The following is a 63,082-nucleotide window of genomic DNA, read 5'->3' as shown; positions in this document are numbered from 1 at the left end:
GGGAGAGGTTATATGGAGTAATAGGAGGAGATATAAGGAGAGGTTATATAGAGTAATAGGAGGAGATATAGGAGAGGTTATATGGAGTAATAGGAGGAGATATAGGGAGAGGTTATATGGAGTAATAGGAGGAGATATAGGGGGAGGTTATATGGAGTAATAGGAGGAGATATAGGGAGAGGTTATATGGAGTAATAGGAGGAGGTATAGGGGAGGTTATATGGAGTAATAGGGGGAGGTCATATGGAGTAATAGGAGGAGATATAGGGAGAGGTTATATGGAGTAATAGGAGATATAGGGAGAGGTTATATGGAGTAATAGGAGGAGATATAGGGGAGGTTATATGGAGTAATAGGAGGAGATATAGGGAGAGGTTATATGTTATAATAGGAGGAGGTATAGGGGAGGTTATATGGAGTAATAGGGGGAGGTCATATGGAGTAATAGGAGGAGATATAGGGAGAGGTTATATGAAGTAATAGGAGGAGATATAGGGAGAGGTTATATGGAGTAATAGGAAGAGATATAGGGAGAGGTTATATGGAGTAATAGGAGGAGACAGGAGAGGTTATATGGAGTAATAGGAGGGGATATAGGGGAGGTTATATGGAGTAATAGGAGACAGGGAGATGTTATATGGAGTAATAGGAGGAGCTATAGGGAGAGGTTATATGGAGTAATAGGAGGGGATATATGGAGAGGTTATATGGAGTAATAGGAGGAGATATAGGAGAGGGTATATTAAAGAGGCTCTGTCACCAGATTTTCAAACCCCTATCTCCTATTGCAGCAGATCGGCGCAGCAATGTAGATAACAGTAACGTTTTGTTTTTTTCCAAAAACAAGCATTTTTGGCCAAGTTATGACCATTTTGATATATTTATGCAAATGAGCCTTCCTTAAGTACATCTGGGCGTTTTTACTTGTCTTACTAGCTGAGTGTTGTGAATAGAAGTGTATGATGCTGACGAATCAGCATCATCCACTTCTCGTTACCACCCAGCTTCTGGCAGTTCAGACACACAGCGTGTCCTCGCTCATCCGACGCGATGAAGTTCCTGTGGGAGGAAGTGAGTGACGTCACAGCGTTATCTCGCGAGGACACGCTGTGTGTCTGTGCACTGCCACAAGCTGGGTGGTAACGAAGAGAAGTGGATGATGCTGATTCGTCAGCATCATACACTTCTATTCACAACGCCCAGCTAGTAAAACAAGTAAAAACGCTCAGATGTTACACACACAATACACGCCCAGTTGTACTTAAGAAAGGCTCATTTGCATAAATATAAAAATGGCCATAACTTGACCAAAAATGCTCGTTTTTGAAAAAAAACAAAACGTTACTGTTATCTACATTGCAGCGCCGATCTGCTGCAATAGGAGATAGGGGTTTGAAAATCTGGTGACAGAGCCTCTTTAAGCAATAGGAGGAGATGTAGGGAGAGGTTATATGGAGTAATAGGAGGAGATATAGGGAGAGGTTATATGGAGTAATAGGTGGAGATATAGGGAGAGGTTATATGGAGTAATAGGAGGAGATATAGGGTGTGGTATATGGAGAAATAGGGTGTGGTTTTTATCTGGAATCTTGTATTACTATTATAAGATGTGATGATAATAAAGCCGGATTGCCTATTTAATATTTTCTTTCGCTTTTGAAAATATTTCTCCATCGTACAGTACGAAGTATCCTGCTGAGTGTGAGTGATCCCTCACCTTTCCTGCTTCCCCATACAGGCTGACTATGTACTCTCCTAATCCTACTCGGTTTAAAACAGCGTGATCAAAGCTTCATAAATGAATTATTCATATCCCCAGCAAGGGAAACATTCTCTGGAAAAAATATTCATTATTTATGCATCAACTCCACAGATGTATAGTCTCTGCCTATAATATTAATGCTGATAGTAATGCATTATCACTGATATATGCAAGTAATGGGCCGCATAGGAGGGTTCTCATCGAGGAGGCAGAATAGTAAAAGCTAAACTTAGCAGTGATAAAGAGCAGAGCGGCTCACAGCTTCATAATCTACGTCTTGAATTAAAGTGTAGCTAAACATTTGACCTGTCAGAAGTTTGGATTGGTGGGGGTCCGAGCCCTGAGACCCCCACCAACCACTAGAACGAAGCAGCTGAAGCCCTCGTGCGAGTGCTCAGCCGCTTCGTGTCTGTTCGGCTTTTTCCAGAAAGCCGATGTATCGGAGTACCGGCTCATAGACTTTCTATTGAGTCCGTACACGATACATATATTTCCGGAAAAAGCCGTACAGACATGAAGCGGCTGAGCGCTCACACGAGGGCTTCTGCTGCTTCGTTCTAGCGACTGGTGGGGGTCTCAATGCTCGGAACCCCACCAATCCAAACTTCTGACATGTCAGAAGTTTGTCAAACGTTTAGCTACACTTTAAGGAATTTCAACGTAGTAAACCCAAGACTACAGTCACAATTGTTAACAAAATTGCTCTGCTGTCAGTATATTAGCGAAGAGCTGCTTATATTACTAACTGTTGCAATATTTTTCAGTTGAATTTGGGGTGCTGAGCACAACAAGGCAAATTTTCAAGTGCCATAGTGCCCCCATAACAGTAGTACATTAATAGGAGGAGACACTAACAGGATATATTGTTACGATCTGTGGGTATGTGGACACACTGGGCCGTACCGGTATAGCAGCTGGCCAAACAGGGTACAAAGTCAATGTCTATAGTTCAGATAAAGTTACCTGTGGCAATACAGACAGTAGCGATGGTTTAAGCTCGGATGGAACTCTGGCAGCGGGCAGACAAAAGGTGCAGTGAAACACAGCGGGTGTAGCAGGCGACACAACATATCTCCAACTCTGTACAGCACAGGAACACGGAAGCATGGGATACAGGTAGCAGGAACGGGAACACTGGGAACTGGAGAACACTCAAGGGACTATTTGCAGAGACTGACATGTGTAGGTACAAACACTCAGGCAATGAAGGAAGAGGCAGGGCCCTTCTAGTCCAGGGTGATCTGGGAGCAATCAGCTCAATCTCACACATGTGTGCGCTCTGGCTCTTTCAGGCTGGACTTAGCTCCCTAGTGGTCACTGCGGGACAGCACGGCCGCATGTGCTGGCATCTCTGGAGATAAGGCGTCGGTAGGACGAGAAGAGTTCATGGTCAGCGACCGCGGATGTTACATATATGAAGTAATGAAGATATAGGGTGTGGTATATGGAGTAATAGGAGTAGATATAGGAGAGGTTATATGGCGTAATAGGAAGAGATATAGGGAGAGGTTATATTGAGTAATAGGTGGAGATATAGGGAGAGGATATAAGGGGAGGTTATATGGAGTAATCGGAGATATAGGGAAAGGTTATATGGAGTAATAGGAGTAGATATAAGAGAGGTTATATGGAGTAAGAGGAGGAGATATAGGGAGAGGTAATATGGAGTAATAAGAGGCGATATAGGGAGAGGTTATATGGAGTCATAGGAGGAGATATAGGGTGTGGTATATGAAGTAATAGGAGAAGATATAGGAGTGGTTATATGGAGTAATAGGAGGAAATATAGGGAGAGGTTATATGGAGTAATAGGAGGAGATATAGGGGAGGTTATATGGAGTAATAGGAGTAGATATAGGAGAGGTTATATGGAGTGATAGGAGATATATGGATAGGTTATATGGAGTAATAGGAGATATAGGGGAGGTTATATGGAGTAATAGGAGATATAGGGGAGGTTATATGGAGTAATAGGAGGAGATATAGGGAGAGGTTATATGGAGTAACAGGAGGAGATATAGGGAGAGGTTATATTGAGTAATAGGAGGAGATATAGGCGAGGTTATAAGGAGTAATAGGTGGAGATATAGGGAGAGGATATAAGGGGAGGTTATATGGAGTAATCGGAGATATAGGGAAAGGTAAAATGGAGTAATAGGAGGAGATATAGGGGAGGTTATATGGAGTAATAGGAGTAGATATAAGAGAGGTTATATGGAGTAATAGGAGGAGATATAGGAGTGGTTATTTGGAGTAATAGGAGGAGATATAGGGAGAGGTTATATGGAGTGATTGGTGGAGAGGTTATATAGAGTAATAGGAGATATAGGGAAAGGTTATATGGAGTAATAGGAGATATAGGGGAGGTTATATGGAGTAATAGGAGTAGATATAGGGGAGGTTATATGGAGTAATAGGAGTAGATATAGGAGAGGTTATATGGAGTAATAGGAGGAGATGTAGGAGAGGTTATATGGTGTAATAGGAGGAGATATAGGAGAGGTTATATGGAGTAATAGGAGGAGATATAGGGAGAGGTTATATGGAGTAATAGGAGGAGATATAGGGAGAGGTTATATAGAGTATTAGGAGAAGATATAGGGAGAGGTTATATGGAGTAATAGGAGGAGATGTAGGAGAGGTTATATAGAGTAATAGGAGGAGATATAGGAGAGGTTATATGGAGTAATAGGAGGAGATATAGGAGAGGTTATATGGAGTAATAGGAGGAGATATAGGAAGAGGTTATATGGAGTAATAGGAGGAGATATAGGAAGAGGTTATATGGAGTAATAGGAGGAAATATAGGGAGAGGTTATATGGAGTAATAGGAGGAGATATAGGGGAGGTTATATGGAGTAATAGGAGTAGATATAGGAGAGGTTATATGGAGTGATAGGAGATATATGGATAGGTTATATGGAGTAATAGGAGATATAGGGGAGGTTATATGGAGTAATAGGGGAGGTTATATGGAGTAATAGGAGGAGATATAGGAGATGTTATATGGAGTAATAGGGGGAGATATAGGAGAGGTTATATGGAGTAATAGGAGGAGATATAGGGAGAGGTTATATGGAGTAATAGGAGGAGATATAGGGAGAGGTTCTAAGGAGTAATAGGAGGAGATATAGGGAGAGGTTATATGGAGTAATAGGAGGAGATATAGGAGAGGTTATATGGAGTAATAGGAGGAGATATAGGGGAGGTTATCTAGAGTAATAGGAGTAGATATGGGGGAGGTTATATGGAGTAATAGGAGGAGATATAGGAGAGGTTATATGGAGTAATAGGAGGAGATATAGGTAAAGGTTATATGGAGTAATAGGAGGAGATATAGGGAGATGTTATATGGTGTAATAGGAGGAGATATAGGAGAGGTTATATGTAGTAATAGGAGGAGATATAGGAGAGGTTATATGTAGTAATAGGAGGAGATATAGGAGAGGTTATATGGAGTAATAGGAGGAGATATAGGGAGAGGTTATATGGAGTAATAGGAGGAGATATAAGGAGAGGTTATATGGAGTAATAGGAGAGGTTATATGTAGTAATATGAGGAGATAATAGGGATGGTTATATGGAGTAATAGGAGGAGATATAGGGGGGTTATATGGGGTAATAGGAGGAGATATAGGGGAGGTTATATGGAGTAATAGGAGGAGAAATAGGGAGAGGTTATATGGAGTAATAGGAGATATAGGGAGAGGTTATATGGAGTAATAGGAGGAGATATAGGGAGAGGTTATATATAGTAATAGGAGGAGATATAGGGAGAGGTTATATGGAGTAATAGGAGGAGATATAGGAGAGGTTATATGGAGTAATAGGAGGAGATATAGGGGAGGTTATCTAGAGTAATAGGAGTAGATATAGGAGAGGTTATATGTAGCAATAGGAAGAGATATCGGAGAGGTTATATGGAGTAATAGGAGGAGATATAAGGGGAGGTTATATGGAGTTATAGGAGATGTAGGGGAGACTATATATTTAGCTGCCACAGGGGGAAAGAGACAGATTATGCTCAGCGTCCCTCCCAGCAATACAGATTAGCAGCAGCACACATGAAAGGTGGACACATGAAAGCAAAAAATGAAAGAAATATATATAGTCCCTTCTTACCTTCCCTGCAGAAGGATTCTCCTTTGCTATACTGCCATGCTACTGCAAAGGCTCTGCTCCTTCCCTGACAAGCAGGGCAGAACTATTTCTATTGGCTGCAGTAAACGGAGTATCACTATGCAGAGACCCGGCTGTGGGGAGCGTGACCGAGTTGGTCCACCAGTGCTCAGCTCAGTAGATGGACATGCACATTGCTATACACTTTGAACACCAGGTTGCGCTATACTACTTAAGTAAACGTTATAACTCTTTACTGGATTCTTTTTTAACAGCATGTAAATGGAAAACATTAATATTTTATTTAATGGTTTATACAATGAATCTGATATTTAGTGGAGGGACAACCCCTTCAAGTCCAATCAGGGAAAGTGGGGAAGCTGAGGGCATTCAGGGTAACCCTTGCTGACCCTTAGACCATATTTAGCGCTGTTTTTGGTATAACAAACAAAAAAAGAAAAACATATTTAAAAAAATATTATAAAAACTCTTTTAAAGTCTCAGTGCCTAGGGGTCTTTTCTGCAACTACTTGGGCCATATATTGCTCTATATTCTTCCTGTAATGCTCTTGGCACCACTACCTGTTTCTACTAGTGCCATTTATTGCATTGCATTGGTGCCCTGGTTTTGATCAAAATGTTGAGCCTCACATTTAAAGTACAGTAAATATTAAAGTTACACAATTTACAATGATTGAAGAACTCAGCGTCTGCATATATTTTAGCTCCTGCTGAGTGCTGCTGCGTTCTGGTGTTTTTGTTTTTTTCTTATACTTTGCAGTTACAACAATTAGCACCTGCACATTTATTTCACTTTGTTAGCAGAGGACAGCGAACATTGCATTTTACACTGTACTGCATTGGTGGTCACCAGGGACAGAAGGCATTTGGTTGCTATGCAATCAGAAGAAATGGAGTGAGTCCCATAAGGAGAAAAAAGTGGTATCCAAGGTAAGCGAGCATGATCAACCTGCAGAATAAACAATTACATTTGATGAAAGATCTGAGAGTAAAGCATTTTAAAATTTAAAGGGGGTTGCCTCAAGAAGAACACTTATTTTTGTATGGAAGTCTAGATTCTCTAACCCTCTGCGATCAGGGGTCTTAAAGGGCATATTGCCATGGGTTGTCTTCATGAGCCAACCCCTTTAAGTTTACATTTTATATAGTCTTAATATTTATTCCATGACTTGTTTGTTCTATTCCTTTTATTCTTTTGTTTGTGTGGATCCAGAAGAAGATACAATGAAATCTGAGAGGTAGCTTACTCCCTAAGATGAGAGAAATACCGTCTTCCTGGCTCCATAAATAGCAATAGGCTTATTTCCCTGGATCATTCCCCCCTTTAATATAATTTCATAGCAAGTAAAGAAGCCGTTTCCTGTAATAGAGGCATTCAAGCCACATTTAAATCCACTTAAAGAATTGATCATCACGGCTTGTATTGGCAGAATCCTCTGTATTATGTTTCATCTTGCTTTTCTGTATGGAACTGTGTCTGATCTTTCACGTCTGAGAAATGACTAGAACACAGATCTCCATTGTCTTGTCTAAAAACTGTTGACACGTGATACATTTCAGCTATTCTGCTATCCGCCGACATCCTGTAGGAATAAATGGACTAGGCTGAGGATTTTCTTGCGACAATTAATTGATACTTACATTGTCAGTCACCACCTGCTCCTTTAGGGTATGTTCACACAGAGTTTTTGCAGGCAGAAAATTCTGCCTCAAAATTCAGTTTTGAATTTTGAGGCAGATTTTGATCTGCCTGCACGCCATTTGCCGCGTTTTTTGCTCGCGCCCATTGAGCGCCACAGGTAAAAATGCAGCGAAATATGCTTTCTCTGCCTCCCATTGTTGTCAATGGGAGGTCAGAGACGTAAACGCCCGAAGATCGGGCATGTCGCTTCTTTTTCCCGCAAGAAGGTTTTTCCGCTCGCAGCGAAAAAACGCCTCCACCTCCCATTAAAATAAATGGGAGGCATTTTCGGAAATTTTTTGGAGCGTTTTCCAACGTATTTCTCCCATCTTAGTGTCAAAAACTCAGTGTGAACTGACCCTTAGATCTGTAAGACCCCACGTGAACCTGTGTTGGGACACACCCAATTGATAAAGGAAAAATGGTAGCACCCAGTTTTCAATTTATTCATACATTTCCAGGAGTAATAATAGAGAAATGGCACAATGTAGAACTGAAAGGAAAGTTTCTCCACAATTGTTATTTAATAGGGAATGTAATTTACAAAAAAAAACGTCAGGAGAGCTGACAGATCCTCTATACTACACCACACAGGAGAGCTGACCGCTCCTCTATACTACACCACACAGGAGAGCTGACAGATCCTCTATACTAAACCACACAGGAGAACCGACAGCTCCTCTATACTACACCACACAGGAGAGCTGACAGATCCTCTATACTACACTACACAGGAGAGCTGACAGCTCCTCTATACTACACCACACAGGAGAGCTGACCGCTCCTCTATACTACACCACACAGGAGAGCTGACCGCTCCTCTATACTACACCACACAGGAGAGCTGACAGATCCTCTATACTACACCACACAGGAGAGCTGACCGCTCCTCTATACTACACCACACAGGAGAGCTGACAGATCCTCTATACTAAACCACACAGGAGAACCGACAGCTCCTCTATACTACACCACACAGGAGAGCTGACAGATCCTCTATACTACACTACACAGGAGAGCTGACAGCTCCTCTATACTACACCACACAGGAGAGCTGACCGCTCCTCTATACTACACCACACAGGAGAGCTGACCGCTCCTCTATACTACACCACACAGGAGAGCTGACCGCTCCTCTATACTACACCACACAGGAGAGCTGACCGCTCCTCTATACTACACCACACAGGAGAGCTGACAGATCCTCTATACTACACCACACAGGAGAGCTGACAGATCCTCTATACTACACCACACAGGAGAGCTGACAGCTCCTCTATACTACACCACACAGGAGAGCTGAAAGCTCCTCTATACTACACCACACAGGAGAGCTGACAGCTCCTCTATACTACACCACACAGGAGAGCTGACAGATCCTCTATACTAAACCACACAGGAGAACTGACAGCTCCTCTATACTACACCACACAGGAGAGCTGACAGATCCTCTATACTACACTACACAGGAGAGCTGACAGCTCCTCTATACTACACCACACAGGAGAGCTGACCGCTCCTCTATACTACACCACACAGGAGAGCTGACCGCTCCTCTATACTACACCACACAGGAGAGCTGACCGCTCCTCTATACTACACCACACAGGAGAGCTGACCGCTCCTCTATACTACACCACACAGGAGAGCTGACAGATCCTCTATACTACACCACACAGGAGAGCTGACAGATCCTCTATACTACACCACACAGGAGAGCTGACAGCTCCTCTATACTACACCACACAGGAGAGCTGACAGCTCCTCTATACTACACCACACAGGAGAGCTGACAGCTCCTCTATACTACACCACACAGGAGAGCTGACAGATCCTCTATACTACACGGCACAGGAGAACTGACAGACCATCCATACTACACCACACAGGAGAGCTGACAGATCTTCTATACTACAATACACAGGAGAGCTGACAGCTCCTCTATACTACACCACACAGGAGAGCTGACAGCTCCTCTATACTACACTACACAGGAGAGCTGACAGCTCCTCTATAATACACCACACAGGAGAGCTGACAACTCCTCTATACTACACCACACAGGAGATCTGACAGCTCCTCTATACTACACCACGCAGGAGAGCTGATAGATCCTCTATACTACACCACACAGGAGAGCTGATAGATCCTCTATACTACACCACACAGGAGAGCTGATAGATCCTCTATACTACACCACACAGGAGAGCTGATAGATCCTCTATACTACACCACACTGGAGAACTGACAGATCCTCTATACTACACCACACAGGAGAGCTGACAGCTCCTATATACTACACCACACAGGAGAGCTGACAGATCCTCTATACTACACCACACAGGAGAACTGACAGCTCCTCTATACTACACCACACAGGAGAGCTGACAGCTCCTCTATACTACACCACGCAGGAGAACCGACAGATCCTCTATACTACACCACGCAGGAGAGCCGATAGATCCTCTATACTACACCACACAGGAGAGCTGACAGCTCCTCTATACTACACCACACAGGAGAGCTGACAGCTCCTCTATACTACATCACACAGCAGAGCTGACAGCTCCTCTATACTACACCACACAGGAGAGCTGACACATCCTCTATACTACACCACACAGGAGAGCTGACAGATCCTCTATACTAAACCACACAGGAGAGCTGACAGCTCCTCTATACTACACCACACAGGAGAGCTGACAGATCCTCTATACTACACCACGCAGGAGAGCCGATAGATCCTCTATACTACACCACACAGGAGAGCTGACAGCTCCTCTATACTACACCACACAGGAGAGCTGACAGATCCTCTATACTACAACACACAGGAGAGATGACAGCTCCTCTATACTACACCACACTGGAGAACTGACAGATCCTCTATACTAAACCACACAGGAGAGCTCATAGATCCTCTATACTACACCACACAGGAGAGCTGACGGCTCCTCTATACTACACCACACAGGAGAACTGACAGATCTTCTATAATACACCACACAGGAGAGCTGACAGATCCTCTATACTACACCACACAGGAGCGCTGACAGATCCTCTACTACACCACACAGGAGAGCTGACAGCTCCTCTATACTACACCACACAGGAAAACTGACAGATCTTCTATACTACATCACAACTGGACATGTTTTTAGTTGTTTTTAAACCTTGTTTCTTGAGAGCTACGCTTAGAACATCAGGACTTTACACAAATTTGTGTGAGATTCCCTGACCTATTACTAACTTTGGTGTCATGAGGCTTGAATCTCCTATATTATCTCCCATATTCACAGAATGTTCATTTTGGCCTCCATATTGTTTTTTGTGTCAAGTATCACTTTTCTATGCATATATGCATTTTTATATTCCTTCAAAGAACTAAAATTAACCATGTGTAGTATGAACCTGCAGTCATGCATTATCCCATCTTCTACCTCTTCTTGGTAACATACCAACAGTAGAAGAGAGGGAGTGGTGTTGTTTTTTTTTCTGTAACCATGGAGACACACAGGTCTGATTAGGAGCTGTAAAAACAAATAGTGCAGGAGTAGGAGATTCTGAATAAATATTATTTGCACAGTTACTTACATTTTAAATACATTGGAGCAATAAAAAATAGTTGCAAAGGTGGACATACCTAATCTTCAATATAAAGAAGCACCAGGACCCAAACCACAATTGTGGGGGGATCAATTCTAATTGACTTGTCAAGAGAATACCCCTATTAATAAGGATTTTACAATATATTCTCTCTATCTTCTAGTGCAGTAATGTAATATTATGAGTGATTTCAGTGTCCCTATGACATGGGGTTCCACAATCGAATCTATAGGAAATGTATTGTATCATGGATGAAGCTGTATGCTGTGACTACCTCTAGGATTTATACTACACTATGTATAGATGCTGTGCTATGTAAATTATAAAGTGTATTTGGTGTTCATTATGCTGTTTATGTTCAGCAGAATTCATGTGTAATATTATTATTATAATATAGGTGGAGTATTGATGTGTGGATCTGCATTTATTATTGTATTACATGTTGCATTATCAGTATGTTATATATAGGCAGCTGGTATTATGATATTATATATGGCAGGAGAAGAGAGATTGATAGGTATAGGGAGTGAGTGCATGGGAGGGGGAGAAGAGAGGAATGATGGAGGTGGAGGAGGAGGGGAATATTCCTCACGTGTCCCCTCTATGGTAATACTGGTTCTCCCCCACTGCAGATCCTGCATCCATCCTCCTGCATACAGCTCTCTGCAACCCGATGGTGACAGGAACACAAAGGAGCAGGGCTCATGTCCACTGTCACCAGGGTGAAGCTGCCTCCTGCCACTGCCCTGTCCCCTGTGCCCGGGGCTGAGTGATTATGTATGAAGGATGTGTCTGGAGCTGCTCTGGGTTGTAGCTGCTGTGATCTGTGCGATGTCAGAACTGGGTGAGTGTTATTCCGCAGAGGGGGAAGGGATGATGGCTTGGATGCTTCTGCTCTCTGTCATCAGCACTTTACAGCCTCTTCCCTAATTACCCCCATTCATCCTAACCCTGTGGTGACCCTGTGCACAGGTGTAATGCAGCCATTGATCCATTCTGCCGTCAGTGGAGACCGTCATCACTTCTCCCTCCACTTCACCTTGTGTTTTGATACATTTCCACCTACCTGCTGCTCTGCTCCTTCCCTGTGTGTGATTTTCTCCTGTATTTTCCCTCTAATCTGTATCATTCCTGCACCCTCTACCCCCAGATTTATATAATTTCTGCACTTTGTACCCCTGATCATTATCATTGCTGCACCCTGTGCCCCTGATCTATATGTCATTGCTGCACCCACCCTGTGCCCCTGATCTATATATCGCTGCTGCACCCTGTGCCCCTGATCTATATATCATTGCTGCACCCTGTACCCTCGGATCATTATCAATGCTGCACCCTGTACCCCCAGATCTATATAATTTCTGCACCTCTGATCTATATCATGCCTGAACCCTGCACCCTCTACCTCTGATCTATATCATTCCTGAACCCCCACATCTATATTATTCCTGCACCTCCTGATCTATATAATTGCTGTACCCCTGATCTAAATAATTTCTGTACCCCGGATCTATATCATTCCTGCACCCTCTATCTCTGATCTATATCATGCCAGCACCCTGTGGCCCCAAATCTGTCATGCCTGTACCCCAGATCTGTCATTCCTGCACCCTGTAGCCCCTGATCTATACATTTTCTCCGCCCTCTACCCCTGATATACATTGTTACTGCACCCTCTACCTCTGATCTATATAATTTCTGTACCCCTGATCTATATCATGCCTGCACCCTGTACCCCTGATCTATATCATTCCTGCATCCGACTTGTGTTCTTCCTCTGCCCTGCATCTATTATATTTCTCCAGCATCTTTCTTGAATCTGCTTCATCTACAGCCTACAGTGTACCCCTGCTTACTGACCTCCACCTCCTTATACCATTGATTATTGCCCCCTTCCTCCGGCCTGTACCCCGAATTATTGACCCTGCTCTTCCATATATCTTTTATTTATAAAACCTCCTCACTGTACCTTATGTTTGTGTCTCTGCCCTTTCTAAAACCCTTTCTTCACCCCTAATGTTTCCTCTCCCGATACCTCTCATTGCTCATCATCACCCCTCCCTCTATATCATACATTACCATCCTCCCTGATGAGAGCAATTACACGGTCTCTGCATTGGCATCATCAGTAGAGAGGTACAATCTGTACTGGAGCAACCGGGGGTTAATAGGAATGCTCATCTCCAGCCGTCAATTAGGTCCCTATATAGGATCTATGTACAATCATTATCCTGTGCACCATGTAATCCTACCTTCATTGGCCACAGCACTTCTTTATCAATAATATATTTTCCTATAATACTTAAAAAGGCCCATAAACCCCCCCCCCCCCCTCCCCTCCATAATCAGGCTTTCTGTAGCATCAGCAGATATGCTGCAATGCATCAGGTAGATGATCGGGAGGGTGGGGAGAGGTGGTTTCTTATTACTGGGGTAGGGGTACCCTGCTCTGTGTGCTTCTCCTGGGACAGCATTCATGGGATTAAAGTTAATATCCCAGAGGATGCAGTAACAATACCGAGGACTGTTCAAGTATATTCAGTGCAGTCTGCCAGTCCCTATTATTGGTTTTCCATTTATCGTTCTCCACTAACTGATTCTCCTCCACTGTCTGTTATCTTCGGCTCCTATGTGATACATGACAATATATTCATGTTTCTGGTTAAAGAAATCAATTGTATTTTATGACTTCTTGGTTGCCCCCCCCCCCCCCCTTCCTATATCACCAGTGATTTATTTCTGTTTCCTATTGTGGATGCAGTTCTCTTGAGGCTGCCAGTCATATCCAGTCTATAAGAAGTGGTATGGGGTAACAGGTCCCTCCTGAAATAGGGACGTTCTCCAGAAACCTTGGGGGAGTAGTTGAGTAAGGGCGGATTCACACGAACGTGATTTTCGTCCGTGCAGCCCACGTGGTATTCACGCAGGTCGCACGGACCTATACAAGTCTATGGGGCAGTGCAGACAGTCCGTGAGCGTAAAACTCACGACATGTTCTATATTTAGGCGTTTTTCGCGCATCACGCACCCATTGAAATCAATGGGTGCGGGAGTATCACGCGCACCCCACAGAAGCCCTTCCGTGGGACGCGCGTTATTCGCGCAACAACAGTAAAAGAATGAATGTAAACAGAAAAGCACCACGTGCTTTTCTGTTTACAAACATCCAAACGAAGTGTCATAAAAAAAAAAAAAAGAAGCCTGCAGCGCCCCCCTCCTGTCTACGGTCCGTGCTTGGTATGGCAGTTCAGCCCCATACCATATCATGTTTGGGAGATCCATTTTTCCGTACATCTTTTTAGATCAGAGGTAGGAACATGGATCATGGCACAAGAGAGAGGGGAAACATTCCTTAATATTGCCTCCCCCTCTTTTGTGCTGCAACTTAATCCCCTCTTCGACCAAAAAAAATAAAAATTCATGAGAACACGTGAATACTTTTCCGTCACAATTCATTCAATGATCAGAGCGATTTACCTGGTCTAAAAAGAGTATGTGAGGAGCGTCTCTGATACTGAGGTCCCTAGGAGTCCCCAATAACAACCATATATTCCTCTGTTCTCTACTTCAGGGGTTCCTCTCGAAAATTCTACATCTGCCACTGATACTGGTCAGTCTGAATCTGTTGGCCAATGGCACCAGGCCCTGGAACTCCCCCAGATCACGCACCCCAGCCGGTTATTTGGACGGACATCAGGAGCAGAAACTCGCAGATACCATCTCGACACCCGGGTCAGAAATGAGAGTAATCCTGATCTAGTAAGCCTTCTATTATTTATTCTTTGTCCCTCTGCTGGGATTGTCACTTTTTTCTGCATGTAGAGGATATGACCCACATTGTTGTCTGGGGGATCAATAACGCCCGCATTAAATTGCATATTTAGGGTGCATTTAAAGGGACTATATTAGATTGGCATTGTTTTTTTGCTGGTTTGTTATTCTGCTTTTGTGGATTGCTTCTTTAATATGAATATGCCTACTTTGGAAGTAATAACTTTCTGGAATAGTTTTTCTGGACTGGATTCTTGTTGTTAGACTGGTCTTGCTGTGTGGTTTTAGGGCAGATTTTTAGGTGTTTTTTTATTAGGATCCATGCGAACCACTAATCCACATGCATGGACCTTGCTGGCGGCACACAAATCCCCTATGGATCCATATCACATGTGTGGTACCTCTATGAGAAGTGCTTCTAAGGGTTCATTCACATGAGTGCGAATCTCGTCCGTGTGCTGTGCGTTGAAACGCACAACACACGGACCCATTGGTTTCAATGGGGCTATTCACGTGAGTTTTCACAGCAAGTGTCCGTTGCATGAAACTCACTGCATGTCCTATATTGGTGCGTTTTCACGCACCTAGTCACCCATTGAAGTTAATAGGTGCGTGAAAACCACGGACAGCACGCGGACGCACATCCATCTGCAACCCGTATTTTATGCATCAATTACATTGAAAAAAAAAAGTGCTTGCAAGTGCATGAAAAACACGTGCCACTCGCAAAGCACACAAATGCAAAAACATAATGCACACGGACAGATTTACGCACGTAAATCTGTCACGCTCGTGTGAATGTAGCCTTAGGGACAATAACTCATCAAAGCATATAGAATCTAAGAACAATGGGGCCGATTTTACGAACACTTGCATTTTATATACCAGTCTTAAGGTACTTTTACACTCGCCAAGTTTGGTCGGTGGAACGAGTGCCGATCAACGAGACAGTATGGGGACGAGCGCTCGTTGCTCCGATCGCTCGTCCCCATACATTTGTATACGCTTGTATTTCTGTCAACGCTCGTTTGCCCAATAATTGGCCAGTGTAAAAGGGCCTTTAGACTGAAGACCGCAGGAGTAAGAAGTGACTAATTTCTTAAGAGGGAGCCACAAAGTGATATATACAGCATCTACGGCTTAGCGTAAATTTCTGCTTTATTTTACGCCAGTTTCTGGAATAAATGAAAGTAAATCTGTCTGGCAGCAGGTTGGCCCTGCCCACATCCGCTAAGCCCATAAAACGGCCAGCAACCTCACAAATTATTGTGCAAATAGGGCGTGCGCTATAATTTGCGACTTTTTAACGCCAGAAAGTTGTCGTTAAGCCGTTAATTTGCCCCTATTATCTCTGTATGCCTCTGTATATAATCAGAGGCATAGTATGGGCCCTAAGAATAATAGGTGCATGGGCCCTTAGTTACAAGTAGGAGTAGCGCCTGCATGGAGGAGTAGAAATGAAAGCTTTATGTTTCTCCTCCTCCCAGAAAACCTGCATCAAATGCAATATGTGAACACAGGCTTAGGGGTCACATATTATAAAGCTTTATGCATTATAAGTTGTGTTAGCGCTCATTTAGATGGAGCTAGTAGAGACCTCAATGTTTCCTCATCATCTAAGAAAGATATATGCAGCACACTATGCATTTAATAAAATACAATATTAGTCATAAAAAATATTTAATACTTTTATTTTGAATTCGGAGTTGGTACATTTCTACCTCTAACTCAGATTCTTTCCACCCAAAACGAATTATGACTCCACAGCCCTGGTTTGCATCCTTAAAGGGGTTTCCCAGACACGAACAACTGATGACCTATCCACCGAATAGGACATCAGTATATGATCGGTGGGGGTCCGACACCCAGACCCTGCATTGATCAGCTACTCCGGCTGCCTTTGGGCGCCGTATGTTATGCAGGGTGTGCAGTATTCGGAGCTGGAAGCAGATGGCTCCGTACATTGCATAGCGGCCGTGCTGCAGAACAGCAACTCTGCTCCTATTCACTTGACTAGGAGCAAAGCTGCAGCTGGGCCGCTATTTAGTGACTGGAACCATCTGCTTCTGACATGGACATCCGGTGCCCGGAGGCAGCTGATCAGTGTGGGGTCTGGGTGTCAGATCCCCAGCGATCATATACTGATGACGTATCCTGTGGATAAGTCAATAGTTGTCCGTGCGTGGACAACCCCTTTAAGACCAGATCCCCATCCTATAGTCTGTGATGTCACTGTAGACTGGGAGGGTCCTGGCTTATGGGTGTAACATTTTTTCATATATTGTAGATACATTGTGTATCCTGTGGCTGCTTCATTATTCTGGGCTTTATGCCATAGATATAAGAAGAAGAATGTGTGAGAACAGCCACATGTCCTATGTTATCCACAAATCCTCATTAAAAGTTTGGCCTCATTTTACATTTACAGTGGATGGAGTCTTCTGTTTAAAGCACAGAAAATATTATTCAGTTACAATTTCTTCTGCTGGACCTTTTAGGACCCATTATTGGTCAGAGTCTGGGCCCACCGGAGGATCCTCTGGTGAACCAGAACGACCTGGTTATGGGGATCCCCCTTGATTATATGCAGTCTTTATAAACGCTCCCGGGCGGCGTAGTAATGAGCCTTTGGGAATATTACAGGAGATATTCTGTGTGTGCACTATATGTAGATGTTATTCAGTATGTAATCGCTATCCCCCTGCGAGGTAAAGCTGCATCTAGAATATCTCTGACAAGGTTTCGGTGCTGTACATCACCAGTATGGTATATCTCTTCTATACAATAATAAATGAAAGGGAACCTGACCCAGGACAGACCCAAAGTATTACATTGTTCAGGTGCCCTATTAATGCTGAACCAGTGGGTATCTCTTTTTCTTGTAAATCACCATGTAAGGTGTCGGGCTGATAATTATAGGTTGTGTCCATACGCAGTCTAAGGCCTCATGCACACGACCGTATTTTTTCCCACCCGTAAATACTGGCGTAAATACGGGTCCGGTGTCACCCGTATTCCACCCGTATTTACGGGCACGTTTTTGGCGGCAAAATAGCACTGCACTAATCGGCAGCCCCTTCTCTCTATCAGTGCAGGATAGAGAGAAGGGACAGCCTTTTCTGTAATAAAAGTTAAAGAAATTCATACTTACCCGGCCGTTGTCTTGGTGACGCGTCCCTCTCTTCACATCCAGCCCGACACTGGATGACGCGGCAGTCCATGTGACCGCTGCAGCCTGTGATTGACCTGTGATTGGCTGCAGCGGTCACATGGCCTGAAACGTCATCCAGGACGTCGGGCTGGATGTCGAGAGGGACGCGTCACCAAGGCAACGGGCGGGAGACCGGACTGGAGGAAGCAGGAAGTTCTCGGTAAGTATGAACGTCTTTTATTTTAATTTTTTACAGGTTTATACTGATCGGTAGTCACTGTCCAGGGTGCTGAAAGAGTTACTGCCGATCAGTTAACTCTTTCAGCTCCCTGGACAGTGACTATTTGCTGACGTCGCTTAGCAACGCTGCCGTAATGACGGGTGCACACATGTAGCCACCCGTTATTACGAGAGCTCCATAGACTTCTATGGACTGTCCGTGCCGTTATTACGGCCTGAAATAGGACATGTTCTATCTTTTTCAACGGCACGGGCACCTTCCCGTGAGAAAACGGGAAGGCACCCGTCGCCAATAGAAGTCTATGAGCCCGTTATTACGGGTCGTGATTACGACCCGTAATAACGGGAGTTTTTACGGTCGTGTGCATGAGGCCTTACACTGTCAATGTGTTGGGACACACCTCATTGACAAAGGGAATAGCAACACCCTGTTACTTTGTTTATACATTTTCAGGAGGAATAACAGAGGAAATGAACAATGCAGAGTTCTAATTAAATAAGTATTTAATAAAACAGACATGTCAGGAGAGATGACCAGACCTCTCTGAGATCAACTTTATAATAGAATTACTTTATGATTTCACACTTTCTCTGTGACGTTTGTGCAGCCAGCTCATCTTGCCAGTGTCAGCTTCCTGGTGCCGGCATTCAAGAAAGAATTTATTCTGGACCTGGAGCTAAACCAGTGAGTGTAAATTCATCATCCCACCTTTTATCTTAACCCACCTAAATCTGGGTCAGGCTATGCGCTTACAAGGGATGCTGATCTGTTCATGCCATGTTTCTTCTTCTTTTTTTTTTTTCTTTTTTTTGTGTCCAGTGGATGAAAGGTAATAAAGAATTATATAATATATACATATATGGATCACTATCTTTGGATTTATGCTGCAAACTCCAGGCGGTGTATATCGGCTTCTTTACAGAATGCATGAAGCAATATGGAAGGCAGAAAGTAGGACATGTTCTATTTTCTCCTCCCATACTTATAGCATTGAGACTTGTATAATGATCAAATATTCATTTATTCTAAAGCACGAGATGTACAGAACATAACGTCAGTGATCAGAATTCTATCGATCAGCGATCTAGTATTCACCTATCTGCGTGTCTATCTATATCTCTCATATCTATCTATCTCTCTCATATTTCTCTCTCATATCTATCTCTCTATCTATCTCCCATCTCTCCTATCTCTCGTTTATCTATCTATCTATCTATCTATCTATCTATCGAATATCTATCTTTCTATCGCATGTCTATCTATCCCATATCTATCTTTCTATCTCATATCTATCTATTCTCTGATAATCTTAGATACAATAATAATGATGATGATGATTAAAGGAAATTTCCCACCCCCTCTTGCAGTCTGTTTATGGGACACTAATGTTGATTCTGCATGAAAAATACTGCAATGCATGTGAATGGCTCTGGGAGTTGCTGCAGATTTTCATATTCACAGCACTTGCAGAAATTTAGGGTATTTGCAACCACAAGTGTACTTGCATGTACAATGCGGGAAAAAGTGCAGAATAGGTTTTATTTCCATACACACTTACATTTTTGCTGCCCTGGGAGAAGCTTGTTGTATGTACCTGACTGTTGAGCTGTGTATTAGGACAGGTTAGTAGCATATGGCTGGCACAATCCATGGCCTGGCAAAATGAATGTTGTAGAAATCACAGCACAAAGCGTTACTAACGAAAAAGTACAAGACATACATAAGCAAAGTGATACTGAATCTATCGACTTTTACCAGGAAGGTTCTTGTATTTTTTTATAATACGATCATGGTTATAATTATCTGACTGTACATTATTTTTCCTCTTTGCCTAGTAATCTCTTGTCATCTGGATATGTGGAAATCCACTACAGTGACGACAACAATTCTCGCGTGCTGGTGAGTGTTTTGTTAGGGACTCTTTTAAAGGTGTTGTCTTCAAGGCGTTTTATTGCTAGGAAATGCCTTCAATATGTGATCAGTAAAGATCTGACTGCCTCAACCTTGACGATCACTAGAACGAAGTGTCAGCTGCGCTAAGAAAGCGCTGTATTACTTCATCTCCTGACCACTCCGCTAAGGGCCAGTTCACATCAGCGTTGGTTTTCTGTTCATGGGTTCCATTGCAGTTTCCGGCTGCGCTATCTTTTCCACTAAAAAACGGAAACAATTTGCAACGGAAGCATTGCCATTGAAATCAATGGTAATGCAAACGGAATGGTTTCTATTTGCCTTTCCGTTCATGGGTTCCTCCGACGGGAAGCTGCAACAGAACCCATGAACGAAAAACCAATTCTGATGTGAACACAGCCTTAGCTTTTTCCAGATGCCGTGGCCCCACCAAGCAGACCCTGGAAAATCAAGCGGGCATGATGTGGCGCAGCTTTTTCCTAGCGGTGCTGCCACTTGGTTCTAACAGTATGCGTTCAATGTCATGAGACAACATCTTCAATATCTGCAGGGATCTGATCTACTTTTTCTATGTTTTATAAAATATGTTACACCCCTTTTGCATTGAAACTAGTAATCCTGTTCAGCCTTGTCCACTGGGTTAGTCGCTTCTTCTATTGAAATAGCATTGACCTCCATGGAAGGCTTTATTTTTGTATGAATAATATAATCTTCAGTCTATAACCAGTTCTACGATCAGTATACGTACCTTGGTGTTGTACGCCCTATACACAGAGGTATACATATGTTCTTGTCATGCAGTTTCTAGAAATGAATTTAGAAAATAATCATTACTATAACAATGTGAGTGAAAAGTATAATTGCAATGTAAAGTTTTATGACTCGATAAAATGTACACCCCTCCCCCTAATTAATTTTATTGAAGCCGTAATTAATTTCTCGGTTAACCCAAAAAACGAAATTATTCCAAAGGGACGTATAGTTCTAAATATGACCGATTTAATTACAATTATATATCATGTAATTTAGTATTTCCCAGCATTATTTATAAAGTAGGCCGCTATACTCACTGACCTATCCCAGGGGCAACTGCAGGATTTTTAAAAGGGGGGGGGGGTCCAAATGCATACTTTTTCTACCAAGTTATTTTCGCCCGCTACCCTCTGTTTTTTACGCTACAAGTATTCTTCTGGACGTATCAACCAGCAGAGCACTTAATATTACAAGCTCTAATATAAAGGGCTAGGCTAGTGGATATATGTGTTGACCATTACTCGTAGTGTAAAAAAACAATGCAGATAGTGCCACGCACTGCCCCTATAGTTACACAGTGCCCCCTGCTTCAATTCACCAGTCCCTGTTCTTGCACCGTGCTCTCCTCCAGCGATGCAGACCTAGTCTCCTCTGGCCAGGCGTACTCCAGCCGACTCGGCACAATGATGCAGTCGGCACAATGACGTCGTCTTAAGGACGCAGATATAATTGAGTACGATGGTATGTAAGGACCTTCCAGCAACTGGAAACCCCCCCCCCGTGTGCGCCACCGTATCCCAAAGATCTTCCACGTTTGAACAAACCCTTTAGATCTGCTCAGATGTGCCTACTTAATGTACCCTAATGTTGGATCATGTCGTGGTAGACTTGAGTTTTTGCTTCCTGTGATGTATGTTTGTGTCTTAGGCATTTCTAATGTGTAGGGGTCTTTACAACCATTCTTTTTCTTTGCTCAGAATACCTTGTACTTCTGAGGTCCCACTAACTTGGTTTTCTTCCTATACTTGGAGAGGGACACTAGGCACATTTCCAGTTATTTCTAAACACCCTTTAATCTAAATGTAATATTGATGCTCCATAATATCATATATGTGTAGGTTGTTATTTGCCTGGGTCAATCTTCCTGTGCTGATCAAATTGTCAACGTTCCCTTCATCCCCACTGTTATATTTTGCTTTTTTAGGCTTCATGCACACAACCGTAATTGTTTTTATTGTCCGCAAATACGGATCCAAGAGCTACGGATACACATCCATAGCCGTCCGCAATTGCGTAAGCGCCCATAACCTTCTATGGGAGAGTTTGTGCCGCAATTACGGACAAGAACAGGACATGTTCTATATTTTGCAGATCATTTCTACGGCCCGGACACACATCCGTAAATATAGAAAAAGGTGTCCGTGGCCTATAGAAATGAATGGGTCTGCAATTTCATCCGTAATTATGGATGAAAATGACAGTCCTGTGAGTGGAGCCTTAACAGCTATTTTCAGAGTCCTATGGATTGCAACAAATTGAGAGCTGCTTACTGATGGTTATCACATTTTTTTAACTATACATTTATTCCCACTAGTTATTGTGTATATCTGTTCTCTTACAATGTAATGCTCTTTGCCAAAACGTTAAACTTTTCACCCAAGTCTTCCTGGAGCATAAATAGTATGTCAGTAAACACTGACACGCTGGCAGGGCAGTAGCTGGAGGAAGCCGGGTGATGTGACACTGGATACTACTGCAGATGGACGTGCCACTCATGCCATAGTCTGTGGAAAATGGAGGATCCCCCTATAGACAATGTAATGGCTGCCATTATTGGTCGTCACTTAGCATCTGTTACCTATGAAGGAGACCGATCACTCAGAAATTGCGGACATTATTAAAAGGCTTTGTTCTAGGGGGAAAATGGCCTTTAACCCCTTAAGGACACGGCCAATTTTAGCCTTGAGGACAGAGCAATTTTTTTTACATTTCCCTCTTTGCATCCCGACGCCCATAACGCTTTTATTTTTTGTACGACATAGTTGTATGAGACTTTGTTTTTTGCGGGACGAGTTGTACTTTATGTAGGTACCATTTTTTGGTACAAATACATTATCGTTTAATTTCTATAAATTTTTAATTAGATTAAAATGCAGAAAAAAAGCAGTTGCGCAGCAGTTTTAATATTTTTTTTTTTACACCATACACCGATCATCATAAATAATGGTATACATTTGTTGTACACGTTGTTACGGTCGTGGCGATACCAAATATGTCCATATTATTTCATGTTTTGGGACTTATATTTTAAAAAGTTTATTTATTATAAAAAATGTGTATTTCTGTGTATTTTATTTACTTTTTATTTATTTATTTACCATTATTTTTTTTTTACATTCATTTAACTTTTTTTGTTAATCCCATAAAGGGATTTATCATTTTGATTTTTATTTTGTAACTGTAATGTACTGGCATAGATCTATATGCCAGTACATTAGCCTGTTACTGATCGTACACAGGCAGTTGTTAGGGCATACCTCAGTATGCCCTAACAACAGGAAATATGTTCAGACAGCCCTGGGGTCCTTCACTGGACCCTGGGCTGTCTGGCCATACGAGTTGTGGGCTTTGATCGCGTCACAGTTATTTTCTGTGACGCGATCAATGTGCAGTCCCCTCTCTTTGAACGCCGCGATCAGCTGTCATCGCGGCGTTCAAAGGGTTAACAGCGGAGAGAAGATGTTTCTCTCCTCTCCGCTGTCAGAGCGGGGCCGTGGCTGTATATTACAGCCGTTGCCCCGCTCTCGATCGCACACACAGAGACGGCAGGGACGGCTGTCACACAGGACGAGTATGCTCGTCCTAATGCGCGAAGTGCTCGCCGCTCAGGACGAGCATACTCGTCCTGTGTCGGCAACCAGTTAATGTTCTGTTAGGGCCCCTGCACACGGCCGTGCCCGTAATCGCGGGTCGTGCTCCCATATAAAGTATGTCCTATCTTTTGCAGCGGCTTTCTACGGCCCGGAAACCTTCCCGTAAATAAACATCAAGGTGTCCGTGGACAATAGAAGTGAATGGGTCCGCAATTACAGACTATTTTTACGGTCGTGTGCATGGGGCCTTACACTTTGCTTAACACATACTATAAGCATAATATACAATAAACAATACAAATATACAATCTATATTATAGACTCTAAACATAACATACATACATTTGTGTTCTCCAATCCTTTTGTCTTAAGATAAATTGGGTCATGAAGAGACGTCCTTGTTCAGTTCCATCTTCTTCTTTTTCCCATTCTCTTTCATCCGAGGCAGGACTAATAAATGAAGGTTCAGTTTACCTCAGGCCGTGTTCTGTGGGAGGTGGAGAGAGACCCAGATATTGTTTTATCATCATTTCCGCTCCACTTAAACCGTTGGACCCATTATATAATAAAATGTGAAGTACTAAGACAGAGGACATGTAGTCAGTGGGTTTTACAGGGTAGAGGATAGTTTTGCTGTTCGGTATACGTCCATTCACAGAATTTGTATAGATTGATAATATAACAGGGCAGAAATAAAACCAAATATGAAGAAATAGAAGCATAAGTGATATCCAGCTTGTAGTCCGGAGTAGAAGACATCTGTTGTCTTCACATTGCCTAATCTTAATAATAATCATTGGTGTAAGAGATCATTGGAGTGGTTGTCGTTCTTTTGGCAACCGAGGTGATAATGTGATGGAACGCAAGTCATTGGATGTGGAGGGAGCACTATAGTTATGTGCCATTGGTATGACATGGTCAATTACACTTAAAGAGGTTTTCCGGGACTTTTATATTGGTTGCTTATCATTAGGGTAGGCCATTAGTATCAGATCAGTGGGGGGTCTGATCCCGGCACTCCCGCTGAACAGCATATTGAAGGTTCATTGGTGCCCCGCCGAGCGCAGTGTCCCCTTTCTTGTTTATTAGGCACAGCTCCGCACATATCGTAGTGGCTGTGCCTGGTATTGCAGCTCAGTCCCATTCACTTGCAAAGGACTTTATAGCAGTGAGCGGAGGCTTATTCCCATTATTATTGCCTGCCTAATAAACTATCACCTGGAGTGGTCTAACTGTATATATATATTTATATTACTTTTTTCCCCACTTGAATAGAAATGAGCCGCACATGGACAAACGTGGTGCTGTTTCGGGGTGGGGGGGGGGGCAGTTTATTTTTTCTAATCCTGGGCAATCCGTTTAATTCTACAGTCATTTTTCCACCCTTGTATTAGACCCATTAGGGAGCTTTCTTTTTGGCTTCCAAAAATTTATCAAGGGGAAGAAAAACAAACATAAGACCAGTCTAAACATGACTATAACATGGAAATATTAGTTTTATGTCATTTCTATATTTTTCAGACTCCTGGTGAAGCTGGAGATCATTGTTACTACAAGGGCCATGTGCGTGGGTTTGAAGAATCGTGGGTTGCAGTGTCCACCTGTCATGGACTCAGGTGAGTGTGGTACTAGCTGTCATTCTGTTCTGTCAATATAAGTATTTTTTTCCTGTGATGTGACTCGTGTCTCCGGGACCATTTGGTGACAGCAGGAGGTGTGTGGGGGTGTTAGAACAGAGCAGGATGTTACTGAGAAGCTCTTGATTCCACTCAGTGCTGTTGATGTTGACTTTCTAGAGCTGGGATTCAGAAAAATAAGCGGACACTGATGACATCATCTCTATGATATAAAGACCTCAGTTACCCCCAAGTAAATTTTATATATGTTACTACACCTACAACAAAGGGAGAGTAGATTTGGACACTAGAATGCTTAGATTTTTTGTCAAATAATTACACAGTGCCAACATATTCTGTAGCCCTGTACAAAGACTGTAGTCACTCATAATAGTCCTTATCCTCCGTGGTAGCCTATAGAAACGTGGCCCCTTCTCATGAGCTTCATAGCAGTTACAGGATCTGTCTCTCTGGAACATGTGCCCCATCTGAGGTAGAGCGCCAGTGCTCCTTCATTCTCGGAACATGTGCACCATCTGAGGTAGAGCGCCAGTGCTCCTTCATTCTCGGAACATGTGCCCCATCTGAGAGAGCGCCAGTGCTCCTTCATTCTCTAGAACATGTGCCCCATCTGAGAGAGCGCCAGTGCTCCTTCATTCTCTGGAACATGTGCCCCATCTAAGGTAGATTGTCAGTGCTCCTTCATTCTCTGGAACATGTGCCCTATCTAAGGTAGAGCGCCAGTGCTCCTTCTTTCTCTGTACCATGTGCCCCATCTGAGATAACGCGCCAGTGCTCCTTCATTCTCTGGAACGTGTGCCCCATCTGAGATAGAGCGCCAGTGCTCCTTCATTCCTGTGATCGATCAGTGTCCCAGCTCACATAAGGTAGAGTGCAAGTGCTCCTTCATTCTCTGGAACGTGTGCCCCATCTAAGGTAGAGTGCCAGTGCCCCTTCATTCTCTGGAACGTGTGCCCCATCTGAGATAGAGTGCCAGTGCTCCTTCATTCCTGTGATCGATCAGTGTCCCAGCTCACATACCCCTGTTAATGACATGTCAATATATAGCTATGCCTTTCACAGCATTGGACTAATATTTCATGAAGTGTCTCTGGTGATTATATTAGTAATAACAGGACTATGAGACTTAATTGGTCACTTTTATCTGTATCCAATTATTTTGAGAACCGTAACCAATGGTGTTATGTTTTTGTCTGTCTTTCAGTGGAGCATTTTCTGATGGAACATTCACTTATACAATTTACCCCCAAGAGCAGAAAACCAAGGTAAAAATATCTATCATGAGGGGTACAGTATTTACCCCATAGGCTACACGTCTGCTCTTTAGTGATTTCTCTATATTTTAAGCCTCTTTTCACAGATCCCTGTTAGGGTATGTTCACACGGCTTAGCAAAATACGTCTGAAAATACGGAGCTGTTTTCAGGCGAAAATAGCTCCTGATTTCCATTAGTTTTTTTTAGCAACTCACGTTTTTCGCGGCGTATTTTACGGACGTTATTGGAGCTGTTTTTCAATGGAATCAATGAAAAAAAAGTCTCCAAAAACGTCCCAAGAAGTGACATGCAGTTCTTTTTCGCGGGCGTCTTTTTACACGCCGTCTTTTGACAGCGACGCGTAAAATAACACGATGGGAACAGAACACCGTAAAACCCATTGAAAGCAATGGGCAGATGTTTGTAGGCTTAATGGAGACGTTTTTTCAGGTGTAAGTCGAGGCGTAAAACACCCGAATTTCGTCTGAAAACAGCGCATGTGAACATACCCTGACAGATCTGGTCAAAAATGCTGGAAAAAAGAGCAGCATGCTGGGCTATTTTTTCTGGTAAAAGATCAATGGGTTTTATCTGGCTCCAATGGTGTCTGTCAATCAACTGATCTGGCGCTTCAATTTTTTTTTCCTTTTTTTGCTATTCGTGTCCACATTATGGCTGCAAGACGTGGACCCTAGGGTTCTATGGTGGTCTGAGTTTTATTCACTTAAAGCACAGGGAGTCTAGGCTTATGCGTTTGTAATATAGGTGATTCAAAGTGGCCGTGTTATTGCCATTTGAATGCACCTTGGACCCCATGCACACGTCTGTAGATTTCATCCATCCATAAATAAATACTGTCTGTAAATGCGGATCCGTAGTAATTTATAGTCACCCGTAAATCATCTGCATATACGGAACAGTGTCTGTAAATACGGTCAGTAATGCTACCGTATTTACAGATCCGCAAAAAAACAAGACAGGGAGGAATCTTCGGTAATCTCCTGGCGTCACATAGCAACGCTTCCGTAATTACGGATGAAAAATACGGTCGTGTGCATGGAGCCTTAATGTAACAAAAAAATGTATGTTATTTTTTTTGTTCTCCTTGATGGACTAAATAATTATTTTTTTTGTTATTTATAATCCATGTGCAATTTTGTCTCTGACTATTTCATACTGGAGCTGGACATAGCCACAGGTCCTGACTAACTGGCTATCACTAGCCCCCAGTCAGGTGATTGAATCCATACTGTTTATATTATTACTATGTTCAGTTGACAATAGGTAATGAGCGATTTCTCTCTACAGAAGTCTTTTCCGTGGCCACATGTGATTGAGCGGGCAAGAAAATGCAAAGAACCAGGTACATATGTATTTGGAGCAAAATTTACATAGTATACTACCATACCTGGTGTGTGATCATGGAAATCTTGCAACATAAAAGAAATGGATGATCTGTCGCTGGCTGAGATTTCTGTGGTCTAGAAAAGCATGCAAGCTGGATAGAAAATAAGCACAAACACAAAACTGTCAGCTAAGTGAGGAAGAACAAAAAGTGACATCCATATGTATGAGATGAGGAAAAATGATTTAAATTTTTTATTTAAGTATAAGCGCTACGCTTGTCCATGTCCAAGGTGCAATACCAGACACAGCCCATGGACAAGCGTGGCGCTGTTTCTTTATCTAAACCCATACCACTTCAGTCTCTGCGCTTCTCCAAACTTTCCAAATATATGTGCGATGTGCATGTTGTTTTATGCGTTCAGTGGCTTATTACGTCTCCTGATTTAGCAGACACATCCTAGAGGCGATGGTACCCATCTAATCATCTCATCCGCACAATTTTACCTAAACACCCATATTGCCTAATGCAAAATGAGTACTTGTTGGGCCAGTGCTGGTGTTCCTGCCTTTTTGCTGTTTCTGCATTTGCAGATTTTCTGCGATTCAGGAAGAAAAAAAAAAAAAAAAAAGATATCCCTGAGGCCGGATTCACACGAGCGTGTGCGTTTTGCGCACGCAAAAAGCACTTAACAGCTCCGTGTGTCATCACCATATGATGCGTGGCTGCGTGCTTTTCAGCAGCTACCATCATTATGACACTCCGTTTGTAAACAGAAAAGCACGTGGTGCTTTTCTGTTTTCATTCATACTTTTCACTGCTGTTGCGCGAATCACGCGCGTCCCACACAAGTGCTTCCGTGTGGTGCGCGTGATTTTCACGCACCCATTGACTTCAATGGGTGCGTGATGCGCGAAATACGCACAAAGAACGGACATGTCGTGAGTTTTACGCAGCGGACTCACGCTGCGTAAAAATCACTGACTGTCTGCTCGGCCCCATAGACTAATATAGGTCTGTGCGAGGCGAATGAAAATCACGCGCATTGCACGGACGTATATCACATTCATCTGAATAAGCCCTTATAATTATCTTTTTTTATTTTTCCTTGCAACTTTTTAACTTCTCCAGGTTGTATGCATCTTCAAAAAATTCCCAGAAGCTCAAAGATACGGAGGAAAAGACAGGTCGGTATAACGAGGAGCTAGTATAGTATTTTCATATTAAATTTTAAAAAAATAAATAAATTAACAAAAGCCTCATTCACACATCACAATTTTAAGGCAGTTTTTAAAACCGTTCTCCCTTTTTCGAACAATTCAATGTTTTAGCTAAAAGAATAAAAAAAAAAAAGTTGCATCCAATTCATCTGGAACGTATTGTGCCTGGCAATGAAGGACCTTTTGCTTTGCTTATAGGATCTGTGGCTAGCACTATAATATGCATCTCAGCTGCTGCAGACTCACTGTAGTACTGTGTGTGTGTAGTACTGTGTGTGTAGTACTGTGTGTGTAGTACTGTGTGTGTAGGGGGCATTTGTAACTGGCATTCTAACACGCCTCGCCTGCTGCAGATTCTCTTTTGGAGAGGAAGAGGGTGAATTATGTAATCATAATACACCGCTCAGCTCCTACTGATTTATAAGGGGATAATGTGTATTATATGGAATTACCGTATTTTTCGACTGCGCTTTTGATTACGTAAAAAAACGGAGCCCTGGTGACAAACGGAAACCATTGTCAAAGTATCCATCACCACTGAGATCTATGGGGATGCAAACGGAAGCTATGGTTTCCGTTTGCCTTTTTTTTGAGGGGTTCCCCAGACTGAAAGCTCCAACGGAACCCCTCAACAAAAAGGTGGCGCAACGTTTAAGCTGCTTAATGCAGCTTGACAAAAGCTGCATTGAACAGCTGAAAAGTTGTGCCATTTTTTTGCACATCTGGGAGAATAAATCCAAAAGTGAAATCTTCTACTTTGGGAGCGCTGTCTCTTTCTCTTGTCCTTGCCTGTACCTGTCACGATGTTACTACGGTCTTTAGGTGGTTGAAAAGTTGTCAAATTTAACTTTTTGAGGCGTACTATCCACAGGACTATATAAAGCGCGTCTCAGCCATGTTTTCATGTCTCACATCTAGGTCCGCCCAGCTGCACACTCTGCTTTGTCTGAAACCAAATACATTGAGCTTATGGTGGTCATTGATTGGCGTCTGGTACGTGTCGCTGACTAAAGTGTGTAAAGTGTGTAAAGCAAACTATGTCTGTGGTGATATTTATATAAAAAGAGCCTCAAATGTAACAATACATCAGGAAATATGTGTCTTCCATTACATAGTTACATAGTTAGTACGGTTGAAAAAAGACATGTCCATCAAGTTCAACCAAGGGATGGGAAAAGGGAAGGTAAAAATTTCCACACATAGGAGCTAATATTTTTTTGTTCCAGGAAGTCTTCTTCTATCATGGTACGGTCCATGGCTTATGTTTCGTATTGCAGTGAGCTCCATTATAGGGGTTTTCCCACGAGGGACATTTATGACATTTCCACAGGATGCGTCATAAATGTCAGATAGATGCGGGTCCCACCTCTGGGACCCGCACCGATCTCTAGAACAGGGCTCCCTAAACTCCGTTCTAGCTTTGTCTGCGATCACCGACTCCTGGCCACTTCCTGACTTTATGATCGGGAGTTAGGAAAACAGCGTAGCTCGCTGAGCTACGCTGTTTGCGTAACCCCCATAGTAGTGACGGAAGCAGCGTAGCATGCGAGCTACGCTGTTTCTGTAACAACCATTTAGTTATATGGGGCTTACAAAAACAGCATCACTCTGCAAACTACGCTGTTTTCACCTTTATGGTCGGAAATCAGCCGACACACAAAGAGGTAGAACGGGGTTTAGGGGCCCAGTTCTAGAGATATGTGCAGGTCCCTGAGGTGGGACACGCATCGATCTGAGATTTATGACGTGTGTGTGTGTGTATATATATATATATATATATATATATATATATATATATATATTATATATATATATATATATAAAATGTGTATGTGTGTATACATATATGTATGTATATATGTGTACATATATATATATATCCACAAAGAAAATCCAGCAGCACTCCGATGATCAAGATGAAAAAAGTGAAGTTTATTGTGCCAACATGCTTGAAAAAGGTCCCAAGGTGGGACAGAAACGTTGCATTTGCCATGTTGGCACAATAAACTTCACTTTTTTCATCTTGATCATCGGAGTGCTGCTGGATTTTCTTCGTGGATATGTGTATGGTCTTTGGATCGGGACTATCAGCTGGCACCCTTCACTATTTGATTTCGTACTTGGAAACAGAGTGCTGCTGTCTTTCTACTGGTATATATATATATATATATATATATATATATATATATACATATATATATATATACATATATATCCACAACCTCATCATATACACTACCGTTCAAAAGTTTGTGGTCACCCAGACAATTTTGTGTTTTCCATGAAAACTCACACTTATATTTATCAAATGAGTTGCAAAATGACTAGAAAATATAGTCAAGACATTGACAAGGTTAGAAATAATGATTTTTATTTGAAATAATAATTTTCTCCTTCAAACTTTGCGTTCGTCTTGGAATGCTCCATTTGTAGCAATTCCAGCATTGCAGACCTTTGGCATTCTAGCTGTTAATTTGCTGAGGTAATCGGGAGAAATTTCACCACATGCTTCCAGAAGCCCCTCCCACAACTTGGATTGGCTTGATAGGCACTTCTTGCGTACCATACGGTCAAGCTGCTCCCACAACGGCTCTATGGGGTTGAGATCTGGTGACTGCGCTGGCCACTCCATTACAGAGAGAATACCAGCTGCCTGCTTCTTCCCTAAATAGTTCTTGCATAATTTGGAGGTGTGCTTTGGGTCATTGTCCTGTTGTAGGATGAAATTGGCTCCAATCAAGCGCTGTCCACAGGGTATGGCATGGCGTTGCAAAATGGAGTGATAGCCTTCCTTATTCAAAATCCCTTTTACCTTGTACAAATCTCCCACTTTACCAGCATCAAAGAAACCCCAGACCATCACATTACCTCCACCATGCTTGACAGATGGCGTCAGGCACTCTTCCAGCATCTTTTCAGTTGTTCTGCGTCTCACAAATGTTCTTCTGTGTGATCCAAACACCTCAAGCTTCGATTCGTCTGTCCATAACACTTTTTTCCAATCTTCTTCTGTCCAATGTCTGTGTGCTTTTGCCCATATTAATCTTTTCCTTTTATTAGCCAGTCTCAGATATGGCTTTTTCTTTGCCCCTCTGCCCTGAAGGCCAGCATCCCGGAGTCGCCTCTTCACTGTAGACGTTGACATTGGCGTTTTGCGGGTACTATTTAATGAAGCTGCCAGTTGAGGACCTGTGAGGCGTCTATTTCTCAAACTAGAGACTCTAATGTACTTGTCTGGTTGCTCAGTTGTGCAGCGGGGCCTCCCACTTCTCTTTCTACTCTGGTTAGAGCCTGTTTGTGCTGTCCTCTGAAGGGAGTAGTACACACCGTTGTAGGAAATCTTCAGTTTCTTGGCAATTTCTCGCATGGAATAGCCTTCATTTCTAAGAACAATAGACTGTCAAGTTTCACATGAAAGCTCTCTTTTTCTAGCCATTTTGAGAGTTTAATTGAACCCACAAATGTAATGCTCCAGATTCTCAACTAGCTCAAAGGAAGGTCAGTTTTATAGCTTCTCTAAACAGCAAAATAGTTTTCAGCGGTGCTAACATAATTGCACAAGGGTTTTCAAGTGTTTTCTAATCATCCATTAGCCTTCTAACACAGTTCGCAAACACAATGTACCATTAGAACACTGGAGTGATGGTTGCTGGAAACGGGCCTTTATACACCTATGTAGATATTGCATTAAAAACCAGACGTTTGCATCTAGAATAGTCATTTAGCACATTAACAATGTATAGAGTGTATTTCTGATTAATTTAATGTTATCTTCATTGAAAAAAACTGTGCTTTTCTTTCAAAAATAAGGAAATTTCTAAGTGACCCTAAACTTTTGAACGGTAGTGTATATGTTGATCCTTTAAATATATCACTCCTGTGTCCTCTTTTTAGTTTCAGGTCCGACAGTCTGTGGGTCTTACTAGTAGTTATGCCAAATCAGTGGTGAATCTAGCAGATTCTGTGAGTACAACCCTGCCAGTGTTAACATGTCCTGTGTCACTTTGCCCTTTCACTGACTTCTATCATGTGGTTTCCCTCACCAATAAGTTATCTGCTTTGTGACGCAATAATGTGCAAGTAGTGGGTTGCCTTTCTCCAGTACCACTCACCTTCTGTTACCCAAAATGAAAGGGGTTGTCCACTTTTTATTCTATCCATTAATTTATTTATAGAACATAAATGTATTTAAAATGTACATGTATTTAAAACTCTGCTCACATACCTTTGTTATATCAGTGCAGTTGTCGCTATCTAAAAATAAAAAAAATGGTATAGCCCACAGATTTGTCCATAAAAAAAGCGCCCATAGGATAACTGAATGGACAGTCATGTGACCACTGGAATTCAGGTAACACTGTCCAGGTATATAACAGGTAAATAGTAGATTATTGAGGAGCAGAAGTTATAAAGTATTTCTACTACAGCGACATCTCATCATCTTGTCTGTCAGTGTCTGTGAGGAGCAGTTCTTACACGCTTTACCCGATCTTGTGTTTTTTTTCATTGTAACTTTATGAACACCATGACAACATCACCTAGAGAAAGACAGTAATTTTATAAATCCTCTAGAGACAGTGAATACAGACAGTGAAGCAATTGTTTATCATTATTCCACCATTTGTCCTATTCACATAACACATTTTGCCGCAATACGTTATGTATGTCTGTGTGGGAAGGACAGGGGTTCACACGACTGATGCCATATCTAGTCATATTTAGTTAACCTGTGGATGCAGGGCCGGCGTCAGCACCCGGAGAAACCCGGGCAGGTGCTTGGGCCCATTACCCTGGGGGGGGCCCGCCGGGTGCGGTCATCGTCACGACATCACTGTCCATATATGGACAGTGATGTCAGAGGGAGAGGAGTCCCAGGCAGAGCGCTACAAGCGGCTCTGCTCCGGGACTCCATCTTTGGGGAAGCCCCTGACCTCACTGTCCATATATAGATAGGATGTCAGGAGCAGAGCAGTGTCGCAGGCAGAGTGCTAGTAGCGCTCTGCCCGGGACTTTGGCTCTGGGGTTGCCCCTGACATGGAGTACCGGAGCAGAGCCTTTACTAGCGCTCTGCCCAGGACTTCAGTTCTGCTCCGGACAACACTATCCATATATGGACAGTGATGTCAGGAGCAGAGCAGGAGTCCCAGGCAGAGTGCTAGTAGAGCTCTGCCCGGAACTATGGCTCTTGGGTTGCCCATGACAACACTGTCCATATATGGACAGTGATGTCAGGGGTTTCTCCTGAAGCGGAATCCCCAGCCAGTGCATCGTCAATGCTCTAGCTGGGGATTCCACTCCTAGAGGGAACCCCGAAGGCGCTACCTACAGGGAGGGAGGCTGTGTGGTACTACCAGGGAGAGGGACTGTGTGGCACTATCTGGGAGTGTGGCAGTACCTGGGAGGAGGGGGGCTGTGTGGCAGTACCTAGAAGGAGGGGGGCTGTGTGGCACTATCTACATAGGGCACTAAATTTATAGGGGCACAAACAGGGCCTAGTGTCTATATGGGGGCACAAAGTGACATTTTCGAACATTTTACTGCCGCCGTCCGTTTCCCCGCAAAGGGGTCTACTAAGTCTGTGTCGCCCAAGCGCCCATATAAACCTGGAGCCGGCCCTGTGCGGATGCATACATTGCACAGGACTAATCTGTGGGCTATGCCATTTCACTATGAAGGGGCCTCATGCACTATAATAAATGCGAGCAGAATTTCTAATACATGTATATTCGAAAACTATGATTTCCTATTTTACAAATAAGTTAAAAAAAAATTAAAAACTGGACAACCCCTTTAAATTACATTTTTTGCTGCATCCTTTTCTCTATCTATATAATTACAATTCTGGACTGTTGGAGAATCCGCTAAATCGGAAACTCAATGTTGTGTTTTTCCACCTTCAATTTTGAAGGTTCTACTGACCTCCGATTCCTTCGTCAGACACTATTTTACAGAAATATTTAGTAACTCAGTCTAGGAGTGTACAGGAACCTCATGTGACCGTGTCAAGTAACCACATGAAACTTGGAATTCCTGCAACCCAATTGGGTCCATTTAATGTATGTAGATCGTAGGATCTTTGACCAATCCTGAATATGAATACGCCAAATAAAAAAAAACCGGTGTGGTCTAGTATAGTTAAACCCTTCCTGCATCATGTGGGGACCTTCACTCAAGATCCCCATCTAATAATGAATTCCAGGAGCTGCTTGTGTTTGCCATGGCTCTGGGGGGGACGAAGAGCAGTAGACTTGATGGAAAACCATTGATATAACCGCTTACACAAAAGCTCCCCATAGATGATAAGCTAAAGATGGGGGGCTGCCAGTAACTAACCCTTTTCCAATGATCAGTTACTTCTAGGGTAAAGGATAACATTTGTATATTAATAGTTTGCTACCATGGTATATGATCGAGTAAAGACAATAAGCCAGCATGAGCCTTCCATAGCCTGTTATTGCTCATCTGAACTGTTGTCTGTATACTGCACCTCTCGCTCCCTGCCTACCCCTCGATTCACCCCCTGCCCACCCTAATTTATACCTGGCTTCTCCTCTTAGATTTTCAGGGAACAGCTTAATACAAGTATTGTCTTGGTCGCTATGGAAACCTGGACATCTGGAGATAAAGTTGCGGTTAGTGAAGACCCTCTGCAAACACTGGCGGATTTCATGAAGTATCGGAGCATGGAGATACCAGAGCATAGCGATGCCACTCACCTCTTCTCGTGAGTCCAATGGGGTTAGCTGCACCTTATTATATAATCCATCCAACATGCCACTGTCATCCAGTCTACATCTTCCATTATCCCACTGTTGTGTGTAGTTTACTGTCTACATTACTGGGATAGGTTACGTTTCATATATACAGAGTATTCTGCTGGAAAGAAAAAACACCAAAATTTAAAATGAACGCTAGCCTTCCTGGTTACTATGCCACCCAGAATAATTTCTCCCCTTAAACACTGTTTTCTTTGTGGATACACTGGTTTCCCTATATTATCAGTTCATCGGATAGATCTAGTTTTTTCAGCAATTGTATCTGCAGCTGTTTAGTCCAGCCTGTGTGCTTCTTCTGTCTTCTATTCCCTTATACTTGGAGATTCAATTGTTACAGTGGTTGTCTACTTTGGACTGTTTAGGCCCTTTTACACGAGCCAATGATCGGGCATATGAGTGCTCATATGAACACTTGTTCCGATCATTGCCCTGTGTAAAAAGGGCAACGATCAGCTGATTAACGAGCAAACGCTTGTTCATCGGCCGATGAGTGAGCATTTGCTCGTTTATCGGCTGAGACGTTCTGCCGACATGATGGAAATGTATGGGGACGAGCAATCTGAGTAATGAGCGCTCGTCCCCATACATATCTCATTGTGAAAAGAGCAAACGAGCGCCGATCAATAAGCTGTCTTGTTGATCGGCGCTCGTTTTTCAGTCCTGATAAGTTGATCACAGGTTGTTAACAGCAAATAGAAATACTCAAGCACAGATTTTTCTATCCACTGAGTATGTTTATTATAAGCAATGTGGTGACTTGTGATGTTTTGGCTTTTCTCAAATGGATTGTATAATGAATGCTGGAAGAAATAATGTTGGAACGCGCCGCTGTTTATTGCGACCTCCATCACTAAAGTATAGCGCCAACAATACTTCTTCTCCTTGTCATTTCCATTGTGGCGTTTGCTCCTCAGATATAATTACATTTAAAAAGTTAATTCGTTTTAGGTTTCATGAACCACGACTGCAGGAAAAAATCTATTGCTTCTTGTATTTGTCACAAGATGAATCCAATCTCCAAGTCCAAACCTACAAATTGTTAAGCTGAGCATGAATACTGAAAAAGCAGAACTGAGATGTGCAACTATAAAGGGTCGGCTCACACAGCGTTTTTTGGCGTTGATTTTGACGCGGAAATAGTGTCTGAATCGGTGCAAAAAAAAGCCCTAAATAGCTTTTCATTGGGAGGTAGGGGCGTTTTGTTTTTTTCCCAGGCGGCTTTCGACCGCCCGCAAAAAGAAAAGCTGCCATGCTCTTTCTTGGCGTGGATTTAGCATCTGACCTTCCATTGAAATCAATAGGAGACAAGAAAAAAAACAAACACACGGCGCTCATTCAAATAGAACACCTAAAAAAAACTCCTAGGAAAACGCAAAAGAAAGAGAAAAAGTTATTGGCATGTCTCAAACGTATTCCGGGACTATACGGTCATGAGGTGGGATCAGTGTATTTGATCAGTGGTGGGCAACCGGCAGCCCGGAGCAGTGCTAACACGGTGGCCCCCCGGCCATAAACGTGTGGGAGCCTGACTGCTGATAAACCCTCCCCACCAATCCTGAGAACAGGCGCCCCGTTTCCTGTATTTGCTGCCTGAGGTGGCCGTACATGCACTGTCACTCCCCATTATTGTGAACTGGAGATATGGAAACAACTGAGCATCTCCCGTAGCAGGTAATGGTCACTATGCATGTGTGGCCACCTCTCCACTGAGGATATGGGACATTGATAATGGGCAGCTATTGGATGGAGTCCAGGGCAACCCCAAGGCCTCTGCAATGTGTTAGGTTGACCACCACTGGTATACAGACTGAGCAGTCATAGGTTATACATAGGGAATTACAAGATATAGACGTTTTTAAAAAATAAAATACTGTGATTGATCATTTCCACCCCAGATCATGTCATATACTTAAGTTATCGTAATATTGAGCCATTTTCCCTTCAAAGGTCCTGATTCTCCGTAAATAAACACAAAACTCCTCACTAACGTTCTCTCTTCTCTGCATATAGAGGACGCACCTTTAAGAGTAGCCGCAGCGGGGCAGCTTATTTTGGTGGGATATGCTCTCCAACCAAAAGCGGTGGTGTGATTGAGGTCAGTATAAAAATAATTAAATATATCAAAACTTGTATGTGATCCTTTTAAGCAAAAACAGAAAATTTTGTTTTTGCTTGGTGATGGGAAGATATTCCACAAGAAGTGCCGGCATCACAACTAATGCAACTTATGCCAAAACCGCTCCCATAGGAAAGCATTGGGTCAGTTTTGGCATCCGTTTCTCTTTGGTGTTTCTGTACCACCATAGGGAAACAAAACCAGATCGCAGGACGAATATAATAAAACAACATTGATCGACCTGCAGCAAATAGTCTTTCTGAATAATTTACTTTATAACATCCACCTCACAACAATCATCAGTTTAAAGACCTAATGGTTTAGGAGTATTTTGGGACTTTGCCAGGTTATCAGACACTATATATGATTTTTGTGTTATGCATCACTCTAAGTCCTCCACTTCTACACTAAGTAATAGTGTTGCATGAGCTTCCTCTCCTACATGTGATTCATAAAATATGAGTGTAGTTTCCCACTATGCCACTAGTTGGAGCTAAATGCATAAGAATCATTTCATTTACCCGGATTTTGCTGTGACATGGATGGATGGATGAAGGAAACCGTTAATGTTATTATGACATATAGAATTTTTTCCTGCAAATGTGCCAGAAACACACTGTTTTATGGCCTATTTAAGAACGTTCTTATATGGGATATATCGGAGACTTCTCATTGTGTCAGTCACAATAAAAATAAATAGATCAACCATGGTTAAGGGTAACTAAACGTTCAACAAACTTCTGACATGTCATAGTGCTCAGACCCCCACCAATAAAAACTTCTGACATGTCACTAAGACCCCCACCATTCACTAAAATGAAGCGGCAGAAACGCTCTGTACGGTCTCAATAGAAAGTCTATGAGCCTATAAACCGCTACATCGGCTTTCCGGAAAAAGCCGAACAGAAACAAAGTGGCTCAGCGATCGCACTTCTGCCGCTTCGTTTTAGCGATTAGGGTCCCCAGTGCTTGGACCCCCGGCAATCAAAACTTCTGACATTTCACTATGGCATGTCAGAAGTTTGTTGAATGTTTAGTTACCCCTTAATACATTGTACACTACCAAAGTTACAACCAAAGACCCAATTCATTCTTGCAGCAAGGATACTTATTAGAATTTCAATATGCATTTCTTAAGGAAATTGCCAAAGCTATAGTGGAAGGGAAGGTGAAGTAAACATCAATGCCTCATGCACATTGCTACAGGCTCTGTGCATACGGCTGTGCAATGCACAGTCATAGGTATTCCGCAGTATGGTATGTGATGGAAGGTGGCACAACATAAGGAATCTGGCAGAATAAGCATTTGCTGGCTGTGAATGGTGTTGGGTAAATTGTACCATTTTACTCTAATTTGTTGGTGAATTTTCTAGGTGGATTCTGCACTCAGAACTCCGCAGCAAATATATTGTGTGTGAATCCTTAAAAGGATTGTCTCAAGAAGACTTCCCCTGTCCATATGTCCTATAAAGGTATATGGACATCCTAGAGGGGGTTGGAGCAGAGAGGCACTAAGTGCAGCTCCCAACCTGGCGGACTCGGCCCAGCCATGTACTACATGGTCGGTCGTTCATGTATTGCCCATAGTAAAGTCAGCTAGCTTTAGGAGAGCGTTTTTAAAGTCTATGTATACCTTTCTTTACTTTTTTTTATAAAAATGTCTTTGAACCCGTTAACAAGTATTTAGAAAGTTGCACCACTGAGAGCGGGTTCTGTGTGTCTGACACGCAGGATCCACCTGTTATCCATCACATCTACGTTCATAACTTAGATGTGATTGACACGCAGGATCCACCTGTTATCCGACACACAGGACCCGCTGACACTGAATGCGTCTGCTGCTGTCCTGACTGATTCATTACATAGGTGTACATAGCCTTTAAAGAAGGAGTTTTCTTGGTGGGGCAAACCCAATAAACTTGGCAAACCAAGTTTTGCATCCTGATTAATCTCTGCTGGACGGATATGAGCGACTACTTCACCACGCTTTGTTCTTAGTTTAGAATTTAAGAACGTGTCAAGAAAACTTGGGATTGTAGTGGACACTTCTTTTCAAATCAGAAGAAGTTTCACATAAAACTTTGTCCCTTGTGTGTTTGAAGTGGAAAAAAATCCAACGGTAAAGTAAATGTTGTGGAATAAGGGATAATTAAAATAAATAATTAGACGCTAATGTGGTTACGGTTTGAAACTGCTGCTTGAGATTCTTATATTTGGCATCAGGCGTTGAACAGACCATTCACCATGAATTAACGAAACTTTAAGGTATTTTCCCACATGAATTCACATAATGAATCTGCTTATTATAGTTCATTACAATAGAAAAGACTTCCCAGTATAGATTGTGTGGTAGTTTTATGTTCTCAAGTGCCCGGACCCCTTTTAGCCTAATGTTCCTTTTCCAGGATGAAGTTTGCTTCCAAGCTCTATCACACATGTAAATGAAGTAACCACTAGGGCAAAAACATCCGTTCTAGGCTCTGTTCACACTTTCTTTTCTATCTAATCCGGTTTAAGATGCATGGTTATAATAAGTTTATGCTCCGTTTACCCTATACAGTTTGGAAGCATTGCTGCCATGGCGGTGACTTTAGCACAGACTCTGGGACAAAACCTTGGCATGATGTATAACAGACCACGCATGGCTGCAGGTAGGATATCTCCCAGACAGCTGGTCTATGATTTTTGGATTTAACTCTTCTATTGCTGGTGTATAATAACTGCTTTGTCTTTCATGTAGGTGACTGCCGCTGTCCAGACCTGTGGCTTGGTTGCATCATGGAAGATACAGGGTACGTAATGGGTTATAAAGAGAGTTTTCTACTCATTAAAAGTAACTGAACTTTCAGAAAACGTTTGATATATGTCAGAGTTCTATCAGAAGGTTTGATTTGTAAGGGTCCGGATGCTGAGACCCCCACTATTGCTGGAACAAAGGTGTAGAAGCGCCATTAGCGGAGTGCCCTGCACCTTCGGCTGTGATCAGCGCTTCTCGTCAGCCCAAAGATGGCTCAGTTAGAACGTCTATAAGCCGCCTTCAGCCTAACGAGGAGCGACTATCAGCTGAGCGCTTCTGCACCTTCGTTTTAGCGATGGTGGAGGTCTCAGCACCTGGAACCCCACCGATCTTTTAAAGGGTATTCACAAGGTTATGCCGTCACCAGCAAGCCGCATCAGAAGAAAATAACCGGTCCTCCAATGTTTAAAATTACTAACCTTGTACTGATCCTAAGTTACAGCCTGTGTTATAGTTCAGAGCTGCATTCACAATTCTGCAGGCTTCAGACCTAAAATCTCCAAGTGTTACTTCTGGCTCAGTGTCTGTTTATATATTGACCTGGTTATTTGCATGCTAGGAATTATCCTCTTTGCACCGCACATTGAACAGTAATCTGATGAAGGTAAACAATGTTTGCATTACTGCATTATAGGAGCTTATTTTAGCTTTTAGGGGTGTATCGGACAACAAAGCTTGTTGACTGCTTCCAATGACAACCAGCAGAATTATCGATGTAGCTCTGGAGTATAATAAAGGCTGTCATTTAGTATTAATATTAAAAGAAATTATGCAATGTGTAAAGTTATTTTTATGTGGATTATAATCATATATAAAGTGTAAAATTGTGTTTAAATGTGAATATGCCCTTTAAATATTTTACATTTGATAAATGTGGGGTGGGGGGGCATGCCCTTTATTAACTTCGTGTAACCGCTGTAAATACTTTTGGTATGATACATTTACATTAAAATAGACTATCCTGGCTTAAGGGAATTTTGCCGTATTTGTATAAGTAAATAAGAATCAGTAAATCAGGACTACAGTTACGTTGTAACGGACAGTGATTTGCTTGATTTCAGGTACTACCTTCCCCAGAAGTTCTCCCGCTGCAGTACTGATGAATACCGACAGTTCTTGAAAAACGGAGGAGGAAAGTGCTTGTTTAACAAACCTAATAGGGTAGAGTCCTTTTACTCCTGACATCTCCATGCGTCCATTTCCCTGAAATCTTTCCCCCATATATTATTGGGTTTGCATCTTGTGTATTGGTTAGATTTCTGCCTTCACATATCGCCTATCATAATGCCAGTAGCCTCCATACTTCCCTGCCCTCCTCTGTTTTTGGGATATAACTGCTCTGTGCTTCACGTATAAGAGGAGACATGTAGGACGTTTTAAGTTTACATAGAATGTGAGGGTTATAACTCTACTGTTATGGTTTCTCCACACGTTACTGTACATACGACATAAAAGATATATAAATACAGACGGGCATTATGTGAATACATTACTGATGAGCTTTGTATATGCTCATGTGTGGTAGTGGGTCACAGAAGAGCACAGATTAGGTACAGTCCATACATGTAATGGACCTCACATCGTAAGTCCTTGCATATGTTTTGCATTAGGTTGTTGTTGTTTTTTCTCCATCATACATCCTGCTTTTATTAATGTCATTTTATTTTTCCATTTTCCTCTCCCAGCTATTGGATGCTCCATCCTGTGGGAATGGATTTGTGGAAGTGGGGGAGGAATGTGACTGTGGTTCACCTACTGTGAGTACTCAAGTGACAATTACTATTCTTTTCTATGATACTATTACTGCTGGCATTAAGAGGATAATATAAAATCCGAAAAAAATATATTACACATTCATTTTAAAAATAGAAAGGGGAAAAAAAAAAAACATGTTGCGTTGATCATGCTGCCCTATCTGCAGGTATCATGTACTAGAGCAGAAAGAGCGGAGTAGATTGATATATAATTGTGGGAAAGGGTTCAGTATAATTTTGTAATTTATTCATCTAAATCCATGCTCCCTTTGGGTTCACAGATGTAGCCATCTTTATCTTGACTTTTAACAAATTAAATACAATGTCAAGAAACTTTAACTTGACTTTTTCAATGGCTTTTGTTGTGTGATTTCACTCTGCAGAAAGTTAGTCCAGATAAACTTGGCTACATCTGTATGAGTCTTAATCACTGATTGACAGCTGTGTGTATGTATACAGAGATATGTGTGACTGAGCCAACTGGATTTATAAACCCAGAGAGAGCAGGGTTTAGATGACTTCATGACATTTATTACTGAATCTTTCCCCGCAAAACTATTTGTTAATCTGCCCAGTTTTTCCTGGTGGTGTTCAAAGACACGTTTTTGGGGTATTTGTGTGGTAATACCACTAATAAATTTCACCCCCCCCCCCCCCTCCGAAGTGTAGGTTGTTTGTGAAAATTGTTACCCTCCAATTAGAACTCGGCACACTGAAACATATGGGTGAAGCATTCAGTGCACCGTTATTTATAAAATAGCAACTTTCCATGTTTTTTTGTTCTACAGTAGACGTTTTCTGGATGTTTTTCTACATAATGATCAGTGAAACTGTTATTCTTGTAACTGACAGGAATGTAAAAAGAGCGGAGCATTGAACTGCTGTAAGAAGTGCACACTCAGCCATGATGCAATGTGTAGTGATGGGTTGTGTTGTCGGCGATGTAAGGTAAGGACACTGGAAGACTAGCACTCCTCAACAATGACTGTGTAAGACTATGCTGTGATTTCTTAATGTTACATAATCCAATAAAAATAATAAGACTTCCATGGGGTGTCCTGACTTATTAATACTATTTTTAGATATATAGTCTACGTAGAAACTGTTCGGGATCATACACAAGACAGAGCTATATGCACGGAGCTCTAATGCCAGCACACTAAGTCCTATTCCACCACATTGGCACCATGCTACGGTGGTATTGTCCCCTAGAAACAATATCTCTGTAATATGGCATCCAATGGAATAAGGTTTCCACCTGAAAAGCCCATTTGTTTCAGGGAAGCATGGAGAACCCAAATCCCTGACTCTCATTGAACATGTCTCAACGACATACCAGAAGAGGTTTTTTTTGTTTTGTTTTTCTTTTCAATGGACCTGGCTAATGCAATTTCAGGGGAAGGGGATGGTTTGTATGAATAATCAGATGTAGGACTGTGTAGCCAGTTTTACAAAACAACATAGTTGCATGTGTTCTACAAGATAACATGATCGCCAGCTATGACGAGGCTTTTATACACTCTTTGTCTTTTTGATAACAGTATGAACCAAGGGGGGCAATTTGTCGGGAGCCTATTAATGATTGTGATGTGCCAGAGATGTGTCCTGGAGACTCCAGCGTGGTGAGTCGTGGTATATTAATAAATTTACTGGATGGTATGGCTATTTTAGGCCTATTCCACATGCAGCATCTGGGATACCGATTACAATGTCTGAGACTGCAGCCATCGTAGGATTACTTTTGTTGTGAAAAATTGCAGGGTTAACTTTGAAAATCATAAACTATTAGTATATTAATCACCTGTACTAAAACACAGGGGTGGACGCAAAAAATATAGTATGGGACCCCTGCTCAGGAGAAAGCACCCCCTTAAGTCTCTCTAACAAATCCACCAGTCAGTCGGAGCCATGAAATTAATTACATTCAATCTAGTAGACAGATGGAAATACCCTTTAAAAAGCAGGTAAGACATTTTATGGCACATCCACAGGATATGCCAAAAATGTCTGATAGATGTAAGTGCCTATCTTCTGAATGGGGTATCACCCAAGCCCCGTCCCACCTGGTGAGGTGGGCGCAGCATCCATATGTCTGTGTAAAGGCCCTTTTACACCGGCCGATAATAGTCTGGTGCAGCGAGCGCTGATCAAGGAGACATTGTTGATCGGCGCTCGTTTGATTCTGTTACACGGAGATATTGATGGGGACGAGCGGTCATCACTCCGATTGCTCGTCCCCATACATTATCATGTCGGCAGCGCGTTTCCCTGTTTACACAGGGAGATGTGCTGCCAACAAAATATTTAACTTTTTTTAAAAACGATTTTACCAGCATATGATCGAGCGTTTGCTCGTTCATCTGGTGATCGCTGCCCTGTTTACACAGGGCAATTATCGGCAACGAGCGTTCTGTGATTGCTCGTCTGCCCGATAGAATCTGCCCAGTATAAAACCCATGTCCATGTCTCATCCATGTCTCATTTTGTTTATACAGTGCCCAGCAAATCTACACAAGCAGGATGGATACTTCTGTGACAATGAACAGGTAGCATCAATCGGCTTGAATGTGTAATATATTACTGTTTTTGTAGGATAATTCTCTCAAGGCTTGTGATGATCTGTGTTATTAAATGGCAGGTGACGTCCTTCAATACTACTGCCGGTTTACATACCAAATTACAGAATTATTCAGACGCTTCTCACATTCCTAGAGACAGGTGCTATTCAGCAATTTTGACAACTGGATGTCCATACGTTTCCCCTTGTCTATGGGACGTGTTTCAGACTGTGTACACACGCACTATTGATTAGGTGTAATATTAACACCTGGTTGTCAATATATTCATACATTCATACATTTCCAGGAGGAATAACATAGGAACGGCACAATAATACTGTGAACCATCACCACAAGTGTGTCGGCGTTTGACAGTATTGAGTAGCACGAGGGATGAAGGGGAAGCAGCGTGAGCACGAGTGCCCGCAACCCCCCTCAGAACGGTTGAACAGCGGGGGTGGCGAGAGTTGGACCGCCACTGATCAGATATTGCTAGTCTATCCTGTGGATAGGCCATCAGTTTACTCTCTCCCAAAAAAAAAAAAGTTAACAAATTGTAGCTTCTAATTCTCTCAGGCCAGACTGTAGGCGGATGAAATTCTGCAGGCTGCGTCCCATTGGAGGTAATGGTAAACAGCAGCCAGTAGTTTGGATTTGCAGGGCAATGACAGGGAATAGGAATTGCATTAGTTGCTCAGCTGTATTAGGAATTATCTATGTTATTAAATAAAGTATCGTAAATGTTAACGATGTTGCGCTATTCTTTAGTAGTACATTGCTCCTCTGTGACCCCAAACATGTTTTGACTTGTATAAAACGGTTTGGCGCCCATTGACCTGAATAGGTAATGCATACAAAATAGCCCCTAGCGGCAGCAACAGGCAGACAAGATTATTACAATTATATATGTTGGAAAACAGAGGAACAGTGCTTAGTTTATGTAAAAAATGTACGTATAAAATGGTGGGTACATTTAGTCTTTGCAGTCTAAACATTTTTTTAGTTCAGGATTACCAAAAAAATGACAATTAGATAAGAAATTGTTGTCATTTATCTTAAATAAAACCTCCATATGTTATGTTACTTAGTATCTGCAATAATGTAAATTATAGCAACTGTGGCACTTTTTTATATCATAAAAATATTTTGATAAGAACAAAATTGATATGTTTAACAGGGCCGATGTTATGGAGGCCGATGCAAGACCAGAGATCGTCAATGCAGTGCATTATGGGGACGGAGTAAGTGTTACTTCTGTAGCCACATCTATCACAATATTTTTAGTATCTTCTTGCTCTGTTTATCCACTTAGTGTACCTTCATGAAATGAATTAAATACACAGCTGAATGGAGAGCACAAAAGTGGAAAAAAAACTGTATGATATGCAATAGTCAAAAGAGATGGTGGAAAATGGCAGATGTGGAGTCAAAGTCTAGTACAAAGACGGATCACCATTGATAACGAAATTTAGACATGAAGTGAACTACGCATATGACAGTGGAAGCATAATGGGTTAGACGAACAATAGCAGAGATAAGAACATTATGGATTGTACAAAAATACAATGTAGCTGAAGAAGATTGCGAGTAATATATGTACTCACGCTATTTATCCCTGACAGCGGCATCATGGAGGAGACACAATGGCACGCACGCACACACAACACATCAGTGGTCCGTACCGCAGACCCTTAGTGCAATTTGTGCACTGCCACAGGGTTGCTTATACCTGGAACAGCTGGATCTTTGCTTAAAAAAATAAAACCACCAAAAAAACAATTAAACACAAGACATAATTCAACTGAAATTCTGTTGTGATATTCCTAAATACCATTCCTGTATATTTGCTCTTTATCTAGTAGAATAATTTTATATTGTCCATATCGCTTCCATTAAATCCACATCTTCTGCTGAATGCCTGCCTGCTGTCCTAACATCTCACAAGTTAAAGGGAACCTGTCAATGACTTTATGCCGCCCCCTCGGAGAGCAGCATAAAATAGTGACAGACTTGCTGATTTCAGCGGTCTGTCACTCATGTCTGATAGTTTAGATTTAGGATAACTTACATTTTGAATGTTGCAGGACGATGCAGGCGCTGGGTGGAAGGAATCCGGCGTATTCATGAGCTGCCGCATAGCCACCGATTATTTATAGCTTTCTCCCTATTACTGTGCGAAAGGAGAAAGCTGCTGTGAATGTAATATACTCCATTTTGCTGCCAATCGTCGGCAGCTCCTGAATACGCCGTGCTCCTTCCTCCCAGCACTCGCATCGTGCTGTGACATTCAAAGTCTAAGTTTTGTAAATCACTAAACTATCAGAAATGAGTGACAGACCGCTGAAATTAATGTCTGTCACTACTTGGCGCTGCCCTCAGAGGTTTCCTTTAGGCTTCATGCACACTTCCATCACCGTTTTTCACGTGATTGGATCAGTGTACTTCCCGTGTGTACTCCGTGTACACTTCCGTGTTTCCGTTTCCGAGAGGAAACTTTTCCCATTCACATGATATTGTGAGCGCCACACATGGTACTCACTGTCCAGCGGTAGTCACTGTCCAGGGTGCTGAAAGAGTTACTGCCGATCAGTGCAGCACCCCGGACAGAGACTACCGCTGGACAGTGAGTACCATGCGCGGCGCTCACAATATAGATTACTAATTCATTTAAAAAAATTAAAGAAAAAGTAAACAAAAAAATTACTACTTACCCTGCTTCCTCCTCCAGTCCGGCCTCCTGAGAGGACGTTTCAGACCATGTGACCGCTGCAGCCAATCACAGGCAGCAGCGGTCACATGGACTGCCGTGTCATCCAGGGAGGTCGGACTGGATGTCAAAAGAGGGACGCGTCACCAAGACAACGGCCGGGGTACTTATGAACTTATTTTTCTTTCTATCGCTGCGTTCCAGCACTGATCAGCAGCCTCTTCTCTCTATCAGTGCTGGATAGAGAGAAGGGGCTGCCGATTAGTGCAGTGCAATATCTGTCTCTATGTGTACCTTTGCCCGCCCGCCCGGCCGTTGCTAGGCAATGGCTCCGTCACACACGGACAGCGCACGGATTCCGTCCGTGTGCCTTCAGTTTTTTTGACGGACCCATTGACTTGTATGGGCCACACGGTCACGGAATCTCGGACAAAAGTAGGACATGCTCTACTTTTGTCTGAACGGAGCAACGGGACCGTCAAAAAAACTGAAGTGTGCATGGCCCCATTGAAATTAATGAGTCAGGGTGCTAGCCGTGAAAAAACCGGCTATCACCCTGAAGGAACAAACGGAAGTGGGCATGAGGCCTTAAGCGGAGTGGTGGGCCTCTGCTTCAGGACTCTTAATTAAAAGGACTCTTTCCACTTGTTTATTGAACTCAATATCGGTGATCTGCTAATTTTAATTAGAAAACCATAATGAATCCTAAATGTAGTAATCTGGCTATAGCTTAGAATACTGATATTAACCCCTTCTCGACATCCCTACGTCATAGCCGGGTAGGGGAAGCATGGACCCCCCTCCATACAATGCGGGTGTCTGCTGTATGTTACAGCCGACACTTCACAGTAACTAGCGGGATCGCGTTCGTTTAACACATTAAATGCCGCAGTCAATAGCGATCACTGCATTTAAATCATTAGAAAGAGGGGGGCGACTCCCTCTAATAGCTCATCGTGCCCCTTGCGATGCAATCGCAGTGTGTAAATGGTGGCTATGGCAACCTGGGGGCCTAATGAAGGACCCCTGGTCTGCCATCTTTGTGCTCCTATTAAGCCCTGCCTTTGGCAGGGCTTAATAGAAGCCTGTCAGAAAGATGATATACTGCAATATATTTTTACAAAAAAAAAGGGAAATCCGTGAAATTAACTTTTTCCTTTTTATGTACAAAAAAAATATATTATAAGTTCAAAGAAAAAAAAAAACTTTTCCCATTTCCTCCTAAAGCATTGTAAAAAAAATAAAACATAATTGGTATCGCCGCATCCGTAAAAGTCTGAACTATTACAATATACCATTATTTAACCCGCACAGTGAACGCCGTAAAAAAAAAAGAAAAATTAAAACGCCAGAATCACTATTTTTTGGTCACCTCATCTCCCACAAAAAATGGAATAAAAATGATCAAAACCTCGCATGTACTGCAAAATGATAGCTTTAAAAACTACAGCTTATTCCGCAAAAATAAACCCTCATATCATTTTCTAGCCCACAAATAATTGTTTTCCCGTTTCCTAGTACATTATATGGCACAATAAATGGTGCTACGAAAAACTAAGACTCGTCTCACAAAAATCAAGTCCTCATAGGACTATAGTGACGGAAAAATTTAAAAAGTTATGGCTTTTGGAAGGTGGAGAGGAAGAAATTAAATTGAAAAATGGCTGCGGTGGGAAGAGCTTAACACAAGCGCTACATTTACTGTGAACATGATGATAATTACAATGATAACCTCTACAAGCTTCTCCAGCTAAAAAAAAAATTCATAGACACATACATTTTTTATGGACATTGGAAGAGTCCTCTATTTTTTCAGACTCTCCAGGAATTTACAGACAGTTGTCAACCATGAACCACAATCAGGAGAAAGTTTAAGCTGAACTTTAATTTATACGTCTACTGGATCCCATAATAAATACTATATGCAAACGTATTTATAGTTCTGGAATTATATGTATTCTAATATAGAACATATGGATGACAACCCCTAAAATGATAGCATTTAGGCCCCTATATTGAAAACGTATTCAACCTGCAGGTTATATGGTAGTTACTTGTATGCCTTTAAGGGGTTTTCCAGCCAGTAAAAGTTGGTCTATTCTCAGGATAGGCCACTAATAGCTGATGGGTCGGCGTCCGACTCCCGGGACCCCCGCCGAGCAGCTGTTTTGAAGGGGGTGCAGTGCTCGTACAAGTGCTGTTTCCCCTTCATTTCTACTTGCGCACTGTGGATCTATCTACACACATTTAGCAGCGATTCACAGGTATTGCAGCCTTTTCTCCCATTGAAGTGAATCCGCTATTAATGGCCTATTCTGAGTATGGGCAATCCATTTTTATTAGCTGGAAAACCCCTTAAGCACTGTACATATAAAACTATAAAATTTTTGGCCAGGAGGAAGAGCTCCATGATAATCTTCATTTCCCTCAGGATACAGTTGTAGTCTAAAACTGATCCATAATACAGCAGAGTGCACAAACTCTAGGCCAATTTAGAAAATCTTGCACTGAAACCCATCCAGGACCTGTATATTGTAACTCTATAGCAAGTAAAGTCAAAGGTCGGAGTGTTTAGACCTTTTGACATAAATTCACATGTGAAGTAATCTAAGCAAATGTTCAGATTTAAAACATTATTTTACATAGTATCCACATCTGATGTGCAGTTTTTTTCTTTACTCTAGATGCATCAGACAGGTTCTGCTATGAAAAACTAAACATTGAAGGGACAGAGAAAGGCAACTGTGGCAGAGATGGAGATAACTGGATTCAGTGCAGCAAACCGTAAGTGAAAATAGACAATTATATAGCAGGTTTGAAGTTGTGTGACATGTCTTGTGGCTGTGACGAGCACCTACAGCTGACTGTAGTCATTACTTGTTATATATTGAGGTGTGGGATACAGTAAGTCGCACTGGTGTTCACAAAGGCGACCTGTTTCTATCCATTAGAGATGTGCTCTGTGGCTACCTCCTATGTTCCAATATCTCTGGATTACCAAGAATTGGAGAACTGAATAATGACATCACAAGTATGTCTTTCTATCACCAGAACAGATACATTGATTGCAGGTAAGACAAAATGATGCATGTTATTACTCCTTTATTCTGAAAGCGTAAATTACTTTTTCCACGTGAGGCTATAATCTATGAAGATCCCAAGAGAGGACAACAGATTTATTGCTGCATTGAATAGACATTGCTGATGACATCTCAGGAAATAGACGGGAGGATCAAAGTCAGGGAAAAAGTAATCATGGCAGCACTTAGGTACAGATAACAAATAGGGAATTTCCAGGTGCTCATGTGACATTTATCTATAGTTATTATTGCAGTCTTTGAAACCTCATGAAAGCGACATGCGTTTTCTTGTAATGTATATATATTTTTTTCGATTCATTTACTATAGCAGTCATAGCAGTCATCTTTTAGATCTTATTTGCAGTTTTCTGTGTACCTACTTTCTCTAATGACTTCCATATATTTCTTGGAAAAACAAAAATGGAAGTGAAACTTAGACCAAAATAAAAAAAACTCCCTTCGATTACAAACTCCAAAAGGAAACATTCACCCAATCCTTTAAACACAGCCTGTTTTGACCTTGTGGCACAGCCGATTTCTTTGAATCTGACGTGTTACTTTATGTGGTAATAACTTGGGAATGCTTTTACCTATTCAAGCGATTCTTTTCTTGTGATAAATTGAACTTTGTTAGTGAAAAAACTTGGACGATAAATTCAATATTTATACCAAAATTGAGAGAATTTTCAAAAATTTGAATTTTTCTAAATATAAATGTATCTGCTTGTAAGACTGGTAGCAAAATACTATATAATAATAATAATAAATAATAATTACTAGTTCACATCCCCCATATGTCTACTTTATGTTTGCATAGTTTTTTTCACGTCATTTTTCTAGGACGTTACAAGGCTTAGAACTTTAGCAGCAATTGCCTGACGTTTTCAAGAAAATTTCAAAAGGCTATTTTTTCAGGGACCAGTTCAGTTGTGAAGTGGCTTTGACGGCCTTATATATTAAAGTCCTCATAAATCACCCCATTTTAAGAAACAAAAAGTTTCTTACCCCTTTAGACGTTTCACAGGAAGTAATGTAGAGGTGAAATTTACAAATTTCATTTTTTTTGCTGGAAATCATTTGTAATCCATTTTTTTTTGTAACACAGAAGATTTTACCAGAGAAACGCAACCCTATATTTATTGCCCAGATTCTGCAGTTTTTAGAAATATCCCACATATGGTCCTAGTTTGGTAATGGACTGAAACACCGGCCTTAGAAGCAACGGAGCACCTAGTGGATTTTGGGGCCTCCTTTTTTTTAAAATATATTCTAGTCAGGTTTGAAGAGGTTTTGTGGTGCCAAAACCGTGAACCACCCCCCTCCCCCCAAAAAGTGACCCTATTTTGAAAACTACACCCCTCAAGAAATTTATCTAGGGGCATAGTGAGCATTTTGACCCCACAGGTTTTTTGCTAAATTTATTGGAATTAGTCTGTGAAAATGAAAATCTACTTTTAAAAAACAAAACAAAAAAACAAACTTAGGAATTGTTTAATTTTTACAAGGAGAAAAAGTCCCCCAACATTTGTAAAGCAATTTCTCATGATTGCAGCAATACCCCATATGGGGTAATAAACTGCTGTTTGGACACACAGAAGGGTTTAAAAAGGAAGGAGTGCCATTTGGCTTTTGGAGCTCAAATTTCGATGGAATGGTTTGCGGCGCCATGTCACATCGCAAAACCCCTGAGGGGACAATACAGTGGAACCCCCCCCCCCCTAAAAGTGACTCCATTTGGGAATCTACACCCCTTAAGGAATCCATCTAGGTGTATAGTGAGCATTTAGACCCTACAGGTCTTTTTCAGAATTTATTCGAATTATGCTGTGAAAATGAATATCAACATTTTTTCCACTAAAAAGTTTAATTTTTAAATTTTCACAAGGGATAAAAGCGAAAAAGCCGCCCAACGTTTGTAAAGCAATTTCTCCCAATTACGGCTATACCCCACATGTGGTCAGAAATGTTTTTTCCATTAGCAATTAATTAGCCCTTTCAGGACTGATCAATTATTTGCTTTTTCACTCCCTGTCTTCCAAGAGCCATAACTTATTTTTAACCTATATTTTTCCATCAATCGAGTGGTGTGGGGGTCTATGTTTTGCGGGAGGAGTTGTCGTTTCTATTGGTACTATTTGAAGTACCATATAATGTACTGGGAAACTGAAAAAAAATTATTTGTGGGCTGAAATTATGAAAAAACTGATTCCTCCATTGTTTCTTGAGTTTAGCTTTTATGGCTTTCACCGGGCAGTAAAAACGTCAACTTCACTTTATTCTGCGGCTCAATATCATTACGGTAATACCAAATTTCTATAGTTTTGTTTTTTTATATTTTACTACTTTTACAAAGAATCAACTGTGTTAAAGAGGCTCTGTCACCAGTTTATAAGTGCCCTATCTCCTACCTAATCTAATAGGCGCTTTAATGTACATAAGTTTTTTTTTTAAAAAGTTTCTTTTTGACCAAGTTGTGATTATTTTTAGTTTTATGCTAATTTGTCCTTAATGCCCAACTGGCCGTTTTTTTACTTTTCACCAAGTGGGCGTTGTAAAGAAAAGTGTATGATGCTGACCAATCAGCGTCAAACACATCTCTTCATTCATGCCCAGCTGGATTCACAGCACAGCGTGATCTCGCGAAATCATGCGGAGCGACGGAAGAGTCAACAGACATCGCCTCCAGCTGTGCCAAGACGTTTATCCGAATCTGCAGTGGCTGGAGGCGATCTGTTCAGTCTTCCATGGCTCCGGTGAAGGACCTGTGCGAAACAAGCTGGACATGAATTAAGAGAAGCGTATAATGCGGATTGGTCAGAGTCATTCACTTTTCTTCACAAACGCCCACTTGGTGAAAAGTTAAAAAACGCCCAGTTGGGCATTATGGACAAATTAGCATAAAACTAAAAATGATCACAACTTGGTAACAAATAAATGTTTTTTGTAAAAAAACTAAAAAAACGTATCTACATTAAAGCACCTATTAATAGGGCAGTTATAAACTGGTGACCAAGCCTCTTAAGGTGACCAAAAAATACCAATTATAGTGTATAGTATAGTGTTATATTGTAATAGTTCAGACTTTTACGGATGCAGCGATCCCAGTTTTGTTTATTTTTTTTAATTACTTTAGAGGAAAAATGGGAAAGGTTTTTTTTGTTTTTTAACTTTTAATACATATTTTTTTCACTACAACTAACTTTTTTATGCACATTTTATTCGTCCCCCTAGGGAACTTGGACCAGCAATCGTTAGATCGCTGGTACAATACACTGCAATACTATTTTGTCGCAAGCAAGGTGACCAAAACCAGCAATTCTGAAGTGTTCACCATGGGCTATAAATGACATTTTACTTTATACATATGGTATCGACCCGCAGAATATAGTTTTATGTTTTGCAGCGTTTGCACAACAAAATCACTTTTTTTTTTAAACAAAAAAAAAATTATTTTGTGTCAATATATTCTGAGCCATAACTTTTTTTATTTGTCAGTTACAAAAGCTGTGTAAGGACTTGTTTTTTGCTGGACAGGTTGTAGTTTTTATTGGTATGATTTTGGGGTACATGTGACTTTTTGATCACTTTTTAATCTATATTTTGGGAGGGGTAGTGACCATATAAAGGTATGTTCACACGCAGTGACCAAAAACGTTTTTGAAGCAATTCACATTTTTCGCAGCGTATTTTACGGCCGTTATTGGAGCTGTTTTTCAATGGAGTCAATGAAAAACGGCTCCAAAAACATCCCAAGAAGTGACATACATGAACATAACCATGGATGGGGCCTTCTTCCTTCTCCATCACTGCGACATTCCGGTGAATGTATACAAACGCTCCCTGCTTCACTTTTTAGTGATGCCAGCACGTCATCCTACTACGATGGAGGGATTCCTCTCCCCCTACCTTGTCCCTCTGGGTTTCAAGGGTTAACGACCTTATGCACATGGAGGATCTGACCTCCATCATTCACGACTCGCACACCAAGTTTAGTCAAACATGGACTCCTTGGATTGCTTTTCAGGGTTCTGACTCCTATAAAGACATTATACATGAGCTGAGTACTGCGTGGCAGCCTGAGTAGCGCTCTTTGCTTTGAGGGATGTCATGGTGGGACACCCCACTCACTCTAATCTGCTCCTCACCCTCCTCTGCTACTTTTTTTATTGGTTTTCACAGCAGTTCTGTATATGTACGCTGCATTTATCCTTTCTGTACTCTTATGTAATTCTGCACCCTAAATGTTTTACAAAATGGACCTTTTGGTTCCTAAAAATAAGAGGTTTTCCAACCCCTAAAAAACAACAACAACTTGCAAGCCAATTACTGGCCAAAGCAATGACATCATTATGGACAACATATCACCGTTTCGGCCAGCAATTGGTGCTGGATGACCTGGGCAATAACAACAGGAAGTGGCGGCGGGCACCTGGGGATGGCACAGAATATTGGAATTTAAAAATATATATATTCTTATCTTACAGGTATATAAAAAAAATATATACCGTACTTGTTTCTTCTAATATGTATTCTGCTTTCCCTGATTATAAAGCACTAAGGAACCATAAGGCTACTGGCTATTTTATTTTTATTTAAAGAGGTGGGCAAGTGATTCTACCGGATGGCTCGGGATTGGGATACGTTGCCGATGGGACACCGTGTGGACCTAACATGATGTGTCTAGATCGAAAGTGTCTATCAGCAACTGCATTCAATTTTAGCACCTGCCCTGGCAGTGGACGTGGAGTGGTGTGCTCAGACCATGGGGTATGTTGGGTATATAAACGTACAAGTAAATGTTGTTTATTACTTGTGAGGAAAAGTATTACGCTTAGACCCACCAGTTTCATACTGCAGATGTATTAAAAAGCTTGTATGAGATAATAATAAAGGTCTGCTTTCTTTCAGAAACCACTCCATACTTGTCCCCGTATGTTGTGTTGCAGCTCAGCCCCATTCACTTGATTGAGACTAAACTGCAATACAAAACACAATTTGCCTATTAGGCAACTAACCTATTTTGCACACTCCTAACAGAAGGTATTGAAGTGTTCTATTTACATAATTCCTAATAGTGAAAATAACCTTTATTGATGGTACGTAGTCTATATTCTAAGAACAACCTACTGCATGAGCCCAGAAACGTCACTCATACAGATGTAATGGTCTGTCTCTGCGGACAGCAGTAGAATATACTGTCTATACTAGAGGGTAGCGTCTGCAGACTGCATCCAAGATTTGATTCTGAGCTGATGGTATGTTAAAAACATTAAACAAACAAAGCCCCCCCCCCCCCTCCGACATGTTTAGTCGAGATGGCGTCCTCAGGTGTAAAATGGGGCAATGGCGACGGAAACAGCAAGTCTGAGGCTTATGAAACCTTGCAGAACGTCATTAGGAGGAGGACCAATGCACAGGAGCCAATCAGGTGGCTTGGTGTATCGTCGGTCATCCACACACATTTGATAGACAGTGGACTTGGCCAATACACGAAGCTCCTACAGGGAGGCAATTGCTTCTTGTGTATGGAGCATGCTCAGTAGAACCAAAACATACAGTTTTTAAAGAGGCTGTCACCAGATTCTGAAACCCCTATCTCCTATTGCATGTGATCGGCGCTGCAATGTAGAGAACAGTAACGTTATGAGCTATTTTATATATATGCAAATGAGGTTTGAAATGGACAACTGGGCTTTTTTTTTTCGTTATGTCCAACTGGGCGTGTATTGTGTTTTTAACTGGGCGTGTTTACGTGTATGACGCTGACCAATCAGTGACCAGTCAGCATCATACACTCATCTCCATTGATTTACACAGCAGCGATGTGAAGCCACATAAACAGAGATTAACGTTACTGCAGTGTCCTGATAATGAATACACATGATCATCCGGCCTGGACGTCATGTGTATTCAGAATCCTGACACTTCTGAATCTTTTCTGTGAGATTTGCAGCAAGGGAAACGAAATCTCGTTTATCTCCGAAATCTCGCGACATTTCATTTCCCGTGCTAGAAATCTCAAAGAAAAGATTCAGAAGTGTCAGGATTCTGAATACACATGACGTCCAGGCTGGATGATCATGTGTATTCATTATCAGGACACTGCATTAACGTTAATCTCTGTTTATATGGCTGCACATCGCTGCTGTGTAAATCAATGGAGATGAGTGTATGATGCTGACTGGTCACTGATTGGTCAACGTCATACACCTAAACACGCCCAGTTAAAAACACAATACGCGCCCAGTTGGACATAACGAAAAAAAAAACGCCTAATTGTCCATTTCAAACCTCATTTGCATATATATAAAATAGCTCATAACTTGGCCAAAAATGAAGGTTTTTTAAAAAAAAAAACACGTTACTGTTATCTACATTGCAGCGCCGATCACATGAGATAGGGATTTCAGAATCTGGTGACAGAGCCTCTTTAAGTCTACTGCAGACTGTGCGTCCTCTTCCTGCAATAATTTCCTATTGAGATTTCCCCTTCTGGGGCCTAAATTCTTCTGACATATCCCCCAAACTTTCAAGACTTTGGGGTGGCTATTACGTACAAACCTGACATGTCGAGACAGTGGTGTATCAGCTTGAGTATGAATTGAGCTGATGTTTTTCAAAATCGGTCTCCTTAATTGCTGAATGGTTTTCCATACATAAATTTATTTTCTACGGAAATTTGCAATACCTCCAAAAAGCCAATGGTCGCGCGGTTTCTGGAAGAAAGCAGTCAAGTTTTTGTAATCTCAATCAATCCCTTTAATTTTGTAAATTAATAGATACATTTTGTAAATTAATTTACATAGAGGATGCATTGCCAGTGGTGCCAGCTATGTTTTCAATTATTTTACCTCACAAAATAGCCACTGCTACTCTATATATGCCAGGTGAAATTTTGCCAGAATTTGGCACAACCAGGCTTACATCTGATTTTTAATCATTATTCAGGTTTGCAGTAATGAAGGGAAATGTATTTGTCATTCGGACTGGACTGGAAAAGACTGCAGTGTATACGATCCTCTTCCTGTTCCTAAAGCAACTGGAGTTGTGGAGAGAACAAAAGGTACATATTAAATCAAGCCTGTAGTTCCCCATGACTTATTGACTTGTCTACTGTGATGTTTTCTGGACCATCACTGAATGTTTCATGGGAGAAGATACATGTCCACACTAAATGTAAATGTTTACATAGCATCGGAAGTGAATATCTGTTGGATCGTGCAAAGAGCACAAATCTCCTTATGATCTCACTTGATGGAATTATTATGGTAAAAAAAAACGAATAAAAAAAAATCCAACTTAATTAGGCTATGTTCACAGAGTTTTTTGATGCGGAAACCGAGGCGGTTTTTTCCCAGCGAGCGGTAAAAACCGTTCGTGGGAAAAAGAAGCGATGTGCCCATTCTTCGGGCGTTTATGTCTCTGACCTCCCATTGACATCAGTGGGAGGCAGAGAAAGCCTTTTTTTTTTGCCCCTGGCGAAAAACATTGCGGCAAACGGCGTGCAAGCCGGTCAAAATCTGCCTCAAAATTCTAGACGGAATTTTGAGGCAGATTTTTCTGCCTGCAAAAAACTCTGTGTGAATATACCCTTAGATGAGAAAATACAGGAGGTTTAAAACCACTTCTGTTAATGTTTTAGAAAAGAGGAAAACATGATTCTCTAATACAACATTTTTCATTGCAGGTCCCAGTGGCACAAATATTATCATTGGATCTATCGCAGGGGCTGTGCTCATTGCTGCCATTGTATTAGGGGGAACTGGATGGGGTTTCAAGTAAGTTCATAACAGGCATTTCTACTAATCGTTTTAACAAGGATGTCTGAGATCACCAAAAAACAGGCCAGAGGGAATGCCATAAAATAATCAAGCATAATTACTTACCTGTTAAATCTCCCACCACCCCAGGCTGATCGTTGCTTACTATGCTGCTGCAATATCGTCATGTCAACATTTGTGACCGCTCTAGCCACCGCTGAGACCAGTGATTGGCTGCAGCGGTCACGTTTGTCAAGGTGATGTCAACGCTGCAGCTCAGTAAACAAAGACCAATGGGGAATTATACAGGTAAGTAATGCTTCTTTTGTTTTATGCCATTTTTCCCCCTTGGCCTGTTTTTTGATGATCCCGGACAACCCCTTCAAGATATATTTATGATCTGATACTGCATTGTATGTGAGAAAAAACCTGACATTATGCATTAATAATATTTTCTTTTCTCGCTTTCTCCTTGCAAGGAATATTCGGAGAGGAAGGTATGAACCCTACTAATGACTATATAGAACTTAGAAATATGTTAATAGTTCATAACCTTGCTCTAAAAAAACAAAAATGTGCACATACAATCACCAAGAATTTTGAAGAAAATGAAGAAAATATTTTCAAATTAAACTCCAGTTAAAACTGGAGATTCTCACTGTAAAGCAGTAATATTCTAACCGTGCTGTTTATTAAAGTTGAGAAACTCCAATAGGGGTTTTCTGTTCAGAGCAGACAGCAGCTTTAAGCCAAATGCACACGATGCGTATTACATGCGGATTTGCCTCGCAGATTTTCATGCAGCAAATCCGTAGGGTAATACAGTACCGGCAAAGTAAATGAGATATCAAGAAATCTCATCTACACGTTGCAGATTTTTTTTCTGCACATATATTGATTGACCTGTGGTGCATATTTTAAAATCCGCATCATGTCGATTTATCGCACAGTTCGCAACCGGACTATGCATCGGACTAGTTTAAGAAAAAAACAAAAAAACGCACTTAGATCCGCAGCATAAAAATGCACCTATTTCCGCATCAAAATGTAAATAACGCACCTAAAAACGCACTATTAGGTGCAGATTTTATCTGCGGAACTACATTTAATTTTGATGCCGATTTTCACGCTGTGTGAACTGGGCCTAAGTTGTCTAATGTAATTTCACTTCGTAATTGTCATTTAATAACATGCTACTATTTTTAAATGAACATTTGCATTGTATAAACTACTTCCTCTGCTTGCTTTCTAGGTCTGGAGGTGGATAGCCAGTCACACATCCTGACACTTCCTCTTGTCCTTTTCTCAATATTCTCTATCATTCCTATGACTCCTCTAGGCCTTGCTGACAAAGCAAACATGATAATACATTGGAATGAGAAAAGAATGACGAGCCTGCCGCAGGGACACTACAATGAATATTTATGGGAACATTCTCCGTCTTCCAGAACTGGAATTAAGCGGTCTCTCTCTGGGAAGGTGATAGACTGCTAGTAGGTTTCTCCTGGCAGAAGCCGTATTGAACTTGTCAGTCAGTCCTGAAGGCTGCTGCAATCTATAAATCGAGGATTGACCCTTTAAAACATGTCACTGCCATACACTTTGTTACTGGGAAAGGCCGACCACTTAAATGTACTTATGTATATTAACTTGTTTTAACTTTTTTTTACAATGGGATCAAGCTCTTTTCAATGTATTGGTCACCTCACATAGTTAATACAGCTGTGTTTTTGTGGGTTGAGCCAGTATAAAAGACCTTTAGATATTTCTGAGGCTTTGTCTCACAGATGTTCCTTCTCATGAATTTAAAGGATACACGCTCGTGAGTATTGGCTCAACCACCTAAAATTGACACCTGTAGGTGTAAGATACAATTTAAATGTCACTGCCATTAGGACACTGATCATAGGAGGGATTGTTCTTAAGAACAGCATTGCCATGGGTCCACCCCCCTCCCCATTTAGCATCCTGGAGTCTAGCGCTTAATTATATTACTGCCATAAATATGCTTTGATTCCAGGTAACGACTTATTATTCTGTCCTTATACCCAGTGGCAGAAGAAGGTTTCAACTAACATTGTTCCCTGAATGTAGTCATATATATATATCATTTTAAGCATATCTATAACATTCAAATCTTTTTTTAAATAGATAAGAATTGCTCTAAACCCCCCTCCCCCCTGTTAATTGCACTAACAAATTAAATAAAAGGCAGGAAGGGAGTGGGATGAGAATTTTTAAGGGATGTAAGGACCAATAAAGACGAAGACATTCCAAACTTTAAAGAATATTGCTCATAGTAACCCTGGCCTATGTCAACTTTATTCACATTTGGAGAAAAAAAAACTGGCAAAATATCAAGCCTGTAATAGTCTCTCGCCCTGAATGTAATGCTGAAGATTTCTGCGGATACAAACACTGCTGACTAAAGCTGGCGATCTCACTACTGCACAGATAAAAGTGTACATGACTCCAGGTTTATAATGAAGCACTGACAAAGTTATGTTCCCCTAAGTCAAAATAAAAAAAAGAACAGCAAGTCCATATCTGAGGAGATTCTTAACCAGTTACTAAAACAAATGTAAAAACCATCAACTTACATTGTCCTTTTTGGCTGCAAGTCTCCATGTTTTCTCCAAACCAGATGTTTTGCCATCGTTATAGCTGAGTAACTCACTGCCAAGATATAATTCATTCCAAGTATCTGCACAGAATATAATGCAGCATAAAGACAAAGGACTGTACTTGAGACAGCGCAACACACCAGGACTACAACTTAACTGAATGGAAACAGGACATGCAGCTACTTAATAAAGCAAAACCATAATATGGATGTTACACAGCACAAGATGTGGGACCCAAAAGGGAGGTGGCAAAGCACAATGGGTTAAAACTTGCATCATATGATCATAGGTTTGTGCTGAATTAAATTAAAGAATAAGCTTGTACAAACATTACTGGCATCTGCGAGTATTGAGAATCATCTTAAATACTTGGACAAGTGACTATTGACTTTCCACGGATGCGGAAATCCACTGATTACACCTATTACTTGGATGTGAGCTAGAAATCCACCATCCATAAGACTCCTTTACAAGGCAACGCTGAAGGTCTTTCCTCCACAGTGGGGTTGGCTATGCTTGGTTAGGTAACTGGTTTGGGAATAACTCTTAAACATTAATCCTACAGTACTTTGATGCAGAAAGAGATAGGGGTCTTAATGAAACAGATTATTTTTTTTAATATAACAAAAAGAAAATAAATGTTCTCAGTGACCGGACTAAAAGAAAGATTGTTCCCAGTTCTTTTATTATGTTTATTGTATTTATTGCACCCAGACAAAACAGTTTGCCACAAACAGATGAGAGCTGATCATAACACTCCTGTGTCTCTCAAGGATAAAAGTCTTATTTTCCACTGAATGGATATAGTTTATGCCAAGAACAGGATCGCACCCAGTCAAACGAAAGGCTTCTCTTTCCTCTGATTGGAGCCAATCCTGTTTTTGGCATTAAATATACAGCATTTATTTGGCTGTGTGAATGACATTTGGCACACCGGAAGATGCCAGGGCCTTACAAATTGGAGTAGATGCAGTCTGAGAACATTTGTATTTTTTGTGCTCTACTTTTCCAGAAATTCCACACTTGTGTTGCCTTCAACATACAGGCTTGCCACGCGTATGTTCCTAGTCCTTGCATATTTAGTATTGCAGGTACTCTAAACCACGTGACAGCATTTTGGTTTTTTAACTTTCATTGGGTAAAAAAGGCTGTGGTGATTAATTTCTCGATATGTCTTTATATCGGCTTTTTGTGTTTGAAGCAATGCAAGGGATGTAGAGCTCTGAGTTAAATGATTAAATTCTGCCACCACTAGGGGGAGCTTACTGTTTATACAACCGAATATGCCATAAGCTTCTGAGCCCTCCCCCTAATGGTGCCAGGAGGTTAATGTTTAATTCTATGGCTTCGCAGGGGATTTGGAATTTTGCAAAAAAAAAAGGCTATAAAAAAAAGGCTATAAAAGTTATATATTAAGGGTAGGAACACACTAGGTGGATACGCTGCATAAAACTACACAGCGTATTCGCCCAGGTGGCCACAGGTATTTCCGCCTGAAAAACCGCACCATATTGTGGTGCGGTTTTATGGGCGGCATGTCCGTTAAAGAAGTACTGCGGCATAC

The 63,082-nt window shown here is 41.6% G+C and overlaps 1 protein-coding gene and 1 long non-coding RNA gene across 3 annotated transcripts; one reads left to right on the top strand and one right to left on the bottom strand.

Annotated features, from left to right (window-relative positions):
• The first annotated feature begins 11,788 nt into the window (after positions 1-11,788).
• On the top strand, positions 11,789-62,186 carry ADAM11 (ADAM metallopeptidase domain 11). 2 transcript variants are annotated; one of them, XM_075846117.1, is made up of 27 exons: positions 11,790-12,033; positions 14,761-14,948; positions 18,960-19,036; positions 20,188-20,251; positions 25,411-25,505; positions 26,731-26,791; positions 28,090-28,144; positions 29,258-29,313; positions 30,265-30,339; positions 33,241-33,309; positions 35,904-36,070; positions 38,133-38,217; positions 40,799-40,889; positions 40,979-41,030; positions 42,097-42,196; positions 42,721-42,792; positions 43,642-43,737; positions 44,331-44,411; positions 45,285-45,335; positions 46,525-46,588; positions 50,739-50,838; positions 51,006-51,125; positions 55,733-55,901; positions 58,083-58,197; positions 58,822-58,912; positions 59,374-59,391; positions 60,147-62,186. In XM_075846117.1, the coding sequence occupies exons 1-27, from the start codon at positions 11,976-11,978 to the stop codon at positions 60,160-60,162; spliced, it is 2,286 nt and encodes a 761-aa protein (XP_075702232.1). In that variant the 5' UTR covers positions 11,790-11,975; the 3' UTR covers positions 60,163-62,186. The 2 variants fall into 2 exon arrangements, with proteins under 2 accessions (XP_075702233.1, XP_075702232.1); XM_075846118.1 differs by lacking the exon at positions 55,733-55,901 and having other exon boundaries at positions 11,789-12,033.
• Positions 18,961-28,273, bottom strand: LOC142666161 (uncharacterized). The gene is made up of 4 exons (XR_012851645.1): positions 28,190-28,273; positions 24,232-24,376; positions 21,012-21,067; positions 18,961-20,006 (listed from the first exon to the last, which is right to left on the bottom strand). It is a non-coding gene; the product is annotated as an uncharacterized LOC142666161 (long non-coding RNA).
• Positions 62,187-63,082: the final 896 nt, after the last annotated feature.

The sequence above is a fragment of the Rhinoderma darwinii genome, chromosome 13 (assembly GCF_050947455.1).
Source record: "Rhinoderma darwinii isolate aRhiDar2 chromosome 13, aRhiDar2.hap1, whole genome shotgun sequence".
Taxonomy (NCBI): domain Eukaryota; kingdom Metazoa; phylum Chordata; class Amphibia; order Anura; family Rhinodermatidae; genus Rhinoderma; species Rhinoderma darwinii.
The sequence above is the reverse complement of the archived record's forward strand: the minus strand, read 5'-3'. Positions and strand labels throughout refer to the sequence as shown.

Excerpts from the sequence above, each read along its gene's own strand:
- ADAM11 (XM_075846117.1), top strand. The coding sequence starts at position 11,976 with ATGTGTCTGGAGCTGCTCTGGGTTGTAGCTGCTGTGATCTGTGCGATG. Across the intron at positions 19,037-20,187 it reads CTGGACCTGGAGCTAAACCA|TAATCTCTTGTCATCTGGAT; the intron begins GTGAGTGTAAAT and ends CTCTTTGCCTAG. Across the intron at positions 26,792-28,089 it reads CCCAAGAGCAGAAAACCAAG|AAGTCTTTTCCGTGGCCACA; the intron begins GTAAAAATATCT and ends TTCTCTCTACAG.